This window comes from Cyrtonyx montezumae, unplaced genomic scaffold, assembly GCF_038088225.1.
Source record: "Cyrtonyx montezumae isolate F1298 unplaced genomic scaffold, pur_monq_1.0 scaffold_10, whole genome shotgun sequence".
NCBI classification, from domain to species: Eukaryota; Metazoa; Chordata; class Aves; order Galliformes; family Odontophoridae; genus Cyrtonyx; species Cyrtonyx montezumae.
The window spans coordinates 3583192-3644139 of NW_027071826.1; the positions used below are offsets into that span (position 1 = coordinate 3583192).

The 60948-nt window shown below is 49.4% G+C and overlaps 5 protein-coding genes across 5 annotated transcripts; 2 read left to right on the forward strand and 3 right to left on the reverse strand.

The window, feature by feature from the left end:
- Window positions 1–21299: 21299 nt before the first annotated feature.
- Window positions 21300–21824, reverse strand: RPS29 (ribosomal protein S29). Its single transcript, XM_065748138.1, has 3 exons — window positions 21704–21824; window positions 21492–21591; window positions 21300–21414 (listed from the first exon to the last, which is right to left on the reverse strand). Exons 1-3 carry the CDS (start codon window positions 21763–21765, stop codon window positions 21406–21408), a joined length of 171 nt encoding a protein of 56 aa, XP_065604210.1. The 5' UTR covers window positions 21766–21824; the 3' UTR covers window positions 21300–21405.
- Window positions 21825–22917: 1093 nt separating this feature from the next.
- On the forward strand, window positions 22918–28270 carry LRR1 (leucine rich repeat protein 1). Its single transcript, XM_065748126.1, has 4 exons — window positions 22918–23085; window positions 23176–23274; window positions 25821–26548; window positions 28012–28270. Exons 1-4 carry the CDS (start codon window positions 22921–22923, stop codon window positions 28268–28270), a joined length of 1251 nt encoding a protein of 416 aa, XP_065604198.1. The 5' UTR covers window positions 22918–22920.
- A 654-nt stretch (window positions 28271–28924) lies between these two features.
- MGAT2 (alpha-1,6-mannosyl-glycoprotein 2-beta-N-acetylglucosaminyltransferase) lies at window positions 28925–30876 on the forward strand. Its single transcript, XM_065748151.1, has one exon. It carries the CDS (start codon window positions 28959–28961, stop codon window positions 30405–30407), a length of 1449 nt encoding a protein of 482 aa, XP_065604223.1. The 5' UTR covers window positions 28925–28958; the 3' UTR covers window positions 30408–30876.
- Window positions 30877–32473: 1597 nt separating this feature from the next.
- Window positions 32474–40814, reverse strand: DNAAF2 (dynein axonemal assembly factor 2). The gene is made up of 4 exons (XM_065755657.1): window positions 39279–40814; window positions 33893–34039; window positions 33086–33157; window positions 32474–32923 (listed from the first exon to the last, which is right to left on the reverse strand). The coding sequence occupies exons 1-4, from the start codon at window positions 40812–40814 to the stop codon at window positions 32522–32524; spliced, it is 2157 nt and encodes a 718-aa protein (XP_065611729.1). The 3' UTR covers window positions 32474–32521.
- A 557-nt stretch (window positions 40815–41371) lies between these two features.
- Window positions 41372–60288, reverse strand: POLE2 (DNA polymerase epsilon 2, accessory subunit). The gene is made up of 19 exons (XM_065748162.1): window positions 60216–60288; window positions 58917–59017; window positions 55663–55738; window positions 54170–54247; window positions 52862–52955; window positions 51752–51826; window positions 50481–50564; window positions 48797–48853; window positions 48423–48471; window positions 47436–47508; window positions 46745–46917; window positions 45236–45325; window positions 45001–45055; window positions 44028–44087; window positions 43853–43930; window positions 43515–43623; window positions 42628–42804; window positions 42372–42439; window positions 41372–41546 (listed from the first exon to the last, which is right to left on the reverse strand). The coding sequence occupies exons 1-19, from the start codon at window positions 60281–60283 to the stop codon at window positions 41528–41530; spliced, it is 1584 nt and encodes a 527-aa protein (XP_065604234.1). The 5' UTR covers window positions 60284–60288; the 3' UTR covers window positions 41372–41527.
- Between the last annotated feature and the right edge of the window lie 660 nt (window positions 60289–60948).

The window sequence follows — 60948 nt, forward strand, 5'->3', positions numbered from 1 at the left end:
TTGTGCCTGTGTGTGTGCTGCTTCCTTCCAGAACACTACTTCAGGAGGCAACCTCAGCCCTCCCCTTGTCGTTACAGGGACATACACATCCATCACTTGTGTTGTGTGAGCAGTGGTGGGGATCAGGGCCTCGTAGAGCTCCAGATCTTGTCTCCAGGACTCCAAGGAGGAACACGGCTAGGTTTGCAGCAGGCTGCATCCAGCCTGCAGCCATCACACATGCTTCAGCTGAGCCCCTTAACCACGACAGAAGCAGGTCAGGACTCCCAGCAGTGGGACTTCTCCCACCTCCTGCATTAGCTCCCACCCTCAGCCTTGCTATGAATTTCAGAATTGGTGTTTTTCCCCAGCCTCTCCCCAGGCACCTCCCACTGTTTTTTCCTGTACCCCCATTTGGCAGATAGCTGGGCAAAACAGATGGATAACTACCAGTAGAGGACACTTAACTCTTCCTCTGCATGAGCAGCAGTACCTTGCATGCAGATGGAACTGGAATTGACTGTCTGTAAGCTGTGGACACCTTGCAGAAAATCATTCATACCAAGTATAAAGAAAGGAAAAACACCCACTAAAGATAACAGAAGCAAGCACTGCTTGCCCAGGGGCACCATCACGCCTAAATCCAACCCAAACCACCAGCACTCTTTGCACTTGCTTCAAAGTAATCCTTCAAGAGAGCAGAAGTCATACAGCTGGTTGCACATCGCCACTGTGAAACGCATTAAGCCGTTTGATTTAATAAATGACGCAATTACAATTACACATATTAAACATGACTGCCCACTGTACAGCCAACTACCAAGCAGCGTGTTGCAGAAAAGCTGCTCTGTCAGCTTACACCAGGCAGGATGAATGAAGCAGACACACTGAGTGCTTCTAAGGGGAAGCACAGATGAGGCACATTCGCGTGTCCATCTCTATTAACTCAGGCCCTCCTTTGATTTCTGCCTTTGTGCCAGGAAATGGGATTCCTGTGAGAGAAGGCACAGAGCACATCAGCAGGCATGAGTCTCCCAGCACACACACAGCCCTTGTTCATGGCACACAGCTAGGGGTGAGCATGGGATCTCTTGTGGCATCCCTCTGCTGGAACTGCACTGGGTTCATTTAGGTATTAAGAGGAAACATACCACCTAAAAGAGAACATCTTCACACCCTTTTTTTTAATTTTCTTATCTTAAATATCCTATCAGGCTACAGGAAAGAAGGGGACAGACTCTTCAGTTGGGTCTGTTGTGATAGAACGGGGGGAAATGGTTTCAAATTAAAACAGGGAAGATTTAGACTATGTAAGGAAGAAGTTTCATACAATGGGAGCAGTGAAGCACTGGCACAGGTTGCCCAGAGAAGTGGTGGTGCCCCATCCCTGCACACACCCCGTGTCAGGGGATGGGCATCTGATGAAGCTGTGCATGTCCCTGTGCACTGCAGGGAGTGGGATCAGATGGTCTTCAAGGGTCCTTCCCAGTTCAAATCATTCCATAGACAAAACCTTGTACTTAAAGCAACCCCCTCTACCTCCTTGCTGTCCTTGCTGTGCAGGACCAGAAGCAATTAAACCACATACAGACTTTCATAATGCCTTTCCTAGCCCCAAAGCACTCCATTCCCACATTGATAGGACACACACATCCAGGAAGGAATGCATAGCTGCATGGTACACTACAGACAAACACTCCAAATCAGCCAGGAATTGCTCTCAGAATAATACAACCAGACTGATTTTTGCAGAGGAGCAGTGATGAAGACAGGTTTGGTCATTTTGCTCCACCGAGATCCCCAGTGGGAAGGGCTGTTCTTTGCAATTCTTCCCTCATTTCACCCACAGCCCTCACCCTCCACCAGGAGACACCACAGCCCTTGCAGCCACATGAAAGCACATCAGTGCTCCCCAGATATCATCTCCACCACAATAGAAGAAGCACACAGGTCAGTCAGGGCTGCAGCACCATGAGGGCTCTGATCAGGGAAGAAAGCACCAGGCAGGAGTTGCTCATTGCTTGCAATGGAAATGCAGACCAGAGGAAGGGGCAAGCCTTCCCTGCTGCTTTCTGTTCATTCCTGCTTTGCCAGGAGAGAATACATCCCCAGACAGGCTGGAGCCCTGTGCCCACTGCACATCGCCATTGAATTAGTCCTTCCCAGACTCATTTTAGCAATTTACATCAACTTTTGCCATTTGTTTACACAGTCCATCATCACAGTCTGTCAGATCTACACACACGTGACCACATTAGGACGTTGTCAGATTGTTTCTCTGTATTAAGGCTCATTCTAAACAATGAAAACACCATTGCATGGGCCTTGGTGCCATCCGTCCCCTCACAGCAATGCTGGAACAAGAGCACTTGGCAAAGTTTTGAACTCAGACATACCCACTCCCATTTCAGCTCCATGCCCCAAATCCCAGTTGGTACTGCTTCAGATTTCCACCCTCGTGCAAACAGAGGGGTACATTTCCCTCTCCCAGCCCAGAGGGGCCTTGCTAGCAGCCAGCAGTGGCAATGGGAGCCAATATACAGTGCTGCAGCATCACACACAACCCAGTAACGGAGCTAACTCAATTTTAACGTAACCGGACTGAGAAACTCCAATCCAAAGAAATAAAAAAGGTAAAAGAGACCAAGAGGGACAGCCAGTTTCCATGGCAACGGGGAGATATGAAAGCAAGAGCTGATGGAACCTTTACAGTTATTTAAATGCTTATTATAACATTATGCAAAACACCCGAGTAAAGAAAACTGAGAGGTTAACACACTCATAAGAAAAACAGTCGTTGTTGGATGAGCAAGGCAATGATTTAAGTCAAAAATAAAGTCTGTTTAAATTGAGGCATTAGGAATAATGATACAATTATACCCTCTTAAATTAACGAGGGAAATTTGTTTGGATGAGCCAAGGAAGGCGGGGGTTCTCACTGGGCCACAGCACTGGGTGCCAGATCACCTCTCACCAACAGCACATCCCTCCTCCAGCACCTCACTGTGTGCCCTTCAACCCCAGAGGGGTGGGTGGGAGTGAGGCAGAGACATCACACCATGGAGCAGCAGCATCCTCCTCCTGCATCCACCCAGCACAGCCCCCTGCAGCCTTCCTGCCCAAATCACCTCACTGCAGTCACCTGGCTTTGGGGCAGCCCCATGTGGATCCCCATTTTTCCCTCCAGGAGATGCTCTGCTCTGAGCAGTCAGATGATGGGGTATGAGCAGAAGTCACATAATGGAAAATCAGAGACCTGGGGCCAGGACTTTGTGCAGAACCAGGATGTGATCACACACGGACGACAGCAAATCAAGGCATGTCTGAGATCAAGCTCAACATCCACAAAGATGTACTATGCCCACCTGCTTACCTGTCCCAAAATGCTCACCCACCACTTGCACGAGCTCCATGGGCTCTGCCTCCACCTCCCTTACAGTACCAAAAGAATATATTTCCTTTCTTTCTATAATGAAAGAAAAAAGGTTCCCAAGATGCACCTCCCTTAGCCCCATAGTTCACCCAGAGCCTGGATCCTGCTCAGCTCCTCCCTGCCTCCAAAAGAATAAATCCCAACACATCCCAGGCCTTTGGGCTGAGCTCCTTCCTGCAGTCATTTATCAAGCGCTTTTCATCTGAAACATGATTCTGGGATTCAATTACTTTATAAAGTCAATATTTTAGGTCACAGCTTATGCATCAGCAAAGGCATCTCTAGGGATTCAAGTTTAACGCAACACGGCTTTAAGTAATGTTGCCTCACTGCTCCAGCTAAAAAAAAGTCAATAAGGTGCATTTGTTTCCCCCACATTTCACTCAAGGAAGCTGTAAAATTGTTGTTCACTTTTGTAAATTTAAACCATGAGAAGGAGCAAATGTTCCTGGCCGTATTTTTTAAGAGATAAAAGAAGATTGCTCCCCTGCTTCCTCTCTACATTCTCAGCAGGATTTTACTCCCACTGAGCTGATAAACAGGCTCATGCCAAGCAATAGGCTCAGGATGGGTTTGCCCATGGGAAGGGTCAAAGCAAGTTCTGGAGCATCTCTTAGCCACTGTGCAGAAATGGATTCCTAGTATCAGAGAGGGATTTTCAGTATTGGAGGATCACCCAGGCCACCCAATCCATTGACTCCATTTTCTAAGCCTCCCAGCAAGGCTGTGCTGTCAGCACCAGTACTGTATGTCTAAAACAAGTGAAAACGAGTAAGAGAACAGAATCGTAGAATGACTTGTGCTGGAAGGGACCTCAGAGGTCATCCAGCTCCACTCCCATCTGAGGGCTGGTTCCCCCCAGTAGAGCAGGCTGCCCCGGGAGCCTCCCACTCCCTGCCCCATTCTTTCAGCTTTTTCCCTAAGCATTACAAGCAGAATTATTCAGGGGTTTAATTAAATGCTTCTAGCAACCTAGAAAAAGAAAGTTCCTCATTTCATTTGGGATGGGGGCTCCTTCCCTCCTTATTACGGACCTTAGCTCAATATTACATTAAACATTCCTATTTATTTCCCCCCCACTCCCCCCAAATCATCCCAACAGTAAACATTGAATCTTTGCATAGCAGGCTATCTATTGATCTTTAGCAAAGCCACAGCACTTCATAAACCTCCACAGAAGCCAGAACAGCACAAAATAAATAAATAAATAAATAAATAAATAAATAAATAAATAAATAAATAAATAAATAAATAAATAAAAGTTTATACGATTCAGACTGCTTCCTAAGAAAAGCTTCTAATCCCAGAAGCATGTTTCCAGTAAACAGACCCCAGTGAAGCCTGCCTGCTCAGCACTCACCAGGGCCACGAGGCTTGTGGAGCTCCAGTGCTGTCTTATAGCACAGGTACATCCACTGCTGGAATTCAGCTGGCCCCAAAGACCCCTGCTTTCCTGTTCTGAGGCTCAGCAAAGAGAAAGAACAAGAGTGAAAATGCCTTCGTACCTTCAGAAGAAAGAAAAGCTTTACTGGGAGAAACCAAAAGGCATACATAACCTGGGACCTTTAGAAAGGGAAAACAAATCCTGATAATTAGATTAAGTGTTAAATAGGATACCACAGCTGAGCTTCCTTAACGAGCTTGCTTCAGCTGTGGCTAGAACTAAGTCACCTGGAGCTGATCAGAGCTCTACAGGGTGGCACAAGGAGGTGCCATCCCTCCACACACCCACCCTAAACTACCCCGGCCTATAATCAGCCCTAGCAGGAAGAGATGGAAATCCTCTGGTCCTGCAGTGGATCTCTGTGCCGGTTTGCAGGAGCACATTAGCAGCTTGTTATCACCAAACACTCATGGAAGAGTGTTTAATTAACAGAAGTTAGTAAAAATTAGAAGACTTAGCAGCAGCCATGCTTAACACCAGATAGCAGAACCGCCCTCCTTTGACATCCTTTACTCATTGATAAGGTTTGATAAAGCTGTTAGCTTCACAGGCATTTTCTAGTAAATGAGCCATAAAATAGGATAGTTTAAGTATTATCCCTAAATAGAAAACCTTCCAATTATGCTCGAAGAAAAATTACTATATCCTGGTAATTATAGCATCTATGGCTTGGATTTGTTTGAAGAGAAGCTCACTTTATTTTATATAAACACCAGCTTTGACAGCAAGATGGGGATGCAGTGAGAAAAGAAGGAAAATCAGAGACCCAACAAGAGCAAAGCAATTGCATGCCCCCACATGATGGGAGCCCACTGAGCACCCCCATCTCCACCAGCCCCCTAGAACTGGGCAGAGCTGGCTGCCAGGAGAGTGATGCCTCCTGAGTGAGCTCCAGCATCATCTCAGCTCCATCTGTGACCCAAAAGCAGAGCCTTTCCCTAGGTCCTCCACCAGCTGCATCTCCAAACTGGGACCTGCAGCCAGCAGAGAGGTGGCTGCAGCATCCTGCAAGTGTAAGAATCTGTCCCACTTTGGGGGATGCTCTTATCTTCCTGCTCTGTGGCCCCTACTGTCATACTTAGGACCAGAAGCCCAGATGAAAACAGCTGTGTGTCTGCTGATAGTGTGTCTTGGCAGTGTTGCCTGTCCACTTTAAAGGTTCTCCAGGACAAGGATGTGCCTTCCCCCTTGTGAGATGATAAAGGCTGCAAGAGTTCTTGGAGTTAATTCTAATGAAAAGAATTAATATGATAATAAAAACACATCCATTAATATCATAATAATATCATAATAAAAACACATAGACAGTCACAAGTCTGCGGGGCTGGATGGGATCCACTTTCCACCAACTGTCAACAGTCCTGGCCTACCACAGAGGTCCCAGACAACAGGAGACTTGCCAGTGTGACTCTCACCTACAGGAAGGGTTAGAAGGAGGATCTAGAGAACTGCAGGCCTGTCAGCCTGACCTCAGTGCTAGCGAAAGTTACTGAGCAGATCATCTTGAGGGAGACCACACTGAACATACATGACAACTGGGGATCAGGCCCAGCCAACATGAGTTCATGAAAGGCAGATCCTGCTTGACCAACCTGATCTCTTACAATCTAGTGACCCGCCTGGTGGATAAGGGAAAGGCATTGATGTGGTCTACCTAGACTTCAGCAAAGCCTTCGACACTGTCTTCCACAGCATTCTCCTCTGCAGAAGCTGCAGCCCGTGGCTTGGATGGGTACAGTTTTTGCTGGGTAAGGAACTGGCTGGAGGGCTGTGCACAGACTGATGGTGAGTGGAGTTGCGTCCAGCAGGTGACTGGTCTCACCAACGATGTTCCCCAGGGGACAGTACTGGGGCCTGTCCTGCTCAGTATCTTTATTGATGACCTGGCTGAGGGCACTGAGTGCACCCTCAGTAAGTTTGCAGATGACACCAAGCTGGAGGGAGTGTTGATCTGCTAGGAAGTAGGAGGGTCATATGGAAAGATAGGCTGCATCCATGGACTTCCCAATAGTGACAGCACTGAGCCATTAAGTCAATAAGTGATGGCATGTGATGTCACCAGGTGATGACCTCACAGCGCCAGCTGAGTATATTAGGGCACACAGAGGCTGTCCCAGCCTGGCTCTTTCCCAGACTCTGGTTGAGCATTTCTGCATGATGCCCAAAGCCACACAGAGCTCAAGCTGAGGCAGGTGGGTCCTGCCCTGCTTCAAGCTACGGAGAAGATGAGAACACCATGTCACTGACTAGATGGGCAAATCTGGCCTCAACACTTTCTTTTGAACCAGCAAGGCCTTCAACCCATCACTGCTGCTTTCCTGCATAGTTTACGAAGCTCAGAGGTGACAGGAGCCAGCTGCTGGCTCGATAGATAGTGAGCAGAGTGTGGTTTTCATGAAACATAGAAAAGCATCACTATGCACTGCACATACTGGCCCTATTTTAGTTAAAAAACATTATGCCTTGTCTGTGAGGTCACAGAAGAACTGATGCTGGGCTTTGCTCCATCTTTCTTTTTGCCATGGGGTCATGGGGATGAGGGACACAGAGAGAAAGAGGACAAGTGCCCATTGCCAGCAGATTGACAAAAGCACAGATGTGGCACGAGCAACCTGATTTCTTCCCCTTTGGGGTTATTTTTAAATAAAAAACTTAGAAGGAGACATTCAACCTGTTTCAGTGTACTTCAGCCTGAGCCGTAAGTGCAAATCAGACTCCACTGCATTTAAAGCACTGACATATTTATGGAAGGAAGAGGGCAAAGCCCACACCCAGCTCAGGCAGCTCTCAGCACAGATCTCCAGGCTGCAAACACAAAACCACCAGGTTTTTTTTTTCTTTTTTCTTTTTTTTTTTTTTTTGCCATGATTCTGCAGAAGGGTCTCTTTTGACTGATAACTGTCCAAGAACTCCCTTCTGCATCTTTGTCAGGCAGAAAGCTTCCCCTGGAGAAATGGGCATCGCATGGCTTGGATAAGGTGTACTACTTACTTATTTAAAAAAATGTCTGTGTGGCCAAGCACAGAAAGTGGTGCTCCCCACGGGTCAGTATTGGGACAGCCCTATTTAGTATCTTTATTGGTGAATTGGACTGGGGATTGAGTGCAACCTCGTTGATTTTGCAGGGAACAGCAAGTTGTTAGGAGGTGGTGATCTGCCTGAGGGTAGGAAGGCCCTGCAGATGGACCAGGATAGGCCAATGGGATGAGGTTCACCAAGACCAAGTGCCATGGTCCTGTGCTTTGACCACAGCAACCCCAAGCAACACTATGGACTTGGGGCAGAGAAGGTGGAAGTTTCTCTCTGAAAGAGCAATCAGGCACTGGCAGATGTTGGGGTTGGGATTGGGGATCTTGGAAGGCTTTCCCAGCCTCAGTGACTCAATGATTCAGTGAAAAGCAAAACACGTGAGGCCTGGAAATAGAAATTGTTCTAAAATGAGCAGGTATTGACATTCATCACATATTTTATTTAGATCTGGACAATGTATACTGTGGACTTCTACAGCACTCTGGCACACCAAGGCTGGAGCTCCAGACAGCAGCAGCAAAAAGTGACCTAATTAGCACAAAGGATAGTGATGAAGGATGCAGAGTGCCATCATTCCATAATACCACAACGAAGGCAGGAGGATGCCAGTGACCTTTGTGCTTCCCATCATTCTGCAGCCCAGAGGCAGCCCTGGGCTCCAGCGTTGTCACCCTGAACTCTATGGGACTTTCTACATGAGCTAAATACAACTGTGAGCAAAATCCCACTAAGAAAAGCACTAAACATTTTAATGTCTATCCAACTCGCTGAGCCAAGTGACAGATCTGTACAAACTCACTGCCCTCATCATAAAAGTGCTCATACTTCTAGGATTTTCAGAACTCTTTCACACCAGATATATATATATATATATCACAAAAAGACTGGCTATTTTGAAAGCACTGAAAGTGCAGGCTGCTGATTTTTAATATGCACTGCATTTTATGGCTCAGCTACCAGGTTAATATGCAGTGTCAAGGATTTCAATGGGACTATATTTATAAGCATCATTAATTCATATGAGTTCATAATAATCCCATAATATGGAATTAGCAGTATTCTGCTTTATCTAAGGTGCTATTAAGATATATATCATGAAAAATGCAAGGCTATTATGCAAAATGAAAATACAAAGGCAAAACAACTTTGGCAGAGTGTTATTACAGTAGATGCTGAGGCGTTAAGGAAGAAAAGCTCGTTGAGTGGAGGTAGAAGCTGTATTTTACGTGCTTTCTCTGCATCATCACTGCTGTGCAGAGAGGAGCATGACCCAGACCTCCACCCTCAGCATGAAACCATGCTGTCCCCATGCCAGCCAGCTGGGCACCCAGGGCCCCTGATGAGCACCAGAGGCCTCAGCTCCTCCCTAAACCCTGCAAAAAGGCAGCAGCAGTACTCAGGATCACATTAGTTACACGACAGTACTCAGCTGAGACAAAAAACCCTCCAGCACGTATTACTTCCTAAGTGCTGTTACATACTCTAAGAGGGAAACATTCAGGAGGAATTAGGAAAAGAGCAGATAAATGAGCAGGGAATTCAGGACTGGACTCCTGGGAATGGAAGTGGGAATAGCCCGCGGCGCTCACTGTGAAACCTGCTGAGGATGGCAACGATCTGTTTTGCTACTCCAGCCCCAGGGAAGGGATTTCTGGGACCATTTGTGGTTGCTCTGTTTGGGAAGAGCTCAGCAGCACCGAAGCTGTGCAGAGCATCACAGGGTGAAGCTCTCAGGAACATCACCATTCACAGACCACACTTGTCTGGTTTTTATTCGTAGAAAAAGCAGAAAGCAAAACATTTCAGCAATACAATGCTGACAAAAGCCCTGTGCAGATTAACCTGCTTGAAAAACATCAGCAATCAGCCATGTGGGGTGGCCACAGTCTCACAATATGCAGATCAATGCCTTCAGCTTCTGGGAAACAAATGGAAAAAGCAACTTCCTTTGATGGACATGAGGAGTGATGAAGCCAGCTTCTCCAAAGCCCCATGCACCTTCAGTGTCACAAGCAATACATTGCCACCCCCTGGCGCTGCCCTCCTAAAACTTCCTCCCCATCTTGCTTTTGGGTTTATGGCTTTCCTTTTGTTGTTGTTTTGCCTCCAAACGTGTTGCCACAGCAACCCTAGCACTTTATCAACGTTCAGGAAAATCCAGCTCTGATTTGGCTGCTCCATGGAAACACATCTCAGCATCTTCCAGCACCACGTTAGGCTCCACACCACCGGGGACAAGATGGAAGATGAGAGGTGCTGCAATGGCTCTGCTGTGACAGGACAAGGGGAAATGGTTTCAAACTGAAATAGAGGAGATTGAGACTGGATATAAGGAAGATTTTTACACTAAGGTTGGCAAGACACTGGCACAGGCTGCCCAGAGAGGTGGTAATTCCCCATCCCCGCAAACACCCAAGGTCAGACTGGATGGGGTCTGAGCACCTGATGGAGCTGTGGGTGCCCCTGTTCACTGTGGAGGACTGGGACCAGATGACTTTTTAAGGGTCCCTTCCAATTCAACCCGTTCTATTATTCCAACATCAAATAAATATGTAAACAATTACTTACAGTATCATCCCATGTTATACTTCTGCAGTCTCTGAAGGTGACGTGATACTTTCTTATGAAGGCCTTTCCCATGGCAGTGCTACTCCTTCCAACTGACATAATCATGGCCATGGTCATGGGGTGACCTCTGTGGCATCTTTTATGTATTTAAATTCAATATCCAAGAATATTGTTTCCTTGGCCATGACCAAACTTTGTGAATGCTCCCAGCCAAGTACACGAATGCTAAAAAAGAAGCAGGACCAAAGTTCTGCTTTCTGCTCTTTGCCAGGAGCTGTTCCTGTGGGAGATCCCAGTGCCCAGAAGGGCAGGGTTTTCCTTTCACCCACAGCTGCCTCCCCCACATCTGAATGCAATTCTTCTCCACCTCACTAAGAAGCACATTTTCAGCCTGACGGAGTTTAAAATAAAATTAATATATTGGCAGATATCCACAACAGCCTCTCAGGTGTTCATATTGAAAATTATTATTTTCAACAGTTCATGGCTCATTTCGTTAAAATTAAAATTAGTGTTGTGGCAGCCGGGGATAATTTCCCAGATGTCGGCGCAGTGGTGAGTGCAGGGCTGGCTGATGCAAGGAATGGGGCTCTGCTGCTGTAGGACATGTCTGGCCTTGGGGTGTCCCATATGCACACCCAGGAGTGACCCTGGTAAGGATTTGCTTTATGAGTTGCACTGTAATGATGAAGCTCCTACATGAAGTGTAATCCAGAAGGAAATATGTTGCAAAAGACAGAACGTGTGCAAGAGCAGTTGCCCCATCATCATGCCAACATGTTGAGTGGCCACCACATCCTGCTGCCTCCTTCCACCCCACACCAAGCAAGACCCCATACTACACAATGCTGCTGTGTTGCAGCGTGGACCTGGGGGCACTTACGGCCCATCCATCCCCACCAACCCCAACTGCTGCCTTGCCCTTGACCTTGCCCACCCACCTCAGGGGAAGTGAGTGCAGTAGGGTGGGCTGGGGGTGGAGGGACCCCAGTGGGTGCTTCCCTGGTGCTGGGCAAGGCGTGAGTCCTGAACAAAGTAGGGGAAAGGAAGCTGAGTGGTTGACATTCACTTGAAGTAGAATTTGTGAAATTTTCAGGTGGATATGATCAAAAGCAAGCAAATTGGGTATTTTTAGAGATACAGTTGCTCCGTTACTTTTTCCATACAAGAGCTACAAAATAATGTTTTCCAAAGCATCCCCATTCCCTCCTGTCTATGGGCATAGCCACAGCTCTGTCCCTGCTTCCCTGGGCAGCTGTGCAGGGAGGCACAGACCCAGCTCTGAGCTCTAGGTGACATGGGGACAGCATGGGAACGGGACAGAACTGAGGCTGGGACCCTTCCCAAAAGACCAGGGACACTGCAGGCTCCACACAGCACCGAGCGCTCCTTCTGCACTGTAAATTTCCAGGAAACATTAATAAACAGCTCCATCTACTGACAACCTCACCTCCAAAATCCAGACCCTGCAAGAGCATCCTGTGCCACTGCCCACGTCCTGGCCAGGCCAACCCATCACCAGCTGCCTTCCCAGCTACAGCCCCAGCAAAACCCCGGGTGAAGGGCAGCACTTTGGGGTTCTCCCCAGGGGTCCCAAATTAGATCTACAAGTCGCCACTCCCAGGGCATCTGAGGTCACCCATGAAATACAAAGGCAACGAAGCCCATCCAAAACAATGCAAGTTTAGCATATTGACCAGAAATGGCCCTACCAACCTCTGATTATAGCATCTTCCTTTGCCTCTGAAGCATGAGGCCAGACTTCCCAAAAAAGAGGCACATGGAGCTGCCACATCGCTCCCCTGAATGGCTACAGCAGCAGGGTACAGAAGCAGCTCCCCAGTGTCCCCAAAGCTACTGGACCCTCAGCTCCACCTCTCTCATGCCTTAAAGGATAAACAGCAAAATGATGGGAATAAAAGTGTCTGAGGGTCCATCCTCCCAACCTAAGCCATTCTGATTCTATGAAAGTGGGCCCGTCGCCCCTTTCCACAAACATCACTGATTCCACCAGCCTGAACCCATTTCCCAACTATGGCAGGACAAATACAAGTGAGGGTGGTGTGGAAACGCTGGGAGAAGCATTTTGAGTTCTTGGTCACCTTATAAGCCCTGCCAAAAATCCTGCAGGGATGAGACTGCATCCACATGGGTGGGAAGTTACCAGCAAGGTGACCCACTCAGTGCCCTCAGCCAGCACCACTCCCTGCAGGGTCAGGACCTCATCAGCAGATACTCTTTTTCTGACCCCAAATCCCTACTCTGCCCATGTAAGTGGGGCTTTGAGGATGTACTGGAGCTGGAAATGCTGCCCCAGAACTAGGAGCCATGTGGTGGCACAGGGCTGGGTGTCAGCCCACCAGAGATCACAGCCAGCACAGAGCATGAAAATGTTCCTCATGCAATTTTAACTCTGGCACACAGACTTAGCTTCATTGACTTGTTAAAGTTTTATGTGTTCCTGGGACGTGGGGGGGGGGGGAGGGGGAGAACTATCAGCACTGCTGGAGTTTTTTTTTATTTGTGTTTCCACTCATAACAGGTCCATCTTGTTTTTATGGCTCCCTGGTTGCCTTCCAAAAAAGCAGAGGCAGAAGATTGTAAAAGAATGGGTGGGGGTCTCCAACCGTGATGGACTGTGGGGTGCAGCCACAGCATCACATAAGGAAGAGTTTGGGCCCCCATCCAGCAGGAACCAAATGGGATTTGCCAGTGGTCCCCAGGGACGCAGGTGTTGAGGTCATTGCAGAAGAGCTGGGCTACAGCAGAACAGCCCTTGGGCTAAAATGCAGAAAACAAGGGAGAGGATGTGAATCCAAATGATAACAGATCTTTTCAGCACATGTTCTCATGGACCACCTGAAATTCCCTTCGCTGTTTCTCTCTATAAATGTCATCCTCTGGCAGATGCTCTGCAGTTAAGGGATGTTTGTTTGGATGTATAAATAGTCACTGCCTCTGCTGGGGCTCCTGAGGCCGCGTGGTGCCAACTTCTGCTCCTCTGTGAGCAGCGTGCCCTCGTTTCCCCCACAACCACCCCACCAACAAGCACTGCTTCCTCGTCCCCCATCCCCTCACTGACGCACTGAAAAAGTTTAACAAGAAGGAACATCAAGAGTTGCTGCTTTCTGGATCGCACATAGAATCACAGAATCTTTAAGGTTGGAAAAGACCTCCCAGATCCCCAAGCCCAACCCCAACCCATCCCCACGGTGCCACACCTCCATGTCTCTTCATGTCCCCACTGCCACCACCTGGGCAGACAACGACACTTCATCATCCTTATGGACACCACGCCCATGTTGTCCTCCTGGGATGTGGGATGCTCTTTCTTCAGCCCCCACCAACACTCCTCAGAAACGTCCTGTATCAGTACAGATTCAGTGGTTTTAAGCCCGTCCTTCAGGGGATGGATTTGATGCAGTATCCCTTTTTGTAGTCTCGCTCTGTCAGCATCTCTTGAAAAGAAATAAAGCCAGATTGCTGCTGCAGACCCAGTGTTTCATGGATGTTGCAGCTTTAATATTCCTTTCACAACAGGCTGTGGACATAAGAGGCCAGTTTGTCAAGCCAGTGATCGCCCAGGGCTAAGCTGCTAAATCTGCTGCGTGGCTGAGGCATGCATGAGCAAGTGCTTTCCAAGATCACCAACTTGGAGCTCCTACCTCAGCACAGGGCTGCAGGCACAGCCCTTCCTGATCCCTCAGCACCACTGCTGTCCTTCTCACCTGGGCCAGAAGCAAAACGAGCAAGCTTCCCCATCTAATAAAGACTTTGAAGACGCTTTGGCCTGTCCTGCAGGGGAGCAGAGTCCAGAGGTCTCTCTCTGCTCAGGCAGTTGTCTTTGTGGCACATGGAAAAGTTATACCTCTGATGAGCTCGTCTGACAAATAAGGCAGAAATTGGGGCAGCAAGTTAAAGAATTAAGGGAAAATTCAGCAATTGCCTATACTCCATTCTCTCTGGAATTCTAAACAGAAAAAAGTACATCTCAACCCACTAAAGCTCATTGAGAAACTTGTGTTCTTACAATCAGCTCCAGGAGTCGGGAGGAGCTGGAAAGATCTCAACCAGCAGCGTGACCTACTGAGTCCCACCACCAAGCATTGTCCTCCTCAGTGCCACATCCACATCTCTGTACTGCCTCCAGGGACAAGGACTCCACCATCACCCCCAGCAGCCTGTTCCATGGGTGCTCATGCCCTTTGTGCTTCTGCATGGAAACTGCTGATCCTGCAGAATCAGGATAGACCCACGATAGCTTTAACCCACTGGCAAAGCTCTGCTTTGGCATTCGCGTTTTTACACCATTTGCAGCAGAAAATAGAAGTATTCCTGTTCTAAACCAGATGTTTCAGTTGAAAAGAGAGGTACAGCTGCTGGTCTCAGATGGTCTATACCACAAGCATTAAGGCCTATCCTCAGGAATTACATCACCCTCCCCCCCCCCCCCCAGCTACTTCTGAGGGTTCAGGTCCAAAGCCAACCCCAAATCAAGGAGAGTTTACAACCACGCTTGGAAGCGGCCCCAATGCATCAGCTGTGCAAGAAAGATGGGATTTTCCCTCTGCCAAAAAAACTTTGAGCAAAAATAGAAGTAAATGGCTCCTCAGTGAGCACTGAAAACAACTTTGGCTCTGAAAATATCCATTTCACAGATGGACCACCTCACAAAAAAGAGCGTTACCAGTGAGGAACAATGAAAAACGGTGCTGTTTTATTTGGTGTATGATGAGAGGTATCTCCCCGCTGTTCCCAGAGAGCCAGCTTTAGCAGGTACAACCATATCTGCAAAATCTTCATACACTGCCTCCAGGCAAGATGCTAACATTCTTTTCCTTTGTTGATAATAATTTTTTCTGCAAATGTAATTTGTGCTCTCCCATCAGAGGACAGGCTTCGTGGCAAGGAGGAGCCTCGTGCTGGGACACGGACTAAGGCCAATGAGGATTTGAGTAGGAGCCCCTACTCCTTAGCACTGTCCCCAGAAGGTCCCGCTGCCACTGCCCACAGACACCACGCTCCATCTCCTGAAAATACACCAGTTTTCATTTCAGCCCTTCTATCTTTCACACTGAAATGACTTAAAACCAATTGGCTTTTCACCTTCATTAAACAGCTCACCCCCTCCAGCCAGGCCAAGTCCAGAAGCTCCATTCTTTCCCATCACTTATTCTTCATTCCTGTAGACACAAGAAAACATAAACTAATGACACCCACCATCTAAGCACTTGCCTTTTCTCCATGGCACTGCCACACACACCGGGCTGTGCACCCACAGGATATGGTCTCCCAACATCCCAAGACATGGAGACTCCCAAACGAGCACACATCCCTCAGCTACATGAGTTACATATCACACAGCACTGCTGGGGCCAGCTCAGTCACTATGGAAAACCTGAAGACTCAGCACCTCTTCCCTGGTGGGTGAGAGCCTTTGGCCAAGGGAAAGGCAGCTCAGCAGCTGATGGGAGATCTAGCTAGAGAGACCACGACACGGACAACTTTAAGATGTATAAATTATCACTGCTTTCCTCACTACAGCTGTTAAAAAAAAAAATGAATCTTCATATCTGGAAAATGACAGCAGCTTATTTAATTTATGACAAAAGCAAAGACAAGAGAAGACTAGCTTAGAAGATGACACTCACCAAGTGCTATGCTCTCCTGTAATGTAATGAAAGGAGTTAAGAGCAAAGTGAATTAGTGCTGCAGGCTGATCTCATCCTGCTAATCCTGGAGCAGTAAGAAATGAAAGGTTGCAGTCACCAGCTCAGTTTCCAAGGTCAGAAGGAAGTGGCTAGCCCCCTCCTTCTGTGATTGTAGCATTAACTGGCTGGCTCTGCTACTCCTTTCTTCCAATAAGATCTAGCGTGGTGCCTTTCGTAGGTGGGTAACTCCTTAGGGAGACAGCAGAGCACAAGATGAGGGCTGCAGGCACCACAGCAGCTGCCACACTCCAGCGTGTGGCTGTTTGTCAGTATTTAGGTCCCTTACATCTGCAGGATGAACAGGACCACACCAAGCTGTGGCTGAGCGTGGCTTGCCCTGGCTCCACTGCTCTGGGATGGATCCCAAGGTGGTCACCATCCACCCTGCTCTCAGCTCCAAACCAGTTCCCATCATTTTGGTGTTCCTGTGCCTTTACACAGGAAAGCTGAGGATGCTTTAAATTGAGGCATGATCTAAAGGTGTATTTCTCATGGCAAGAACTCATCCCCGAGCAAGTTGTGTGCGAAGTGTTGATGGCAGCAAATTACCAGCTGCTGTGCTAGGTGGTTTCATGAGTAAGCTCATTCTCTGCATTGAGGAAGAGCATGAGGCTAAAGGAGCATGACATCGGGCAGAGCACCCACACAAGCAGCAGTGATAAATTCATGAGATGGACCTGCCACGAGCTCAGGTGGAGCTGGAACAGCTTTCTCACGGTGAAGCACTGAAGCAAGCAGCACTGTCCCGGGGATGATGGACACCCAGAGGAGAAGCAAAGCTGCAGGAATAGAGCAAAGGCAGCACTTCTCCACACGAGGCATAAAGACGATCCATTCCTTTCTCATTTTTGCAACTATCAATCCCATGGAGTTTTGCCTAACTTGTGACTTGTGACTCTTCCACAGCAGCTCCTGGAAACGAAAGACAAAACCATCAGACCCATGGAGGACCAACCCTTTTGATGACACTTTAAACACAGATCACATCTAACATCTAGGTGGAGCACAGGTATTTGGGGCTGGTTGCTTTTTCATTGGAACAGCCACTGTCCAAGCGACAGGAGAGCCAGGATGGAGCTCCATGCAACTGTGCTGCAGGAGTTCATCATGCAGGGCACTCCTAGGGTGTTTCAACACATTTGATGATGCTTTGCTGAGGTTAATTTATATTCAAACACAATTGATTATAGGGATTTGGGACAGTGATTATGGGGACATTTGGGAACAAGGACAGCTTTGTTACACTCAGAATCCAAGCATCAGTGCCATTAGAGGACACAAATACACAGAGGCTCCTTAAACTGAAATTGTACTAAAATATTATCCATTGCTCAGCAAGGCAATGCCTGGAAGAAAGTGAAAATCCTGCGAGCCGGGAAGATGTCAATTTGATTTTTGAGTTTGTTTAAAGCGGTTTTAACACTAAACAAGTAAACATTTATAACTGAATAAATAGTTTTCAGTTTAGTCAAGGAGCATTCAGTGGGTGTTGGCATAAATATTCAGTTATGGAAATTATTTGATTGAAATAGATTTTACATGCCATAAATAAACATTGTCTGCAACAAACACACACTCCCAACAAACGGCGTGAATTAGAGAGCCACTGATGCTTAATGCCAGCCTTTGAAAATGTTTTATTTAGCAGCACTTCTGCTCACCACACTGCAAGCCAGATCCCATCTGCCTGGGCTCTTCCAGACATTCATCTCACTGCTCCATGAAGGGGAGGGACAAGGCAGGGTGATGTACCCACAGCCAACGGCTCCTCGGGGTGCTGGGATGGAGCAGAGGCCAACAAAATCACCAACCAAGAGCCTGTGATGGGCAAGCAGCACTGCGGGGTTGGCCTGCTTGGCGTTGGCCATCTGCAGAAATCGGGGTGAGAACTGTGTTTCACCCAAACCTGCTGTTGTGCTGGGCTGGGTGCTGCACTGGGAGCGATGCTGGCCCCTGAGCAAAGAGCATGTAGAGGAGCAATGTCCTAGCATGCTGCACATTAAGTGACACACAGGTGGGGGCTGAGGCTTTTCCAAATTGTATTCATAAATAAATGCCCCCAGGTTTACGAGTGTTTGTGCTGCCGGCTCAGACGAGGCCCCTCTGCATAGCCTCAAGGCAAGAATCGAAATTCTGGTTCTCATACCACAATGGGAAAAGCAGAGCTCCTGGCCAGCCTTGGCAGCGGGCTCTGCAGAGCTGCTTCTGCCCAGAAGCTGCAGATCCAGCGGGCAGACTGTGCCACCTAGCTTCTGCTGCAGCACAGGCTGCTGCTGCGTGCATCCCCGCGAAGGGACGCGGACAACCCAGCACCTTCTTGGTTTGGTGACAGGCAGGACACGGGCACAGGACCCTGCCGTGGTACTCAAAGCTGCTTTTAGAGGATCAGTTCCTGCCTGCATGAATATTCAGGATGGGGACTGCTGCACTCACAACACCTGCACTGGCACAGCCTACCTGAAGGAATTGCATTTTTCCTATCTGAGCAAGTCAGGCAGCTTCATTTTTCAAGCCTCGGGGTGAGTTCAAAAGCCAGTGTTCTACCTAAAGCTTTGCAAATTCCTCTCAGAGCTTCTGATAATCACAGATTTTATCTGGTGCATAATCCAATGCAATTTAGTGTGTTTTTTTTCCTGTACTCCAAATCCCATATAAACTCTATTTCAGCAATTGGAGCTTCATCTTTTTCAAAGCAAAGCTATCAGTACCTTTTACTAGGCTCCAAACAGGCAACGTTATTTCCCTACAGGAAAACATGCATTAGTTGTTGGCTATTAATGCAAAGTCCTTAAAGAGTGCTTTGATTTTACCTGTTCTTTAGGGGAATCTACAGCTCTTTGTAAATCACTTTGCTTCCAAATAAGTTTCAGCTTCACATCTGTGCACCTTCAGAGCCTGTAACCATCAGCTTTAGGAAGGAAAAAAAGGCAATTTTCACAATGAGCTCAGCAAACCCCAGCTTTTGGCAGCTAGCATTTCCTATATATTGGGCAATAAATACCTGGCTTAGGCAGCAGTGGGTATAAAGGCATCACAGTTTGTGCTATACCACCTCCCTAGGAGACTTAAAAGATGGGAGCAGCAGAATAGGAACAAAGCAAGAACATTTAGTATTTACCAAATTACCAGGTGACAATTTAGCTGTTTTAATGTGAACAAAGTAATTAAAAAAAATGTCTTTTAGTTCTGCTTTCAGGTAGGAACCTGCTTTTTGGTTGGCACCCCAGTTGTGCAGCTATTTGAGAGGTACAGAGGTATTTTTTATTACCATTTTCCATCACACTGCTAACACATGCTCAGGCTCTCAGCCCCCAGGCCCAGAGCCCCAGCAGTGCTGGAGCTGCACGGTTCCCTGAGCCCTGCACCAGCACCCAGACAAAACAGAAAGGACATCCACAGCCCCCTCATGCATCTAAATGTCTTGTTTTACACTGTGAAGTTCCCAGTTAAGGCCCTCCCCCCCACACCCGAGCCCTTCCCAGCTCATTTGGATCCTCAGGCATCTTGGGCTGCAGGAGGCCCAACACATCTGGCCAACATTGTCATGCAAGATGGACTGCATGACATTTGGAGAGTTGGTGCATTATTAAAACGTAGAGAACCTTGAGGGAATGTGCTCAGTCTGATAAGTTATTGCCTCGAGGCAAAGGGAAGACAGAAATCTTCTGGGCAAGACAGCTCCACACAGCTACCTCACAACGTGTCAGGATTTTGCTATTAATTGATCTTGTTTAGTACCCCAGCACTGCCTGTTCCTCCCCTGTAATCACTGCAGGTTTAGTCCCCTTGTAATGAAAATAACATAGCAGTTCTCCAGCTAACAATATATGTTGGGGGCAAATATGCTAACCCTGCTGGTTGCTTTATCTCACATTTGCACACTTGGTGTCACTTACCAATTAACTGAAGCTACTTCAGCTAACTCCTAAACCACTCTTACCAACTGACTGACCACAGCAGCACACCGCAGTGGAAGTTTGTCTGGCCAGCTGTTAGGAGAGAGCACTGGGATATGTCCCCATTCCCCTGGCACAAAACAGTGAGGATTCCCTAACAAAATTCAAGGCACCCGGCTGGAAGGCATTGATCCATTGGCCAGTTCAATCCTCCAGCACCATTCAGCTACTAATTTCACACAGAGCAAAATGACTTCAGAAGAGATGATAAAAAAACACCCTGGATAGCAGAACAGCCCCACGATGAACACTTTTAATTCCCTTAAAGGTAACTGCGAGGCCTCAGAATATTTGATGAGTTTCCAGTGCTCTCCAGTCCAATGATAGCAGAACTTTTAGGACCTCAGAACACACAGGTGGAGCTAAAGATGTGTGGTTCCAGCCAAGCCCCTGCAGATCCAGTTCACACAGTCCCACTTGCAAACCACTAAAGAGGGGCAAATCCTACCTACAGAAGGGCACCCTACCCTCCCAGACATTGGGAGTGATCCCTAGGTCAGAAATAACAGATTTTGGTACACCAGTGGCATTTGTATGAAGACATCCCTCTACTTCTTAACTATGTGTGAGGGAAATGTAAGGATTGCCACCACACCCAAAAAGACAAACATCTGCTGGAACACAGAGTGCAACAAAAAGGACCTCAGGGATAGAGTATGTCCCCTATAAGGGCAGGCTGTGAACGCTGGGGCTGCTCAGCCTGAAGAGGTGCTGGGGAGACCTTAGAGTGGGTTTTCAATACCTGAGGATCTGTAAGAAAGAAGGGGACACATTCTTTAGCAAGGATTCATTGTGACAGGACTAAAGGGAATGGCTTCAAATTAAGGAACACTAATGTGAAACGTACAGAAGGATTTTGTGGCTTCATTTTTTTTACCCATGAGGACAGTGAGGCACAGGCTGGTGGTGCTGCCCCATCCCTGCACACACCAAGTGTCAGGCCAGATGGGGCTCTGAGCACCTGACGGAGCTGTGAGTGCTCCTGCTCAGCACAGGGAATGACACCGGAGGGCCATAAAGGGTAACTTCCAACTCAGTGCATTCACTGAATGACACAACCCACACTAGGCCGAGGAGCCCCTGATTTACAAGGAGAAAACGACACAGACACCCAGCCCTCCTAGAGAGGCGGAGTAACAGGGCACAAGGCCGTAACACAAAGCACTCAGACACGAATACACAGGACAGGGAGTCCATTTATTGAGAGAGGCCACGCCGCGGGTGGGTTGGGACGGCCCGAGGAAACCGCATCATGTCGTGGCAAAGGCCGCATCCTCCCCGCGCTCAGTCCAGCTGCAAGAGAACGAGAAGAGTGTGAGGGAACAGCGGGGAAAAGCAAAGCACCGCTGCCACGCGGCGCCGGCGCTCACCTTGATGAAGCCGATGTCCTTGGCGTACTGGCGGAAGCACTGCCGGCACATGTTCAGCCCGTACTTACGGATGAGGCCGTGCCGGTTGGAGCACACGCGGCTGCCAAGAAAGACAAGGGAGCGATCAGGGCGGGGAGGAAAACCCGGAGGGGAAACGACTCCGCGACCCGACGGCCCTGAGGACCCCGCCCGACCCCGGGATGGGCACTGACCACGAGCGGGAGCCCTGCCCGAACTTCCTGGGGTGGCTCCAGTAGAGCTGCTGGTGCCCCATGCTGCCTGCTGCGCGCCCAGCCGCGAGAGGAAGATGGCGGCCCGCGCATGCGCTAATCAACGCTGCGCCGCTTCCCGCCCTGCACCGCGGCGCGGTCCTCGCGGGCGGGAGAGAGGAAGGCAGCGCATGCGCGGAGCGTGCCGCTCCCCCTCCCGTGTCCGAGTGACGTCAGCGGTGAGCGGAGCTGTAGTAGCGGCGGTGCGGCGCTGCCGCTGCCGGGCGCGGTGGCGCACGCCTGTAGTCCCAGCTACTCGGGAGGCTGAGCTCGCCGGATCGCTTGAGCCCAGGAGTTCTGGGCTGCAGTGCGCTATGCCGAGCGGGCGTCCGCGCTAAGGCCGGCATCAATATGGTGAGCCTCGGGGAGCCGGGGCACACCAGGTTGCCTAAGGAGGGGTGAACCGGCCCAGGTCGGAAACGGAGCAGGTCAAAACTCCCGTGCCGGTCAGTAGCGGGATCGCGCCTGTGAATAGCCACTGCAGCGTAGCCTGGGCAACACAGAGAGACGCGGGTTCCTTTTGCCCGCCCGAATCGCGCGCTTTTTGCCCACTCGCGTCCCAAGAACCCCCAGCGCCGCCCGTGCGCACAGCGCCTCCCGCCGGCAGCACCGCGCACTGCCGCTCTGCAGCGCCTCCTGCCGGCCGGGCGGGCGCGGGGCTGCGCCGCGCTGCGAGGATGGGGGTGTTTGATCAGAAAAGGCTGCAGGGCGAGTTGTACAGCTGCGCAGCCAGCGTCTTCTCTATTTTCCTTTAAAGCCGTCACCTTTTGTCCTATCACTGCATCGCACCTCTGCTCTCAGCGCGGAACACCCCCAGCTCTCAGCTGTCTCCTCGGCCCCCGCGTGTCCCTTCGCCCCCACGGCGTCTCCAGTTCCTCCACGTCCGCAGCTCTGCGTCCTCACACGACCCCCAGCCCCCTCCCCGCGACCCAGTCCCTCGGTAACGGCGTCGCGGGAGGGTCACGTTGGATGGGGGCGCGGGGGGGGAATCCCGGCGGACTTTTCCAACCGCAACTCAGAGTTCTGCGGCTCATCGGTCCCGCTCCGCCGCAGTACCCCTCCCGGCCGCCAGGGGGCGCTCGCTCCCGGCGCCGCGCTTCGGGCCGCTCCTCCCCTTCCCTTCCCTTCCCGCCCTTCCCGCCCTTCCGGCGGCCGCGGCGATGCGGCTGCAGTGCGAGGTGGAGGTGCAGAGCCGGCTGCTGCCCACCTGCGGGCTGCGGGGCCGCGGCCGCGGCACCAGGGCGTTGCTGTCCCTCGGGCGGGGGCGGGGCGACGTGTACCTGATGGTGTGCACGGCGCGGGACCGCGCGGGGGTTCGCTACAAGGTGAGGAGAAGGAGGCCCGCGGGGCTCCCATCCCCCCCCCCTCCCCCACCCATCCTCCCGACCCGCTCAGCGCCCGCTGTCTCCCGGCAGGTGCAGGACAACGTGGAGCGGTTCTTCACCCGCTTCGTGGAGGAGGGCAAAGCCACCGTGCGCCTGAAGGAGCCCGCCGTGGACGTGTGCCTCAGCAAGGTGGGTGCGGGGCTGCGGGGCTGCGCTGCTGGCAGCCCCCGAGGAAGGAAGGGCGTTTGTTTTGCAGGGATCAGCACCCGGTAAGAGGCGAAGAGAGCGGCCCCCGTTAAGAGGCCGAGCATAGAAGAAGCACCATTCATCCGAATTCAGTGGGCAGAAGCGTTCGGATTCGGAATTCAGAAGTAAACACGCTGTGTGTCTTGCAAAAGCAGAAGGCATGTGTGTTGTGCTGGATGCACACCGCCTCCTGGCTCTGCATCCCTTGCTCGGAGCGTGCACGTCGCAGAGTTTCTGCCTGTGAACAAAGGGATGAAGCAGGCGTGCTGCCGGGCTGGAAGCAAGGTCTGTGTCTTGGTGCTGGGAGAAACGATTTGGGCTATTTAGAGTGTGTAAGAAAGCTGCGTGATGGGCAGCACGGGTAATTGTTTCGTTCACAGCTTTCAGTTGCTCCCTCCTTGTTGGGCTGAACACAAAGCTTCAGTGGAATCTAATGGAGTAGGAGTTTGAGCTGTGCAGCAAGCTGGGCAGTTTGTGCCCAGGGAGTTAGATCCTGGTTCCCCATGTGTTACACAATGCTTGTACTGCCCTGTCTCAGGAACAGACACACTAAATCCTCCCAGAGGCAGTGATCCTCCACGTTCCTCGAAGTGCTCCAAGTCCCCAAGTTAAGATAACCAGTGTTTTCCTGTACTGTTCCTGTGAACCTTTTACGGTTTCATGACAGACATCACAGAGCTGTAGGGGTTGGAAGGGACCTTCAGAGATCATGGAGTTTAACCCCCTGCCAGAGCAGCTCCCAGCCCATGTTGCACAGGTAGGTGTCCAGGTGTCCTAACTCTCAAAGGTGGACAAAAGCTTTGTAGGAAAAGAGGTTTCCAGGTGTGACTGCTGACTGTGTGCAAACACTGTGTGAAACCCAACTCCCTGTAGCCTGCCAGGTGGTGTGCTGTGTTCAGCCCCATCAAATTAAGTTGAGAGACATCAGTGTGAGCACTGGAACAGAAATGATCAAGTCAGTGTGTTTTGTGAGTTTGTGCTTGGCTTTTTTCTTTTTTAAGCAGGCCTGTGCTTGCTGCACTGCACATGAGGTCTGACATCCCTGTGATCTCCAGTTGCCTTGTCATCTCTCATTTAGCTCTGGAGCATGAGACTTGCGTGGTGCCAAAGCTCATTAATTTTGTTTTCTGACATCTTTTCAATGAGGAAGACGTTGGACTTGTGGCAGAAAATTACTTCCAGATGATTTTTTGTGCTTTCTTTTCTGTCTCTTTGTTTTAGTATTTTTCTCAACGTTTTTTTAGAGACACCATGGCACCGTTCTGTAGGGACTGTGGAGGAAATGTATTTGAAACACCCAGAACACAGAGTGCTTTTATTTTCAACTCACACCAACAGCTTACCTTAAACATCGCAGTGCGTTCAGCTACGAGAAGCAGGTAGCTATTGTACCTAGCACCAAGAGAGCCAAGAAACACTGCCTGCCACTTCACTCCATCAGTTAATTATTGTACCTGGTCCCTACAGACATGGAGTCCCTTTTCTCCTTCCTTCCAGCTTCGTTTCACTCCTTACCTGGGAGCGTGGCACATCTGCCTGCGTGTGGGGAGAGCTGCACAGCGACGTGCTTTAGGTTGGCTGTGATAAGAGATGTGGGCAGTCATGGAGAACAGAGTTTTTGCCATGGCAGTTTCCCCATCTTGGGAGGATATCCCATCAGGATAAGTAAATGCACATGGGGTAATTAAGACCAATAATTAGTTTAGTAGTGCACTCAAATTTGTCTGACCTTTGTCTTTATGTGCATGGCATCAGCATCTAGAAGTCTCTGGGATCATTGCTGTATGTGTTGGCTGTGCACCTCAGCAGTTTGGTATGGGGTTGGGAGACGTGGGTGCAGAAATGGTGTCACAAGTTACAGCTGGAGCAGAGTGCAGGTCCCTCGGCTCTCACCCACAAGTTTGTCCTTTCCTGCAGTGAGAGTTGGATCTTAGTTTTATGGATGCTTCGTGCTTTTGGGTTTAGAATCTGGTGTCTGCCAGCATGGCAGCTTGAGAAGAGATGTGCTGTGGCCAGAAGCACTTAGCCTGCCTTGAAACTTTCTGCTTTGCTTTACATCAAATTCAGCCTCAGCTTCTATCCTGCTTCCTGGCAGCGCTGCCTCGAACTTCAGGCCCTTGCTTTCCCTTCACGTGTTGGTGTAAACCATCCTTTAATCACCTTGCAGCTTGGGAACACCACAGTGCGTGGGGCTGTTTCTGTGTACTCCATGTTCAGCTGGGAGTTCTGTGCTTTGTTCCTTTTCTGAGTGCAAACAGGGTGTTGGATCGAGGCTATTCAGAGAGGTCGCAGCTTCTCGTTGGCACTGCGTGGTCTGTTCTTACACAGTGTAAACAGCACATGAGTGAAATAGGCCTGAGCTGTTTCCCTTTCATCGCCCTGCTGAGTTGGTATCACCTGATGTGCGTACAAAGCAGTTCCGAAAGTTGGGAGTACAGATGAGTGCCAGAATAATTAACGTTCAGTGCCACGCTTGTGTTTTCCTGCAGGCAAATGCCAGCAATCTAAAGGCTTTCCTCTCAGCTGTGAGACTGGCTCACCAGGGGACCGATGTCGGCGCTCTCCCGCTCTCAGCTTTGGTACCAGCGAAGACCTCAGAAGTTGAAAAGCCTAAAACCAAAATGATCATCACTTCCAAAAGGGACTACCCGCTCACCAAGAGCTTCCCCTATTCCCTCGAGCACCTCCAGGCCTCGTACTGCAAACTCGCTCGCATCGACACGCGCGTGCTGTGTCTGAAGAGGCTGAGGAAACTGGACCTGAGTCACAACCACATAAAGCAGCTGCCGGCCACCATCGGCGACCTGGTGTTCCTTCAGGAGCTCAACCTCCACGACAATCACCTGGAGTCCTTCAGCGGCGCTCTGTGCAGCTCAACCCTTCAGAAGTCACTGCAGTGCTTGGACCTCAGCCAGAACAAAATCAGAGCGCTTCCGATTCAGTTCTGCCAGCTGCGAGGACTTGTGAACCTGAAGCTGGATGACAACGAGTTGATCAGGTTGCCGTTCAAGATCGGCCAGTTGGATCATCTACGCTTTCTGTCGGCAGCTCGAAACAAACTGCCTTTCCTGCCCAGCGACTTTAGGAAACTCTGTCTTGAGAACTTGGATCTCTTTGGAAATCCTTTTGAGCAGCCTAATCCTCTTCTTCCCAACATACAATTGAAAATACCATTGACTTTATTAGAATGTGCTGCAAGAGCTGCTGTAAATTACAGGTAAGGGTAGCACCGTGGGCCCAAGCTGCAACTTCTCTGTCACAAACCCACTCAGCTTTCCTGTTGGGTTTTTTTTTCCTGTTGCTGGGAACTGCTCCTCGTGGCGTTCAGGTTGCTTTGAATTCTGCTTGTAAATGAGTCCTGTTCTCATCCAGGGCGACACGGGTTCCAGCAGTAAATCGGTGTTAGGGGACGCTGTGGGTTGAAATGAGCTGTATCCACAGGATGAAGGCACCATCACAGAATATTCTTGCCCAGCCATAAGAAAAGGTTCAGCTCTGTAGTGCTGACTTACTTCTGGCTTTTCATAGCTGGATTTCATGGCTCGGGTCGTGTTTTCTATTGGGCTCTGGCCAGAAAATTGCTTTCAAACATGACTTCTTCTTGTGCTAAAACCACGTGCAAAAATCCAGGCTGTACTGTCCCCATGTGAGAGCAGTGTTGGCAGAACGTTGCCCTGTGCCATGCAGCATTGAGGTGAGGCTGCTTTGCACAAGCTGAGCAGGGCTACAAGGGACACCTCAGTAAGTTCATAACCTGCACTGTGTGCCTGATCCTGCCTCAGGGGTGGGGAGAGCCCAGGAATCCTGTGCCGATGGCTCGGATGTGTGTGCTCAGGGTGTCTGCAGGCACGAGGTGAGCAGCTGAGTGCTGCACCTTGAACCTTGCCCACTTCTGACCTTCTGTACGTTGCAGTGGGGCTGTGGTTTCTGCTTCCTGCTGCCAGGAGGCTTGGGAAGGTGGGGGCAGTGCGATCATCCCACCCAATCCCCCCCTCAAAAAAGTAATAAAGTAACAGGTGGGCAACAGACATTCTGTCTGACATTGTGGGTGTGAGAAATAACAGAAGAAAAGGGAGTGACAGGAAGGTGTGAGAACCTTGAGAAGGGATGAAAAAAAGGCACAAAAGCAAACGCTTGGAAGTCAGTGTTCACAGTGGTGTTGTGGGCAAGTACCAGAGCTGTGATTATGTGTGTCCTGACCGGAAAGAAAAAGGATGTCCTGAAATTGAGCTGGTGACAGAAAAACCACCGGAGCCTGAGCTGTGCGAGTGATGGCACGATGAAAGAATGGGGATACGTAGGTGTTGCCTGGATGTGAGTCAGACCCACTCTGCCAGTCCCGTGTGACAGCTGGTGGCCTCCACACCTGGGACTTAACACAGGGAGTTCTTGTTTCATACCCCAGAAGCAGTGCCACTCCGCTGTGAGTTTAAACACGTCAGTGACAAGAACCCCTTACCAAGAGCACTGTCGTTTTTGTTGAGCAGTGTGGAGGGCTTGCTGCTGCCCCCTCTGCAGGCTTGGGGTGCTGGTGCTGCTTCCTCGGGTCAGAACAACAGGCATGTTCTGGGGCAGCCAGGCTGAGCCGGGCTGACCTGCCCAGTCAGCTTTGTGCTGGGGACATGGGCTGGGTGTTTGAGTGACATTGGCTGATCACACGCCCTGCTCTGTGTCCCCCAGGATCCCCTACGGCCGTCACCTGCTGCCTTCTCACCTCTGCCAGGATCTGGAAGTGGCCAAGACCTGCCACTGCGGGAGCGCCTGCCTGAGCAGCTTCATCCAGATCACGGTGACCATGAACCTGCACCACGTGGCTCACACCGTGGTCCTGGTGGACAACATGGGCGGCACGGAGGCGCCCGTCATCCGCTACTTCTGCTCCCTGCACTGCTACTCCCAGTTCCTGGACGGGTACCTGCAGAGCATCGTCAACCACTGAGGCAGAGCCCCGTGGGGGGACCTCGGTGAGGACCCTCAGTGGTTTTGCTGCGGCCCTGCAGGGAGGGCACACAGCTGCAGAGGCTCTTCGTGCAGCCAGAAGACGCTGTTTCCTTAGCGTGCTTCGCGTGGGTTCTCTCAATGAGTTTCCACTTGGAAAAGGGACTTTTATTTGTTTGGGTTGTTTGGGTTTTTTTACTCAGCTGTTTTTATCTCTTTGTAATAGAAACGCCTTTTGTAGACGCACGGGCTGCGCTTGTTGTTTCCTCCGCTCTCAGCCCTGGGAGGGCCCCCCCCCTCACAGTGCTGTCACGGAGACCCCGCAGCGACGTGGAAATGTTCCTCCCTTCTGAACTGCGATGTTTCAAACGTTCCCGTACCGTTCCGTGTTATTAAACGCTGAATCCCCGAAGGGTTCGACTCATTGATCGTGAACCCTCTGCGTGCGGTGCAGCGCGGGATCGCTGCGGGTGGGAGCGAGCAGTGCCACATCCCCGCGGCCGGTGCCCCCTCCCCCACCCCTCGGGGCGGCTCTTCGGGGTACCGTCCCCCCCTCGCTCCGCACCGCGCGCTGTTTCCCCCCCCCTCCCACCCTCAGCTCCGCTCCGCCCCGCCCCGCCGGAAGCCCCTCTCAAAATGGCGTCGCCGGCGGCCAATGAGGAGGCGGCGGCGGAGGACGCGGGCGCCCTATGGCGGGCGGCGACGTGGGAGCGTGGGGCGGCGGCGGCGCGCACACGCGCGGAGCGGGGAGCGGGAGCGGCGGCGCCGGCGGCAGCGCGGCCGCCGGCGGCGGGAGGATGAGGCTGCGGATCTACAAGCGGAAGGTGCTGCTGCTGGCGCTGGCGCTGGCGGCCTGCGCGCTGGTGCTGTGGGGGGGCGGGGGGACGGGCGGGCGGCGGAGGCGGCAGCAGCCGCAGCTGCGGGGCGGCACCGGAGAGCCGCCGAGGGTCAGCGAGCCGCCGCGCCGCCCCGCCGGAGCCGGCAACGCCTCGGCCTCGGCCTCGGCCTCCTCCTCCGCCGCCGCTCCGACCGCCGGCGCGGAGAACGGGACGCTGAGCTACCGCTCGCTCGTCTACCGCCTCAACTTCGACCAACCGCTGCGCAACGCGGGGCGCTTCCCGGCCCGGCCCGGCGGCCCCGACGTGGTGCTGGTGGTGCAGGTGCACGACCGCGCCGAGCACCTGCGGCTGCTGCTCGAGTCCCTGCGGCGCGCGCCGGGCGTGGAGAACGTGCTGCTGGTGCTGAGCCACGACCTGTGGGCCGACGAGCTGAACCGGCTGGCGGCCGGCGTGGACTTCTGCCCGGTGCTGCAGGTCTTCTTCCCGTTCAGCGTGCAGCTGTACCCCCGCGAGTTCCCCGGCCACGACCCCCGCGACTGCCCCCGCGACGTGGGCAAAGCGGCCGCGCTGCGCCTGGGCTGCCTCAACGCCGAGTTCCCCGACTCGTTCGGCCACTACCGCGAGGCGCGCTTCTCGCAGACCAAGCACCACTGGTGGTGGAAGCTGCACTTCGTCTGGGAGCGCGTGCGGGCGCTGCGGGAGCACGCCGGGCCCGTGGTGTTCCTGGAGGAGGATCACTACCTGGCGCCCGACTTCTACCACGTCCTCAAGCGGCTGTGGGCGCTGCGGCAGCGCGACTGCCCCGAGTGCCAGCTGGTCTCGCTGGGCTCCTACGCGCTGGGCCGCGGGGGCTTCGCCGGCCGCGCCGACAAGGCCGAGGTGAAGACGTGGAAGTCCACGGAGCACAACATGGGCATGGCCTTCGGCAGAGACACCTACCAGAAGCTCATCGAGTGCACGGACGCCTTCTGCACGTACGATGACTACAACTGGGACTGGACGCTGCAGCACTTGACTGTCTCGTGTCTTCCAAAGTTCTGGAAGGTGCTGGTCCCCGAAATCCCCCGCGTGTTTCACACGGGGGACTGCGGCATGCACCACAAGAAGTCCTGCAGGCCGTCCTCCCAGAGTGCCAAAATCGACTCTCTCCTGAGCAGCAACCGGCAGTACCTGTTCCCCGAGACGATGAGCGTCAGCAAAAGGTACTCCATGGCCCCCCTGTCCCCTCACGTCAAGAACGGAGGCTGGGGGGACATCCGCGACCACGAACTCTGTAAGAGCTACCGCCGCCTCCAGTGAGGACAGCTCGCAGCCTTCTCCTTTTTGAACTGCCCCGCCCCGTCTTTTACAGACACACACGTGTATAAAGAGAAAAAAAGAAAAAAAAACTAAGAAAAAAAAAGCATTTATGAGTTGGTTTCTGCTTTAATATGAATAAACATTCACGTCAGAGGTGTCCCAAAACGTTCCTCTCTTGTGTGCGGAGCACCTGGCAGCTGGCTGCACGTGGGAGCAGCGTGGACGGCCGTGCTCTGTGCTGTGCTCACCTGCACGGGGAGGAGGAGGAGAGAGCTCCACTCGAAGCATCTCTGTGCTGCATACACTCTGGTTCCTTTTCCTGCCCCGTGTGCTGGGGGCACCGGGCGGTCAGCTGCGTGCTGGTGAATACATGAAGGAAAAAGAAAAGAAGTAATTGTTTTTACTACGATGTGGATAAATATATACGATTTTTTTAGTTCCACCGAAATAAAATTCAGTTGTTTTGTAATGCTGGAGGAGTTGTTTGTTACCCAAAGAGTTGATGGCCTCGCTGTGTGACAGCGGGACGTGGGGTGGAGTCCCCCAGGCACCCAGCAGCGTGCACTGACTTTCATTGTGGTTTTAGTCAGTGATGGAGGTGGGCTAGAGGAGCAGTGTGATGCCCCCCAGGTTGCACTGGGGCTGTCAGTGGTGTGGAGTGGAGCAATGCTGCGTGATGGAAGGGCTGAGCAGAGGTGAGAGCAGCAGAGCAGAGCCCTTCATAATGCTGAGCACTCATCAGCCATCGTTAAGGTGATGGCCCAGCGCTGCTGGCAGCAGAGGGGCTTTGGTGGCACATGAAGCTGCTAGCAAAGGTGGCACACATATCTACCAGGGGATTTTACGTTGAGGGGTGTGGGGGGAAAATGAAAAGCAACATACTTCCTTCATCGGACGGATCAGAGCCGGTGTCATTACGCCGATGGTGACTGTGGCTTTGGGGCTGTGAGTACCACTGCCCTTCTTCCCCCTTTGTCAGCTCTTCAGGGTTGTGAGCGTGTCACCAAAGCACTCCTCAGAGCAAGCTGAGGTTTGTGAAGTAGTCAGAATAATGCAAAAGGTTTATTCTGAACGTGCCACGATAAACTGCTGTTTCGTTACGGGTAATTTGAGCGCTGAGGTTTCGTACCAGCTTTGGTATTTGCTACATTTCGTAGCCTCACAGTGAGGGCTGATGCTGAGAACAGCGGTGTGGGCTGCGGCAGTTCCCCCCCATCCCTCCCTGGGGCTGCACCTTCACTTCCATCCCGATGGACTCCTGCTGCACGCACAGCGACGCCGGGTAATTCCAGAGCAGCTGTGGCACATCACACTTAACCACATTCTGAGGAACGAGGCTCTCGCCCAACTCAAAGACCAAAAGCAGAAGCAGTGAGAACGGGAATCGAAAGTTTACTGCACGTTTGTTCTGCTGGTTATTGCCCTTTGGAGAGGAGAAGAGCCCCGCAGTGTGCTGCAGCTCACGGGAGCTGCTGCTCCGTAGTGAAGCTCATCTGGGAGAAGGGAATCAGCTCCAGAAGCCACGAGGCAGGACGGCTCCATCACGTGGCTGTGTTTGTTCAGCTCACAGACGGGGGTGCGCTCGGCTGCCGCAGAGCTGAAGACGTGTACTAGGGCGGAATATGTGGTGTAAATGCTAATTATTTCTAGGAGACTAATTAGAACTTCTCCGTGTAATTAGGAATTTCATTTGATTGCTAGAACTCGGCAGCAGCCTAATCCTGCAGTTATCACAAAATGAAGGGTTGGAGCAAATGATGAACACTGCTCATTTCTAGGTGGACTAAATACAGCGGCTCCTGAGGGAGCCATTAGAAGAAGGAGATATACAACTCCTCTGTGTAATTTGGCAACAGATTAAGAAAGTTACATAAACAATAAAGAGGCACTGCCTTCCAGGAGCACAGAGCTTCAGCTGCATCGCTTCTGTCAGAGAAATTATTTCAACCCATACATACGATTAAAGGAAACGTAAACCTATTAACTTTTATTATTAACGCCTTAAGTATTCTTAGCTGATAGATGAAAGTTTAAGAAGGAATCCAGTTTCCTCCCTCAGCCCCGCAGCCGTAAAACAGCATCAAACAAGAGGAGGAGATGCTGGCGCAGTGCTGCTAGTCCAGCTCATACAGCACGGAGTTCTGGAAAGCGATGGTGCAGTGTGTGCGGTGGTCTACGATGCTCTGCACGCTCCCATCTGTGCCCACCTCCTGCAGGACTGGGGAGGCAGCCGGGCTCCCTGCCCCCTCCTCCTGGCCCTCCCCCAGCCCCAGCCCTGCGAACGCCTCATGTAAAGCTTGCTCTTTTCCCCTGGGTTGGCCAGGAAGTGCTGCACCGGTGTCAGAAGGTTCCTGCTGTGAACAATGCTGTGAGCCACCATCCACTTCTCCTATTGTTTCAGCAGTTACAGGAGATGTGGCAGCTCGCTCGCCTACTGTAGGCTGCTCTCCAGCAGTGCCAGCAGCGGTACACTCCGTCTCTGGCTTTGTTTGGAGGTGGTTACTGTTGTTCTCTGGCTTTGTTTGGAGGTGGTCACTGTTGTTCTCTGGCTTTGTTTGGAGGTGGTCACTGTTGTTCTCTGGCTTTGTTTGGAGGTGGTCACTGTTGTTCTCTGGCTTTGTTTGGAGGTGGTCACTGTTGTTCTCTGGCTTTGTTTGGAGGTGGTCACTGTTCTTCACAGCCACGTCTCCTCCTGAGCTGTTCACCACTTGTTCGGCTTCACCACGTTCAGAACAGGCTGCTTCCTGCGGCTGTGGACAAAATACACCCATTGTTTTCTATCTGAAGCCAACCAGGCAGCCCATGCTGCTGTAAACGCGGGCGGGGATGCTCCTTTCTCCCCCCAGGAAGCAGTCAGTGTGGTGCAGAGGTTTTCCTGATCCCGTGCAGTGGGAATGAGGGGTCGGGAGGCTGCTCACTTCCTCAAGGTTTCCTCTGTGGTAGGAAACACTGCTGGGCGGCTTCCACGCAGTCACAGCTGATAATGCAATTAACAGAGTGGAAAAAGGTGAGCCACCACACCCAGGGGCAACAACATCAGCCAAAGGAGCCAAACTGTCATTGCAAGGAGCAGCTCTTAACCTTACAGTTAAGGTTAAAACCCCCGGGCATGTGATGGCTGGGTACAGGGCTGCACCAACTGCATGGCGCCCTCCCCAGCCCCAGAGCTGTGGGTCACTCTGGTAAGAACCAAAAGAAATACTTTTAAGAGTCTGAGACCCACTTCTTCACAAACAGAATTCTCCAGGTTTTCACCATCCCCGTGATAAGGCAGAGTGTGAAACACTGGCAGTGACACAGCACCCTCTGCCCATCCTGCAGAGCCCCTTGTGTCTCACTCACCAGTACTACTGACACCAGTACTTACACCACACGCTCTGCTTTTCTGTGCCACACCAAGACAAAGCTGTTTCAGTCGAGCTGATGCTCTCTGGCTGAAGTACAGAAATCAGTCAGCAGCACGTAGTGCTGCCAGAGCTCCTTACCTTCAGCCTGATCTGACTGCTGTCCTCAGACACATCGAGCACCTCAATTAATGTCTGAGCTTCCAGTTCCGACTGCGTGCACGAGGAGGGGCACAGAACAGTGCGTAGGAATCCATCAACGTTCTCTTCACTGACAAACCACCTCTCCTAAAGAAAAGGAAGAGCAGGTTATGTTCATTCTGCCCCATGCTTCAGAGGTATGCAAACGCAAACACCTCGGGCATTCACACCTCCTGAAGCCACAGCCACAAAACGTGCACGACGATATCCCTTTCAGGTCCACCTGAGAAGGCTCCTCAGGTCTCCCCTCAGGCACGAGCCAAGAGTGGCTGGAAGAAGCAGAGAGGTGCCTGCTGCTCGTGCAGGCCGGGGCAGGTCCTGAGGCTGTCAGCTGCAGTTCAGAAGCAGCACAAAACACAGTGCTGCAGGTTTTCAGATTTCAATCGCTTACAGCTAACGAACAGCCCTAAAACACATCCTGGAGGAGCAGCTGCCTAAGACTGGTCCTCCTATTCTTCCAAAGCTGTGAGTAGGCAGACCTGGCTCAGCACAGTAAAACCGGTCGGACTCAGGGCTGCTCGAGAATCACTTTCCATTCAGCAATGAATACTTGAGTCGGAAACAACAGGAGGGAGCTACACGGCTTCTGCTGTCACCCACACCCGAAACGTCTCGCTCTGTCGTACCCTCTCATCAGCCCAACACAAGTCAATCCAATTAGCACCACCACCTCGCAGGCTGAGCCACAAAAAGGCAGTTCTGCACGTTTTTGCCCCCTACGGATGCAGCCTTCTGCACACTCAGATGCTGCACTGTTGATCTAAGGTACAACACTTAACCATCATCTTAACCGAAAACAAAATAGCTCCCGATGGAAACTTCTGCAAAGCCACAACACAACAGGGTCGGACAAGGACAAGAGCTAACTGCTCGTGCCGATGCTTGCACCGCTCCATCTGAGGACTCCGGGCCCGGCCCAGCTTTGTGCTGCATCCCCAGAGCCTCACGCTCACATCTCAAGGAAGGACTCGAAGCCTGATGCCCAGAGGCCCGCCAGGAAGCCAAGCAGCAGGTGCTGTCAGCACGAGCAGTGCCATTTGTTACCAACACAATGACTGTCATTAGCGTGTTCGCACAACCAGCAACTGTAATTCAAACTCTGCATTCTCAGCGAGCATATGCTGAGCCATTTCTACTCCTGCAGATGTTATCGAGGCACAGACTTTGGCAAGAAGTGATTCAGCAAAGCATTTAAAGCCTGTTTGCTCTGGCCCGTAAATGTAGCAGAGGACAAGGCCTCCGCGGGTGATTTCAATGCCCCTACAAAGAAATTATTGCATTTTAAACTGTTTGTTTTCTGATATCTGTGATACCGCCATAGCAGCTTGGAAGTGCATTTGCTCTTCCCTCGCACAGCTGCACTCTGAGCCCTCTGCTCTGCACTGTGTTCTCCAGATCTCAACTGTAATGGTTTTAAAAGAGGGGCAGCCCTCAGGCTCATGGCATCTGTGCATCTCCTGTGGGGAGAGGCTGATCCCTGGATCCACAGACCCCTGTTTGTAGGGTCCTACTGCACGGCTCCTTAAGGCTCACATCTCTGGGGAGTGGAGGTGCTGAACTGGAGGCTCGGGGGGGAACTTCTCTAAGGTTTTAATGACTGCAAAGATCAAAGAGCTCAAAAGGTGCTTCCATGAGCTTCGTCAGTAGGCAAACGTTTCCTGACACAACCGTTCTGTGGAAGAGCATTATTCCCATAACGGCCCTAGCGATTCAAAGTTCAGCAGACATCTGTTTGCTTTATAGCAGAAGCAAACTATCATTTGTATGTAGTTTGGAAAGAAGTTACTTTGGGGAAAAAAACCAGTGACTTTGTTCTGTTTTCCTTTTCCAACCTCCTCTGGCCTCCTGAAAACTTCATTAAGGGTCCTGAAGTGCTGAGCCCAAAACTAACTGAACCAAACCCAAACTTTTGTAAAGCTTAAACACAACAGGCTCAGTTTCTAGCATCGTCTTCTAAGATGATGCCGTCTAAGAGGTGGCCCCTAACTGAAGGACGTTTAACTCCTTCCAGCAGTTTGGCAACTGAAAACGGTAACACTGATTGAAGTGTTACAAGAAAACATTTAACAGCTCAGAACAGCTTGGAACCGAGGGCAAAACCCGGGCACAGTGAAGGCAGAAGGGCTGCATCCGAGCTCACAGCTGCAATCCAGCACCGCTGCCTGGATCTGCTGGCACCCCACAGGAGCAGCCCCTCCATTCCCCAGCTCAGAGCTCCTCCTGAACGCCAGAGCCTTCAAATGCAAAGGTTTTTTTCCACTCCAACAACTCTGCAGGCTGCACACTCAGTTGCCCCTTGAACCAGCACTGTTTCTCCACCAGAGTCCTAAGTCTGAGATCACTGAACGTGAGGAGATTCGAGCGGGGGAGCGGGCCCAGCCACGCTGCCTGGACACAGTCCAGAGGTTGGACACGTGGCAGTGACCAGAGGTTACAGTGCTTCAGCGTTATCTACAGGTTCCTAACAAAGGAAAAAGCAGCAAGAGCTTTGACAGGCTCTCACTGGGCTCTGGTGGCCAGGCCAAGCAGAAATACCACAGTGCATTCAGTAAGGCACCCATTGAACACTTCCCCGTGAAGCCACTCCCCACAGAAGCAATGCACAGCTTCATGGCACTGCACAATTCCCTTTCAGATACCTGAAGTCATTCTCACAACACATCTACCCCGAGCAAAGATTCTACATTACACAGTACTGAAAAGTTTCTTTGGCTGCGCTGAGGGAAATGAACGGCACGTGCAAAGGCTGATGGGCTGGAATAGTGAGCGAGAGCGGAGCTGCTGAGCACCCTGGCTTATATTTCTGCTCAGAATCAAACAGGAGAGCAAACATGACACAACAGCACTCAACAAAGACAATTTCAGTCATTTCCCAGCTCCACCTCTGCTGTGAACTGGGAGTTTTGGAACATGCTGTTCTCAGAAACCTTGCCTGGCAGGCTCACAAATGTCATTAATGGGCATTTAGCTCTCAGCTATTCTTTTTCATAGCATATTTCACAGGCTGTGTTCTCCTTACAACAATTCTCTGGTGTAGGGGTTTCCTCAGTGTAAGCTCTTAGGATTCAGACACTCCCCCCTGGAAAAACAAGGCCTGGAGAGATGTGCAGAAGGATCAACACACTGAGGTCTGTGACTGAGACAAACGGTAACATCTGAGCCCCCAAAATATAAATCCAAGTCCAATGTTATGAAATGTCTACCTTTCATAGGGTTTCTGCTCATCATAACAAGTGTGGAAACACCATGGTTTGGCCAAGGAGTGAAATTACCCTGAAAGAAAAAGAAGCAATGGCTGCAACTGCTGATCAGAGAGGTACGGGTCAGAGTCGGCAGAGAGCTATCCATTGTGCAGCAAAGTGGGAACATCAGTGGCATTAAGAGCTATCAAATGAAGGAGTCCTCGCAGCGACACATCTGAGGTCTGGGGGGCGGAGGGCTGTTGTGCTGCAGAGATGTGCTGAAAATAAGCACTTGCTTCAGCTGGGGTGGGAATCCAGGCTGCTCAGCATCTATGGAAACCGAGTTCTAAATATACCATCTTTCAGTACAGCAATTCAAGAGGCTCTGCCTTTACAAAAGGAAACCCAGTCCTTGAAGTCCTGTTTCAAGAGCGCTGTTCACATTCTTTTTCCATTATCTGCATCAGTCCAATTTCAGAGGAGAAAAGAGGCCGTTGTGGTAACGCAACTTCAGAAGCACACGAGGCAGAGCTGTGCAATTACCAGCACGTTGATCTGGGCACAGGCACACAGGCGATAAAAAAAATGAAGCAACACGTGCTGTGCTACATCACAGCCCGGGGACGGGGCTCTGAAGACATACATTCTGCTCATGCAGCGAGCAATTATCCCAACACATTTCGCTGGCTGTTTGGTGAGTTAATGGCAGACAATTACACGGGCAGCATCACAGGGGACTGCAAGAGCCAGCGGCGAGCCAGGCACATTTGTGCATCACTCACCCAGCAAGGTGCCTGCTCCCAGCCCTTCATCTCCTGTGAGAAGCAGCTTCCCAGAAGGATTCAGGATGGGCATTTTCTGTCCATAAAGAACACCAGGCTCTATATTTGCTGCACGCCATCCCCTGGCTCTGCTGCTGTGGGAAAAGAGGCTACGAGCAACAACTGGGAGGTACAGGATAACTGTTCGGTGTCTCACCCAGGCCACCACTCAGTGGGGCACTGCTGCTGAGCATATCCCTCAAGCACTCCTCTCTGTGACCCATGCAGCTGCTGGCAGATCCCAATGCAGAAAACATTGCTCTGATTTATAGGAATAGATCCGAAGGAGAAAAATAACAGATTACAGCAGACAAATTGAAGAAACCAACATTAGTAGAGGAGAAGCTACCACAGACTAATCGTTAATGGACAGAAGACAGCGTATAAACGCAGCTCTAATTAAATATTAATTTTTCTCACTTCACTCTGAGTGAACGCAGCTATCTGTGCTGGCACAGGCACTTCTGGGAAACAGCACCGTTTGGAAAAAAGCAAACAGAACAAATGATTTCAGAATGCACTGCGAGCAGTTCAGCGTAGGTGGGTCTCAATAAATCCATCCTCTCTGATACCCAGCTGATCAGCTCCTCCTTCAGAGGAGCCCCCAGGAAAGGTGTGCAGCCTGCTAGATGGGAAACGCACAGGAAGATTCAGCTGCACATATACTAATGGGACAGCATCCGCTGCCTAACGGCCCTTAAAATAAAACAAACATCTCCACTAGAACCACACTTGGATTTGTAACGAGAGAGGATGGGGAAGCACACCAGCACATGGGGAGACAGCTCACAGCTACCGTGGCCAAACCAAAACGTGTTCTGCAGCCGTAGAGGGAATGGTGTCTTGAAAGGCAGATGGCTATGCCCCCCTCACACCTGCATTTCAGGGAACTGCACACGTGCGTGCCTCTGAGCAACATCTTTCTTCACACACGTAGGCTGTGTGAGCCACGAGGCTGTTACGGAGCAGCTGAGGTTGGAAGGGACCTCTGGAGGTCATCACTCCGCAGGTTCCCCCAGAGCACAGCACTGAGGTTACTATTGGCTTGCACTGTTGCTTTGAGAAGCAGCCAGTGAACTTGGCAATCTTGGCAAATGCACGTGGGTGAGGTTAAGGGCAGAGGCCAGATCGACATCACTCATATCAGCACTTCTTCTAGGAAAAATAAAAAAACCCTAGGAGGCAGAAGTCATTCCAGCCCCAAGGACGAAGATATCAGCTCCACAACACCACCTTTGTTCCTCTCACAAGCGACCAGCGCTAATTATGTCCCTCGTCACGCTGACGTCTGCTACCAGCCCAGCAGCCCCCGGGAGCTGTTACCTGCAAAGCGGAGGCGTCGAGGCCGAAGCAGTACTTCTCCCAGAGCCCGGTGCTCCCCGCAGCCTTGGCAAGCGCAACGACAGCGTTGTGGGCGCCCACGCTGACGGCCGTCTCAGGGGCAGCAAGCCCGTTGGCGGCGGGGAACTGCAGGACGAGGGCGTAGCTAACTGCACCGCTGGAAAAGCGGAGGCTGTAGCGGTTGGCGGCCACCTCCCCGCTGAGGCTGTGGGGCTGGATGCCGGGCACCAGCAGGAGCAGGGTGAGGGAGGTCTCATCCTGGCGGCACTGGAAGGGAGGGCACACGGCGGCTGCGGGGCCGGAGTCACCTCCGCCCGAGGGATGAGCCATGCGGCCGGGGCTGCCCTCGGCGGGGCGCGGAGGGGCCGGCTCGGAGCTGGCGCTCGGAGCGGGGGAAGCGGCCTCGGGGAGCTCGGGGAGCTCGGGGCCGGGCTGGGGCTCCTCCCGCCGCTCCTCCGCGGTCTCCCCGAGCGGCGGTGCCGGGTCGGGCGGCGGTACGACGGGCAGCGTAACCACCAGCCGCCGCTGGGCCTGGTCGAAAACGGCGCGGCCCGCGCTCTCGTCCACGTGGTAGGGGAGGGGAAGGCGGAGACGGTAGGCGGGACGCCGGGACTCGAAGAGCAGCTCCCGCGGGTGGATCTCCAGCTCGGCCTGGGCGGTGGAGCGGAGCAGCGGCAGCTCCACCGTCACCACCAGCTCCCGGGGCACCGCGCTGGGCGCCGAGTCGCGGCTGCAGCGGTAGTCCTGCAGGTCCACGTAGCAGCGGTGGTGGACGGTCCAGCGCGGGGTGGTGGGGCCGGAGGGCGGCGGAGGAGCGGCGGGAGGAGGGCCGGGCACGGCGGGAGGAGGGCCGGGCACGGCGGGAGGAGGGCCGGGCACGGCGGGAGGAGGGCCGGGCACGGCGGGGAGCGGGCGCGGGGCTGCGCCGGGCAGCGGGGAGCGGAGGACGGGCGCCTGCGGGACGCCCTTGTAGCGGGTGCTGCGGAGCACGGAGGCGTTGATGCGGTCGAGCTGCGCGGCGAAGTGGCTCTCCACGGCATCCATGGCCGTGTCGCTGAGCATGCGGCGGAAGCGGGCGCTGCGGGCGGCCATGCGGAGCGCGGAGGGGTGGAAGACCACGTCGTAAACGAAGCGGCGGCGGCCGGCGCGGCCCAGCTCCTCGCGGCCCGGAGCCAGGCTGTGCGGCAGCTCCCAGCGGTGGCCTCCCGGCTCGGCGCGGACCCGCGGCGGGGCGACGTGCGAGTTGCTGCAGATATTGACGTAGCAGCGGCGGGAGCCGGCCAGGCTGGTGCGCAGCACGTAGCCCGGTGTGGGGTGGATGAAGCGCACCTCCACGCCACGCTCCCGCTCCAGGGCCGTCACTTCTTCCTCGTACAGCCGCCGCTGCTCCGGGTCGGCCAGCTCGGCCGCGTACTCGGCTAACAGCGCCCGGAAGCGCTCGTCGCGGAAGGCACGCTGCAGCCGCTCCGCTTCCTCGGCGCTCAGCTCCAGCTCCTCCAGCCGCCCCGGGCCCGCCATGGCTGCGCTGGTTGCCGTGGAAACGCTAAACAAGATGGCGGCCCCGTCCCGGCCGTGCGCGTTGCTATGGCGCCGCTAAACAACATGGCGGCGCCCCGGGTTGTTATAGTGACGCTAAGCAAGATGGCGGCGGCGCGTCCCTCCCCCCAGCCTGTTGCTATGGCTACGTCAAGCAAGATGGCGCCCCTACGGGCTCCTCAGGCCCACACAGCTGCTGCAGGCCCTACCCCGTGCTGAAATTAGCACTGCCACACCCTCATCCACCCGCACGAGCTTCAAACGACCTCACCTCTGCCCCCCTTACTTCTCGCCTGAGCTGTGTACCACCACCCACTGCCAGCACTCGTCAGCTCCTTGCCAATCTGCCTTCTGTGTTTCCTGCCCCAAGACAGATCCCGGCCTCCGCAGGGAAAAACAAAGTCCTTCCTCTCCTTAACTTCCTTCCTCAAAGATACCTATATCCTATACATGCCCCTGCTTCCTCCAAGTGCCTTCTTTTCTCGTGTTCTGGCAATTCATCTCTGGTGACCCCATTTCATCTAAACCAACGCAGCGTGTTTTCCTGTAAAACTTTATTCCCGTACAAAATAAGCCACTTTTGGCTTTGACATTTATTATCAACAGCCTGCAATACATCACAAAATCAGTCCATCTAAACCAAGTGCTACGTTAGCTTCGCAAAGGCTCGATCTCTTTTGGCAGTCTTTAGAAAGTCAGAGATCCTGAAGCTTGCTGCAAGAAGGACCAAACAAAAGCAAGGTTTAGTTAAAAGCAATGCCAGTACATACCACATTATTCTATTTTGTGATCTAGGAAAGACTTAATGTTTTGATCTGTCTAAAGACCTAAAGCATCTCACGGTATGATTAATTTCTGTATTCAAGTAAAGATTACACAGATTTATTTTGTATCCGCTCCGTTATGTGTAAAATTATACACTTCCACATGACAAAAAGCTGCTGCAAGAAGACACGAAACTGAGTCAGAGACAGATACGGTAAACAGCAATTTTCCTGTTTGGTTCTACCACTGTTATTTCAAACTGATGGAAATTTTTAGCAGTTGTAAAAGTTTTGATACTGTTTCGTTTGCTTCTGTTTTTCTGGTTTTGCAGCTGTTGTTTTTTTTCCAGTTGTTGGAAGGCCACAATAGGAGTGAATAAGCACACGTGTAAACGCATGAAATCAGAGCATAAAAGTGGCTTTTGAGTTTGATTGTGATCACAGAATGAACCAAAAGTAATTCCTAAGTGTGATTAACCCATGCAATAAATACAATCTCCAGAAACAAATGTTTCCCAACTGGGTCTCAATTATCAAGCTTCAGTTACTGAAAATTATAAAATGCAATCTATTTTTCTGTTTATTTTTGGATCGTGTTTCTCATCACTGTTTCCTGGCCTTAACTTCTGAATTTCTTATTTTAGGTCCAGGCTTCTAAATTTCTTATGCTGCCTAAGTGTACGTTAACTGCTAGAACATTCCTTCTGTTCACATAATTGCTTTTCTGTGTTCCTCTGATAACTAGAAAGTCAGCAAATAAAATGGATATATTTACCTGTCTTCAACTGTCTTGTTGGAGGGGTAGAATACCTTGAATGAAAACCCACTTCTCGGAAAAGAACCCTGTAAAGAAAAGCACACCACATTTGTGTTCAGGATAATGCTGTACAGATGGTAAGAGACACGCCCATGTGGAACTGCGTTCCCTTGGGCAGTTGACCCATCATTAATTTTTCAAATATTTTTAATAAAGCCATTTGTAAATTTATGGTTGTCTGTACAAGTTGTATTCTGGTAGAGGGAAATCTTACAGGATTTATGCAAAGACAGTCAGTGTTGGTGACAGTGAAGGGGTCATATTTATCGGCGATGACGAGCATATCTGGCACAGGATACACCCTCAGGGCGTAGTCGTAGGCCCAGTACACAGGGCTAACATACAGAGGAAGTGGTGTCAGGTGTCCTTGTGATAATATGGTCTTTACAAACTGCAAGAGAAACACAGAGAGTGAATTTGAACCGTTTTCAACAAGTCAGACTCATTCCTACTGACTCAAAAAAAGACCCTATAAAATAAATAGAAACAGACTCCATCCATCACCACATCGAGCCAGTATTGTCTAGATGGTTCTCATTCAATTATATCAGTAAGTCTCATCAACTGCTGTGCACTCATTAACTAGAATCAGAGTGCTATGTCGATGTATCAAAAGCAGGATTAAGACTTCAAGTGAAAAGGCAGACGAAGCAGATGACCTTTTGGAAAAGTGACGTGCTGCTTTACTGCAAATGTCACTGGCTAATTGATCAAATCTTAGAAAGGCAATCTGTATTAAGCTTTGCCTTTAGGAATCAATGTTTTGTGGTACAACATTCATTGCTGGTGCACATGCACTCACAGCCAGCTGCCAAGAAGCTCTGACTTCAAGGCCACCTGCAATGGGACAGTCAGAACAACTCGATGTCATCAACAAGCATCCTGGTTTCAGTTATCCTGCTATCAAGATATAAATGCAAGCAAACAATACTCCGTGTATAGATCCCTCTTCACAACTCTTTTAGGAAACCTGGTCACTCTGAGAAGTCTGCAGGAGTATGCAGCTGTGTGGGTCAGAGGAAGACCAAATGTACAGCTGCTGACCAAAAACACAAGAAGAAGAAGTCAAGAACTCAGCAAGAAGGGCTGAACACAGCTCACGTGATTGGGAATATCCATGCTGCTGCTCGGGAAGCGGACACAGTTTCTGCACATTTTATTCACCAGATCTTCACGAAAGATAATTATTTCTTGGGTGCAATACTGAATCCTAAATGAAAACATCAATGAAATTAAATGAATTACAATGAACAGACAGAAAGATGTATTATAAAGTTAATCTTAGCTCTAATACAGCAAAATGAAAATGTGCATTTCAATTAAACAATACCTTCTCATCTTTTCCTCTAAGACTGCTACATCTGCACGTGAACTAGTCATTCAGTTAAAAAAAAGAAAAGAAAAAGGACATGAAAACTACCAGTAAGTGAGACTGTTACCTGCAAGGATTTGTGGTGAAAACTGAAAATGGCACCAGCTGCCTGAATTCCTGAGTAATGTTTTCAGCCAGGGGAGGTCTATAATAAGCAGCAGCACATGAATCAGCCAAGTTACTTACTGCCTTGAACGACTTAATTCAGATTTTCAAAGTTGGAAAAAGTGAAGCAAACTGACCGTGGTAAAACAGAACCAGGACCAGGATCCTCAGGGCCAGGAACAAACACGAATCGACTGCTGCAGTAAGTTAAACACATCACTTTTATATACAATAATCCTAGAGGTATCTAACTGTTGGTTACATGATGCCACAGCTTCACAGATGAACATAAGTAACATATTCCACAGCACAGATGACTGTTCCTTTAGGCTTTATGCACAACTTAAATCACAGTTGTGACATAAGGTGCATATCCATCCCACACTGAAGTGGGAGGACTCTTATATGAAAGAAATGAGTTCTCTGGGAGCCCATCCTAGGAACTAGCTGTGCTTCATGGCTACAGTTAGGAACTCAAAGGTGAGAAGCCACAGAGGATAAGCCTGGCTGTCTCCCTAATTTTCTTTCCTTTGTATATTCAAATGTCTGCAGGAAGTATTTAATTCTGGGGCTTCCACTCGAGAAGAGACAGATAAAGGATCCCTCTTTGGGATAGTGCTGTTTTGCTTAGCTCTCAAACTAGCAGCTGTGGAGAACCATGCAAGCAAGAACAGGAAGGCAAAAACAACAAACTGTGCAGGCAGTGTGTCAGATGGTGTTTCCTGGGGTTAGTACAGAAAGCCTGCAGCTGCTGCTAGCAGCACCAAGACTTGGACATCACTTTATAAAGCTGTACTGCATGGGCGAGGGAATTTCAGAGAAAGAAAGGCTTCACTTAAATTGCACTTCTGGAGAATTGCGTGGCAAACACTCCACAGGAAGGCAGTTTCACCTCTGTTAACTCAATGGCAGCTTCCATGATCAAACTATTCTAGCCAGAATCAAAGCCTTACACTGATCCCCAAACAACCTTACAGGCCTGTTAGCTGACCACTGCAGGCTCACAAAAATGAGAAAACGCGGTATCTGTTAGTTTCTTAAGAAATTAAAGCAAAAATTCTCAAAATAAGCACGTTCCCCCTGCCACCCCCATAGCACTTAACTGCATACCTTTTATGAATGCTGGGATATTCACATATTATATCTGCAAGAGCCTTCAACGAACCTAGAGCCAGAAAAAAGTACCTATGAAACAGCACTTGGTTAGAACAAAAACACACACAACACAGATCACTTATACACTTCAGTACAGCAAAAACATGCCACTTCTTCTCTGCCTTCTTAAATAGTTTTACCATCACTGTTTTAATTTAATGTTCAGGACTGACTGCAAAGAATTCCACACCTTTCAGAGATTGAATTTGGTTTTTTCCATACGGTGCGGATGAGAAATTTCCACAGAAGAAAAAGCAGGTTGGAGGAGCAGAAGAATAACCTGGGAAAACAAAGCACGTGTGAGTGGCAAGAACCAAAACAGCACTTCAAGCTCTGCTGCTGTTAATACTCCTAACCATTTTCTAGACACGAGTTCTCATTATTTACAGTTCCAACAACACTGTGTGTACACAACTAACCACTGACCCAGTCATATCATTACACAATAATACTGACCAAAGACCCTTTATTGCTCCAGCATCTGCAGTTTTAGCTCAGGTTTGGTTTGGTTTGAGGATCTGGTTAATCCTCATCAAGATACAGAACTGCTTTTCTAACTTCAAAATTAACTACTCAACTTCTCAGTAGATATCATGATAACGGGTTCAATTTTCCTTAAGAGAATAGCAGTTTGGCACCCTTAATTTGTTTCTTAAAGCAGCCACCCTCTCACACCTCCATTCTACGTAAGGCAGACAGGACAATCTGTTCCAAAACTCTTCTGGAATACAAAGAAGCAATTCACAGATCTCACAGATGCTTGCTATCCAAATGTTGCCATCATTACTAATGTAACGATGCATGGAAGAAACAGCCCCTATTTTGAGAATAACTCATATTTTTCCATTGGTAAGCAACAGAAAGCATTCAAGAGAGACTGCTCATCTCTGATGAAGGAAAAAGTTTTCTTTAAACTAAGGCTAGGATGACTTTTCATGAACTCTCTTGTCAAAGCACAAAAAATGGCAGCTGTCCAAAACAATACTGGTGCTAAGTGATTTATGGAAAAAGAAGCAGCAGCTCACAAAAATATAATACAATCCAATCCGTAAATCTGTTAAGAGAACCAAAAGAAACAGAACAGCAATCACAAAATGCAAAGAGCTATCATTAAAACTGCAGCAAGTCCTCACTGGCTTTATTTAGGCTGGGGTTCAGTGGGGTCCTGCAAAATACTGCCAACAGCTGCACTTTTGTTGCCTTCTCAGAACTGAAATTCACTCAAAACACACAATAAACGCAGCAGTAAAAGGTCTCTCAAAAATCACTGCCCAACCTTTTCATTTAAAAGCATACCTTTGGAAAAGGTACAAAACCCACTATTTCACAAAAGAGCACGTTTAGACCACAGTTTGACGACCAAGGTAACAGCCATGGTGCCAGCCATAAGCTGGCCAGCTTCCCCTGCGTGGACAGTGATGCTCACGTGAGCAACCACAGGATGCAAGTACAGAAAGCTCAACCAGCTCACAGCCCTCCAGCACAGGTTTCCCATGGGATACTCCCTGCACGGGCCCACCACAGGGTCAGAGCTCTCAGCCCAAACCAGGGAGGAGACACAGCCCCGGAAGGGACTGATGACCAGCTAGCAACACGTCCTGCCACGCTCACCAGTACCACCAGCAATGCTGCTAAGGATCAGTGGAAACGGTCAACACCCTCTAAATCAAAGCTCAGACTGAAAGAAGCCACCACCTACCTGAAAACATTGTATGCAGCCTTTCTAGTACTTCTGCTTGGTCTAGCCACACATCAGAAAGAAATACAAACATGGCATCCTCATTTTCATCCTCCAGCTGCTTTAGCTTTACAGAAGCCTTCACTGAAGCTGAGGAAGGACCTCCAAAGAAGTTTATGTTCCCATAGAAGGCTCTACAGTATCGAAATATTCATGTTAATTCTGTTCTCTCCCCAGATAATTACTAGTTTTGATTATGACTCGCCTGAACCATATTAATTATTATTACTATGAAGAGTAGCTCAGGTGGCATCCTTTATGATTTAGTAGCTGACAGAGAAACCAAGGAAAAGAAATGGCAGTCACCTAGATTGAAAGCATGGGCACTGCCCTGCCGTAACTTCACAGATCATCTCAGAGTAACGCATACCCAGGGTTCCCTCCCTCACCCATTCCCTCATCAATACTGAGTTCCTTATTCCTGTCCAATAGTTGTTTAGCTTTGCAGTTCAGAAGGGCTTAGACCTCAATGGTTATTAACATGCAGAACGTGCAGGTCTCTGATTTGCCTCCTTAAAATTGTATTTATTTCATAGTGTTTGGGGAGGGGAAATAATAACATACTTCAATGTCACAAAAATTATAAAATGATAATGAGCTTACTACAACAAAATATAAAGTCAGAGTGAGGCTGCCAAAGTCAGTTTCATACCTAGTGGTAGCAGACGGCTCAGTAGGCGGAAATCCAAAAGCATTCACATGAAAAACTTCATCTTCATACCAACCTAAGACATTTTTGAACAACAGAATAACCTTTAGGTTTTGTGACAACACCGTATCCCAGACATTAGTCAGACAGTTGGCAGCAGTGCTGAGCAGTCCCAGCCTCCATCAATCCCTCTCTTGTGACAGCCCCAGTCCTGCACTGCTCAGCAGTGAAATGGAGCAGGGAACTGGCTGAAAAACACCAACTATTTTAGACCTCAGTCATTTCTCTGAATGGATTTCCTGCACAGCCATATAATCTTCTCAACCCAACTGAGTAAGAACGTAGGGAACAGCGATCATTTTCGGTGGCTGTGTCCCTGAAGAGTCGGCATCAAATTGCACCCTTTCTTGAGAGCTGCCATCTCCTGAAAGAGGTAACCGAGTGATACTCATCCCTCGCTTGCACTTCTCTTCTGCTTAGTGTATTTTACAAATTTTAAACATAGAACAGATAACAGAATGCACAGAGCTATACCCTATAAACAGCAACGTCCATCACTGCACGTCTAAGGCTCCAAAACTGCAAACACACTGTCTGGATGAGAAGCCTCTGAAGGACAGAGGCTTTGCCAACACAAAGCAGTTATTTTCTTATTTTTAAATCATACTGTTTGGTTGTTCTAGTCCACCTTCTTTGTCTGGTCACACCTTCTCCAAGCATGCTGCAGACAGACTAAGGCCAATCTTCAATGCTGTTAGGGCTTCTCTCATCCCACTGACACCTCTGAAAACCATGGAATGTCACAGAGCTCTGCCTCGAGAGCCTGAGATAACAGGAAAGGCTCAGGGCCAAAAGTCTCAGCTCACAGTCAAGCTTCACCAAGATGAGACTTCTTCTAGCCACATTTGGCAAATGTCTAACTGCAGCAACAGCCACCTGCAGAATAATTCACTGTAAGTTAAAAAATAAAAATAAAAAAGTCTGCTTTACCTTCTGCCAAAACGAAGCACGATTCGGTATACAAACCACTGTGGAACTGGTGCAGAAAGGTTAAGAGAGATTTTTCTTAGATCAGGACTCTTAGACTAATTCTGTAGGCAAAGTTTGCCTACAGTGTGCCTTTTAGCCAGTGTAATACAAACTGCACACAAACATGCTCTACTTCCACCAGCAGGAATGCTATCCTTGTCCTTCCAAAGGGCATTGAGCTCCAGCAACCACATAACTTGCAGAAGAAAGAAAAAGATGGAGCTGCAACTTGCAACTCTCTGTACATAATTCTTAACGGACAATATGGATTTGTTATTCAAACTGAGTACCTCCAGGCCTCCAGGAAACGTATTCACCTCTTAGATAAAGGATATTGCTTTACTAAGGTCTAGCTGGACAACTCCTGTAGGGTCTTCTAGGAAATACTTCCCCTAAAAAAAACCCAGGATTAATTAATGAAGCAAAGTAGAAGTGAAGTGTTTCTTATTATGTACCTGGAGCACAGAGGTGGAACCGAAAGCAATGCAGTTGATGTTAGCAGCTCCCCTCAGCCACCCTGCAGCTTTGATTGCTGGTGTACTCTTCCCCTTAATCAGTGGAGTGGCCATTGCAACACAGTGACTGGAGGCTCCGGCATTTCAGAAAGGAGCACACCTAGTAAATCTTCACCTCTTTCGAAGGAATGAATCTTGCACCACGAACACTGATGGCAGCTGTGCCACCAACTTATACCGGAGGACGAGGCGCTGAGATATTTAAGCCCTCTCATAAGTTCATAAGTTCATAAGTTCATAAGGTTGGAAAGGACCTATAAGATCATCTAGTCCAACCATCCTCCTATCACTATCTCTACCCAACTACTAAATTAAGTCCTTTAGCACCTCATCTAAACGCTTCTTGAACAGCGCTAGGGATGGTGCCTCAACCACCTCCCTAGGCAGGCCATTCCAGTGCCTGACCACTCTTTCAGAAAAGAAATGCTTCCTGAGGTCTAATCTAAATCTTCCCCGGCGCAACTTGTGGCCATTCCCTCTCGTCCTGTCATTACTTATCAGGGAGAAGAGGCCTACCCCCTCCTCACCACAACCCCCCTTCAGGAAGTGGTAGAGTGCAATAAGGTCTACTCTGAGCCTCCTCTTCTCCAGACTGAACAATCCCAGCTCCCTCAGCCGCTCCTCATAAGACTTGTGCTCCAGGCCCCTCACCAGTTTTGTTGCCCTTCTCTGAACACGCTCCAGGGCCTCAATGTCCTTCTTGTAGTGAGGGGCCCAAAACTGAACACAGTACTCGAGGTGCGACCGTACCAAAGCTGAGTAGAGGGGGATGATCACCTCCCTGCTCCTGCTGGCTACACTATTTCTAATACAGGCCAGGATGCTGTTGGCCCTCTTAGCCACCTGGGCACACTGCCGGCTCATGTTGAGCCGAGCATCAACCAACACCCCCAGGTCCTTTTCCTCTCTACATTCTTCAAGCCATTCTGCCCCAAGCCTATAGCATTGCATGGGGTTATTGTGGCCAAAGTGCAGGACCCGGCACTTGGTCTTATTGAACCTCATCCCATTTTGCTCAGCCCAGCTGTTCAGCCTATCCAAATCCCTCTGAAGGGCCTCCCTACCCTCAGGCAGTTTGACACATCCTCCCAGCTTGGTGTCATCTGCAAACTTACTGAGGGTACACTCAATTCCCTCGTCTAGGTCATCAATAAAGATATTAAACAAGATGGGCCCCAATACTGACCCTTGGGGGACACCACTCGTTACAGGACGCCAGCTGGACTTAACTCCATTAACCACTACCCTCTGGGCACGGCCCTCCAGCCAGTTCTCCACCCAGAGAAGAGTGAACCTGTCCACACCACGGGCTGCCAGTTTCCTTAGGAGAATACTGTGGGAGACCGTGTCAAAGGCCTTGCTGAAGTCCAGGTAGACTACATCAACAGCCTTTCCCTCATCTACCTGTCTGGTCACCCAGTCATAGAAGGAGATCTCATTTTCTAATATATTCTAGTGCTGAATGAAAGGTGATCTATATATTCCACAGTAAACAGCAACTTACCTCCTTCAGCTGAGTTATCATCCCAAGGACAATCACTTCTCCCACTTTCACTGTACTGCCCAACAGAGTTTCTACTGTTTTAAGCTGGAACCAAAGGCAGAGATTCATGTCAGGCTAACTGCAACTCTCCAAAATTGCTATTCTGAAGCAAGCAAGGCAAAGGATCAGACAGCAGATGCACACACCCTCACATAAATACACAAACAAGCTAGGACAGAATTCAGGCTCATTAGAAAATCAGGGATACATTTCTGAATGTCAAACATAGAAGATTGGAGGGAAATATTTCCAACAATGGCTGCTAGCATAAAGAAGTGCTTAGCAAGTAGATATCTGCTGTGGTTATTTTGCTTATAAATGTGTTAAAACCAAAAAGAACAAGTGGCAATTTCTGCTCTTGCATATGGATGTCAATGGTAGTAATTGGATCTTCAGCAGGATCAGATCTGAACCTGGGCCAGCCTACCCCCAGGAAGTAACACTAATTATTTCTGCTGAGGAACCTTAGATGGATGGCAGAGAATATACCCTAGTAACCCTAGCACAGCAGGCTGGCTTCGTTTTCTGGACAAACTCATTTTGGTCTGCCAAGCAGCAGATAAGGGAGGCAATCCTCCTGGAACACCAGCATCAACAATGGATGCTCCTGCTGCTGCTGACAGCAGAACAGGAAGCTGTCAGGAGAGAAAGATGCCTACAAAGACTGCATGGTGATGCAGGCTCAACTCAGCTAAGGTCAGTTGTTGTTTTTTTCTACAAGATGGCACGCTCTGAACAAGCAGACACAGGCAAGCTGTTCAAAACAAAACTTGTTTGGTATCCAGAGACACACACATGCATATATATTTTTAAATATGTAGTAGTTACATAATATCAAGAGAGCATTTAGTATGAGAAAACTGAGATGGAAACAGAACAGACTCAGGTTTTTATTCAGCTGAAGGTCTGTGAATCTACTGCATATGAAAGAAACAAGAAAAATATATAAAGGGAAAAAAAAGTGTAAAGTTGAGCGGTTAATGCATTTCCACCTTGGGAAGCTGCATTTCTCATGCACTTCATAGCTGTTTTTAAGTAGCTTGGGCATCACACTGATGTAAGCCACATAACTGCCATTTTGACACACAAGCTAAAAATGATAGAAAAAAACTCATTTTCATTGATTACCCATATAGGGTGGAAAAATAAGGTGTCACTGGAGAAGTGTTGCTGCATTAAAGCATAACACCAAGTGCAGCTCCCTTTGCAAGAAATCAGAAAAGATTTTTTACCTGGAATTTGCTCCTGTTGTCATCAGGATGAATGACAACTGCTGCAGGTGTAAACAGCTCATGTCTGTGAGTCCTCTGCAGAAAACAAAATTGAAGTAACACGGTATATATATATATATATAAAAGAATGCTGTCAAAAAGCCAGCTCATTACAACCACCACACAAAATAGTCGATGAAGTTCTCTTACTCTGTTTTATCTAGCAACATTTGACTTGTTTTTGCACAAACAGTTCTGCTGACAATGATTTGCTTCTAAGAAATAGATTAATGTTGGACTATAAAACTAAGCCAAAGGCCAAGTCAGTCACTGTGGGGTGGCACAGCAAGAAGCTGGGCTCACTGCCTGCCTCCTGGTGGCTCACTGGGGTTGGGGCTGCACAGAGGTAAATGGCTCTGCACAGAACCTGCTAGCACACGGCGTGATCTGTGCTGTGCATCCTAAGAGCAGACACCTCATAAACAATTAACAAGTCATCATGGCAGCCACCCACTCCCCGATGTCATACTGCATATGCCAGACTGCAGGACAAAGACAGCACGAGGTAACACGGGGTTACGTGTGGGGAGAGTGGATGGAAGGAAAGAACTGAGCTGAGTCCTGCTCAGAAGGATGAGCCAAGAGGTTGACTCTGTGTGTGTGGACTGCACAGGGCCACCACCAACTGTGGCAGCAGAGCAAAGCAAGTCCTCCTGGGGAGCTCTGCTCAGGGGACAAGGCACAACTGCCACCATGAGATGACAAGGGGGGGGGGCTGGCTCCTCCTGAGCATTCTGAAAACTGGAAAATGAATAAATGAAATATGCCAGAAGCAAATAATAATGCTTCAAGGAGAGGCTGAATGAGAGCTTCCCAGGGTTTCAGGTTTGCATTACCTCAACAAGCACTAGGTACAATGACAGGCTTGTCAAACGCAGCCTACAGGAGTGGCAGAAGGAAGGCACACATTGAAATACATAACCTGCTCTTATGCCACGATGCTAAAAGGCACAAACACATACATCCATCACACTGTATGGTGTCAGTTGAGAAGACTGTGCCTGTATCTAACAGCAAAAGAAAAGCATTTTGATCATGCATTTTTTTAAACAAGGCAAAACTGTTTCAGACCTGTTGTAAGATGGAGTAGCGTTCACGAAACAACTCTGCTTTATCTCGGGCAGTTCCAAATAAATTTGGTACAGGGAAGCTGGTCATTGACAGACTGCAAGGAGTTCAACAAAATTAAGATTAAAAAAGGTACATTCCACACACAGAAATTACTTATTGATCCAAAAGCTGTCTGCAAAAGCTATAATGCTACTGCATAATATATTTAGGCAATGAGTATGATTCTGCTAGGGCCCTGGTTTTCATGTTTTTGAAGGCTATATCAATTTAATTTTCCTCTAAATCACAGACCTCAAGACCTGTGTTTCCACATGAACAGGACTTTGCAGAAGTCCATTCTTTAAAAGCAGTTATGCCTATTAAGTGACCGTGAACAAGTATAGCTCCTTCCTTATGATCCGCAGAATGTCTTTATGGAGTTCTCTGCTTCTGAGAGCCTAAAAAACTAGAAAGTGGCACTGGAATTAACCTCCTCCTGCAAACACACACAATGCTGTTGCTGGACATCAGAGTCACGAACCAAGACTAGAAAATGACATTACACGAAGGTCACTGGAATGCCTCACAAGGAGCATCATTATCAATCTGTCAGCTAACAACACCTGAAGCTTTGTAAAAGTACAGCCTCTTCTGAACTCAGCAGTCTGGGCTGCTTGCTGTTAAATGTCCTGCAGTAAATGTAAATGTTCTAGCAGGACATTTACAACCAATTCCTGCAACTACTTATTTCTTTCTCAGTTCTGGGGGATCACTGCTTGCTCCATCTTTCTCTTTTTTAAACACACTGTAGCTCTCTTTAGAAATGCCCCAGAGCTTCAGGATGTCACAAGCTGCAATCCAAAAAATAAATACAGACAATGGAGAGACCAAATTTATTGAAAAAAAACAACATCAAACAGACAAATAGAGGAAAAAAAGCAAACATTACATTTAGTGATGTACGCCCTTAGCCTCACTGCCTCTTTCATTCATTAACACGGTCGGCATGTTGTGTGATAAACACTTCAGTTGCAGAGCTAGTCAGATCACAGGCAGCACAGAATACACTGCCACAGAAGACAGAGATGGCTGTTTCAGCTCCATCCTACCAAGTAAGGAGAAACCCAATGGCACGTTTATTTATGAGCCAGCATTTATCATAGCCTCTGTAGAGCTTTGAGAAACAAAATTATCTTACTTTCTCACACGAGCTTGAGACAAGTGAAACCAAGAGGGAAGGAACAGAACACAGGCTTCTTAGACATGTGGAAATGTAGGCATTTCTCTTAAAAGAAGAAGCAGTTGAAATTTAAAATACGCACGACTTACGGTAGAAATCTTTTTCTGTCTGAACTATAAATGTAGCGTGGAATATCAAAGGCTCCAATAATGTTGAAAACGTTTTCTCTGAAATGAGAATTTATTTACAGCATTAACTGAGGTGGAACAAACAAACAATAAGGAGAGAAAAGAAATAAACAAATATTTTGAAGAGAAGTGTAGTTTTTTGTTCCCTATTACCCTGTGTTACCACCACATCTGCTCCACTATTGGCTACTGCAGCACCTCCTAATTAAAAAACAAAAGGAACTTTACTTGGGAATATCACAGAGATACATCTTTTCCCATTATTATTCTCTGGTATCTTTTTCAACAGCAGAACAGTCTTGGCGTGCTTCGTGCAGATAAGTTTCAACATTACACAATCTTCAAACCATTTACTGAGCTGATATATCCTATTACATATACTGGTACAGCTCTCCTCTCTGATGCCTCCCATTACTCTCTTACTCTAATAGCATCAAATTCATCAGAACAGATACAATTTTTTCCATGAACCTTCACTATGGTTTACAAGCACGGGACAACAATCACTGCATATCAGACAACAGTGTCTTGGACTTCACACTGTATTTCCTACACACCTTTATCCCCAAGCTTCCTGCACTGTAATTTAAAAGAGTTTGAGAGGCTGGTCCTGTGATCTGTGAACTGTTCTCCTCAGGACTCTACACTGAGAACCTGTGCAGCCAGGAGCAAAAAAATGTTTATAAGTATATGACATAAGAAAAAGTCACATTGAAACCATCAGCACTGTCAAGGTTCCCAATGACTAGGAGAAAAGCCAAAAATAAATTTGCTTCACACTGAAGAACTGTGGGATCACAATATCTGACATGCCTAACAAACCATTTATTTTCATGATTTGCATTACCATGTCAATACACAAGGCAAACACTGAAGAAAACACATTCATCACAATCACAAATATAACTCTCAGAAGCTCAAGTAATTGTTCTCTGCTTTGTTATCAGAGAGTGAAAATCAATCATGGTTTTGCAAATAACAGTCCTGCTACACCAAAAAAAAAAAAAAAAAAGCAGAAAGCAGCACCCTGGAGGAAAAGTTTTCAAGTGCTTTCAGAACATAGGTATCTTATGAAAGTCACAAAAACAACCTCATACAATTTTTCATCCGGAGGAAATAAATGAACAGAAATAATAAGTTCCCTCTAAATCCTAACGGTTTATTTCATTGGTTAATATTCAATCTGTGTCACACGTAACACATAACCATACAACTTTAATTCCAGAATGTCAGCATTAGATTTAGAATCCCCTAGAGGACTATCCATGAGAACGAATTTTCTAAGGAGGAACATTACCAACCTTCCAAGGCAGCATCAGGAAGACAAAGCACAAAGCAATTACTGGCATGTGTAGCGCTGCTGGAAATGCCTGACATTTATTTCCCAATCAGAAATAAAGCAATGTGTACCAACTCCCATAAGCATCAAATAAAAAGAAATAATGTTACCATACATGGTCTCATCTAATGCTTGGCTACATTCTTGGACAGCTGCTTCCACTGTGGCCAGTTCAATCATATTGGTTGACACTGGAAAGAAAACATCAAAGGATTAAAAGGGCAGCATATGGAGAGTGGTAAGAAAGTGAATATCAAGTTGGGAGGGAGCACTGATCTGCCTGAGGGTAGAAAGGCACTACAGAGGGACCTGGATAGATTGGATCGATGGGCCAAGGTTAACTGCATGAGTTTCAATAGGGCCAAGTGTCGGGTCCTGCATTTTGGCCACAACAACCCCAGGCAACCCTACAGGCATGGGGAGGAGTGTCTGGAAAGTTGCCTGAAGAAAAGGGACCTCGGTGTGCTGATGGAAAGCAGGCTGAATACGAGCCAGCAGTGTGCCCAGGTGGCCAAGAAGGCTGATGGACAGGATCAGGAATAGGATGGTGAGCAGCACTAGGGAAGTCATCCTCCCTCACTGGAAGGCTATTAGAGTTAGGGTAGTATGGTTTCGTTGCAGCTGGACTTCGACAATCTTGAATGTCTTTTCCAACCTGAGCAATTCCGTGCTTCTACGAGTAGGTCTCAAATTTTGTACAAAAAAAATGGTTTTCTCAGAGGAACACATTACAAACAAGGATCTTTACAAAAAGGTAACGACACAGCTTTCTCTCCACAAATGGATCACTTAGTATTCTTACCAGAAGGATGCATCTCCTGCAAAAAATTAACCCATACACATACTGTGCCCACCATTAATTCACTAAACATGGAGAACAAGACTATAATTGTCTATGCAAAGCTGCCAAATATACTACAAATGTGTTAGAGGAGAACTTTCACATTCTGGAGGTTAATTTTATTCCAGAACATTATCACACAGATTGCTGTCATAAATAAGTACTGAAACAGCTCAGTGCAATCTTGGAGACAGGCACAGTGTTGCCTTCATAGATGTTAAACTTACAAGTGAAATTCAAAAACATTCCTAAACACTAATGCTTTGTTGAATTTGAGAGGGAGACCGAGGCATGGATTCACAAAAGGACTTGGTCAGTATTGCCAAGCCTGACCCAGGGAACACAAAATCACAGCTCACATGAGACAGTCTGAGTTGTGAAGGACAGAAACTGTATTTCTTTGTCTCGAAGCTTGCTTTGTAAGGCCTTTCTGGTGATAAGACTTTAGCTGACAACTACAAATTGTCTAGGTGGGTGCTACAAAGCCGGCAACCCTTTGTGCACAGTGTTTACATTTGAAAGCATTTCTTTGGAGGTATTTTGTTCAGGAGTGTTTACTGGCAGAAAGTCAGTATCTGTGACCAGATAACTAGTATGAGAGTTTAGGGAATTATCCCATTGTACCCTGTGGAGGCAAGATACAATTTGGCATTTCCCTACCCCTCTCTTATCTGCTGGCAATGCCCAGAAAATGGGAACAAAGAGTTCCTGTGGAGATCTGAAAAAGCCAGGAGCTCCCTCTTCAAAAACGGCTGACTCGACCACCTTGGACATATAAGATAAGTTACACCTTCGTTCAGAATTCACGCAGGCACAAGGCACTATGCACACACAAGCACACAAGCATACCCACGTACTATGCACAAGCGCACGCACTTCACACGCAGAGAGAGGAGAAAGGAGGAATGGAGAAGAAGGGGAAAACCTCCGTGGAAGAAGCCCACCCCCCCGGGCCTGCTTGCTGCAGAGCTTCCTGGCTCTCTCCCACCACCCGCAGTGACCAGAGAGTTCCTGAGACGGTCTCAAGCAACTCAGAGTCATTAGCAGGACAACACTGGAATTTATAGCACAATATCCCACATTGCACAAAGATCAGCGTTAGCAACTAATTGCAGGTACTACACTGGCCCTGGAGCTTCTCGTACTGATTCAGACCTGTTCAAAAATGTGCATGTGTGACTGTACCAGCAGGCTTTACACTAGGTGAGGATCAGCTCTTCTTTAGCTCCCCATTTCCTATGGCTAGCGTAAGAACATAAAGTTGTAACTCTGTAGTTGGTACTCTATAGGTAAAGCAAGCAAATGCCCACATTTTATTTTACCTGCTTTAAAGAGGAGAGGCTGGGAATGATTCCTGAACTCATATACGGCCTAAGATTTATTTTAGATTCCATTTATATGGGATTGAATCTCCTCAGCCAAAAAAACTGTCAGGTTTCCTGGTTCTCTTGAGTTCAGATCAGTGAACACAATTGCAGGTCAGGCATCAGTGCTGCCTCCTTCAGCCATGCTCTTTAACTACGGATGTGACAACTCCTGTGTTCTGTGGCTGAAGATCAGGGACACCATGCCTGAGGACACATTGTCCAGATTAAGCAGGAGGTGCTACCCAAACACTCCTGCCAGGATGACAGAGCTTCAGGCATCCTCAGAATTACAGGAGTTGTGGGAACACCACCAGCAACAGCTCAACTCATGGAGTGTCTCACACATATACAGGCTTTTGCAGTTTTCTGGATTCACTTTTGGACTCAGTAATTTATGGTATTTGAAATATTTTCATACATCAAAGATGTACAGCTCATCCATTGCTGCAGTGCCCCAGCTGTTTGCAGCACCCTTTGCCCAACATTACTACAAGATCAGGTTGGTGTAACAATGTCAGCACGAGCTTTGAGTGAACAGAGAACATCCAGGTGCTGTTAAACCCCTTCCATAGTTGCTTTAAGCAAACATGCTGGATTATTACTGCTCTTATACCTGCCACCCCACTTGCAGGCAAGTGCAGTGACCTCTGATCAAAGGGAGGTAACAGTCCCCTTCTCACAGTTAAGTTGAGGCTCTCAAAATTACAGCTGTCAACTACACTAATTAGGCCTAAGTGTTAGGCCATATACGAATTCAGGAAACATTCCCAGTGTTATTCACAGAATAATAAGCAAATTAACTTCTTGCTATTTTTGTTTATTTGAATATTTTAGATGATAGTTTCAGACGCACAGATGCCCACGCAAACTCAGCTAGGAGCTCATAGTAGCTGGCATTGAAGAATTTCACTACTCCTAGAAACCAGAAGTCAGGAGCTACCAAGTTGCCAACTTTTCAAATAACAAAGTGACACCAGCTTTTGCTGACATTACAAACTTCAGTATTTAACAAAACAAAATGTCAGCAAATACATCTATCTTGATCAACCTCCTAGACCAGAGTGACACTGCAGTGCATAAGTTGTCAGTAACTCTGTCTAAACAACATTGTAAGTGCAAGATCAACTTAGAAAGCTTAGGAAAAAAACAGTGTTTACTTACAAGGTTGTTTTTCAACAGCATCGATGATCTTGTCAATCGCATCTTCAAGCTCTTCTCCATTGAGTGACTGAAGAGTTTCAGTGAGATACTTTACAGCTTCCCTAATTTCAACAAAGAAAGTTAGCTCAAAAAGCAATTAATATTCAGTCAAGTTCATATGAACTGTGCCGATTTTGGCAGATGTGCATACAATCACTAAATGCCTTATGATTAAAAAAGTTACACTGTGTTGCTGAGTTCCTCCTTCTTCTCCCCAATGACTTAAACAAGACTGGGATTAGATTCCCCTGAGCCTTTCCTTCTTGAGGCTGAACAAACCCAAATCCTTTGGATTTTCCCATGTGTCAGGGTCAGGCTGGACAGCACTGAGCACCTGATGGAGATGTCAGTTTCCCTGTTCATTGCAGGGGAACTTGATCAGACAACCTTTAAGAGTCCCTTCCAACTCAAACGACTCCATGATTTTATGTTCTCCAACTCTGTAATCACCTTGGTGGTCCTCCAGAGGGCCCTCTCCAATTTTTCAGGATCTCTTTCGAACCACGGGAACAAAAAACACACAATTGGATCTTCTTTTGTTGCTGCCCCTCACACCTTCTCTGCACCACGGCTCCTTCTCCCTGTTGGATCACCCTCACCTTCCTTCCCAAGGGCTGAACAGAGCTGGCTCATTCTTCATGTACAGCAAATCCATGTTAGCCCCAGTTGCCCTCTGCAGGACTCACTCCACTTCATCAGTAGTTCTGATAAGTGGAGTTATTGTAGAACCACAGAATCATTAATGTTGGAAAAGACCTCTAAGATCCCCAAGCCCAACCTGTTCTTACCATGCCCATCAAAGCCACATCCCTCAGTGCTACACACTGTGAACAAAATGAGAATTACAGATGCACTTCTTCCCTCATCTTGCAGTTAAAGATAGCATCATCTGCCAGACGATGAAAGCTGGCATCTCGGTTAAGGGCCCGACCTGCTGTTTAACAGTAAGTTTGGTCTCCTAATCAAATTGCCAGGACCTCTCCCAAAGCAATCACATCCATCCACGCCAGGTACAAAACGGCGCTAATATCATGCAGAATCTTGAAAGGAGAAATACGATGAACGCGCCAGCTCATCGCGAAAGGCACGGAGGAGAGCTTTAAGGCAGCTTTCGCCGCTCCCTACACCCGAGCCACGGGCGGAGGCGGATGGAAGAGGCCCACGGCGGGGCAGGAGGCGTTCAAGCAGCCCGAGAGGAGCCCCCGAGCCGGGCCTAGGCCGGCAGCCTCCTCCGCGCCCGCCCCGCACCCCGCTACTCACGCCCGCAGCAGGAGCCCGCGCACCCGGAACGCGGAGCCCACGCGGCGCCTCAGCCGCTCCGGCTCCATGGCGGCCGCCCGGCGCCCAGCAGCCCCGCACCGCCCCCCGGCTCTGGCCCTGCCCCGGGTGGGAGGAGGCCGCGGGCCGGCCCCGCTGCCGCCTGCAACCGCGTCTCCGATGTCGAGCCCTTCCGATTCCCGCTCTGCCTGCCAGCTGGGCCGCGACTCGCGGCTGGTTGTTGCCCCGCGGCTGAGCCTCGCTTTCCCCTGTTGATGCCTGTGAGCCGTCAGGTGGAGTGGGATGTTGGCCTCTCGTTAATTTCTCCTCTCTCGTGGGTCGGTCAGTCCAAGTTTTATCAGCCCTGGCTCGCAGCTGTTAGCAGCGTCTGCTGCTCATCACCTTTGTGAGTTTTGCAGTACACTGGGTACACCGTGATCCTGGGCTGTTTTTCTTAAGCTGTGACACAGTATCTGGCCTAGCCCAACAAATGTCAGTCCCCCCCAAATTTTGTGTGTGTTAAACTCGTCATTCTTCAGTCCATCACCCTGCAGCAGTGGTCCCAGCATCATCAAAGACCCCTTCCAGTTGGCAACAAGCACGTGAATCTGGTTGGATAAAAGATTTCTTCTCCACGGGAGCAGTGCTGCAGTACCACAGCTGCTCAAGGATGGGGAGGTCACTGTCCCTGGAGCTGCTCCAGAGCCGTGGAGATGTGGCACTGAGAGATGTGGGC

Coding starts and splice junctions, on each gene's coding strand:
- RPS29 (XM_065748138.1), bottom strand. CDS start 21,765: ATGGGGCACCAGCAGCTCTACTGGAGCCACCCCAGGAAGTTCGGGCAG. Junction 21,592..21,703: donor GGGCAGGGCTCCCGCTCGTG/GTCAGTGCCCAT, acceptor CTTTCTTGGCAG/CCGCGTGTGCTCCAACCGGC.
- LRR1 (XM_065748126.1), top strand. CDS start 22,921: ATGCGGCTGCAGTGCGAGGTGGAGGTGCAGAGCCGGCTGCTGCCCACC. Junction 23,086..23,175: donor GCGCGGGGGTTCGCTACAAG/GTGAGGAGAAGG, acceptor GTCTCCCGGCAG/GTGCAGGACAACGTGGAGCG. Junction 26,549..28,011: donor AGAGCTGCTGTAAATTACAG/GTAAGGGTAGCA, acceptor TGTGTCCCCCAG/GATCCCCTACGGCCGTCACC.
- MGAT2 (XM_065748151.1), top strand. CDS start 28,959: ATGGCGGGCGGCGACGTGGGAGCGTGGGGCGGCGGCGGCGCGCACACG.
- DNAAF2 (XM_065755657.1), bottom strand. CDS start 40,814: ATGGCGGGCCCGGGGCGGCTGGAGGAGCTGGAGCTGAGCGCCGAGGAA. Junction 33,158..33,892: donor GCAGTCAGATCAGGCTGAAG/GTAAGGAGCTCT, acceptor TTTTGTCCACAG/CCGCAGGAAGCAGCCTGTTC. Junction 32,924..33,085: donor GCTCAGGAGGAGACGTGGCT/GTGAAGAACAGT, acceptor CTCCAAACAAAG/CCAGAGAACAACAGTAACCA.
- POLE2 (XM_065748162.1), bottom strand. CDS start 60,283: ATGGAGCCGGAGCGGCTGAGGCGCCGCGTGGGCTCCGCGTTCCGGGTG. Junction 59,018..60,215: donor CGCGGGCTCCTGCTGCGGGC/GTGAGTAGCGGG, acceptor TGTTGAAATTAG/GGAAGCTGTAAAGTATCTCA. Junction 51,827..52,861: donor GCTACTCCATCTTACAACAG/GTCTGAAACAGT, acceptor TGTTTTCTGCAG/AGGACTCACAGACATGAGCT.